Source organism: Erpetoichthys calabaricus, chromosome 12, assembly GCF_900747795.2.
Source record: "Erpetoichthys calabaricus chromosome 12, fErpCal1.3, whole genome shotgun sequence".
In the NCBI taxonomy this organism is placed as follows: Eukaryota; Metazoa; Chordata; class Cladistia; order Polypteriformes; family Polypteridae; genus Erpetoichthys; species Erpetoichthys calabaricus.
In genome coordinates, this window is record NC_041405.2 from 20,238,795 (window position 1) to 20,310,883 (window position 72,089).

General features: G+C 40.1%; 3 protein-coding genes across 6 annotated transcripts in view; 1 reads left to right on the forward strand and 2 right to left on the reverse strand.

Moving 5' to 3' along the window:
* Positions 1 to 4,628: 4,628 nt before the first annotated feature.
* csdc2a (cold shock domain containing C2, RNA binding a) lies at positions 4,629 to 32,633 on the reverse strand. Of its 3 annotated transcripts, none has more exons than XM_028815151.2 (4): positions 32,526 to 32,633; positions 13,896 to 14,120; positions 10,319 to 10,441; positions 4,629 to 6,585 (listed from the first exon to the last, which is right to left on the reverse strand). In XM_028815151.2, the coding sequence occupies exons 2-4, from the start codon at positions 14,066 to 14,068 to the stop codon at positions 6,423 to 6,425; spliced, it is 459 nt and encodes a 152-aa protein (XP_028670984.1). In that variant the 5' UTR covers positions 14,069 to 14,120; positions 32,526 to 32,633; the 3' UTR covers positions 4,629 to 6,422. The 3 variants fall into 3 exon arrangements, with proteins under 3 accessions (XP_028670984.1, XP_028670985.1, XP_028670983.1); XM_028815152.2 differs by lacking the exon at positions 32,526 to 32,633 and adding an exon at positions 28,281 to 28,555 and having other exon boundaries at positions 13,896 to 14,117; XM_028815150.2 differs by lacking the exon at positions 32,526 to 32,633 and adding an exon at positions 28,281 to 28,553.
* Positions 32,634 to 33,745: 1,112 nt separating this feature from the next.
* polr3h (polymerase (RNA) III (DNA directed) polypeptide H) lies at positions 33,746 to 56,811 on the forward strand. 2 transcript variants are annotated; one of them, XM_028815148.2, is made up of 7 exons: positions 33,746 to 33,766; positions 36,495 to 36,652; positions 50,851 to 50,947; positions 51,038 to 51,124; positions 52,767 to 52,830; positions 54,534 to 54,759; positions 56,251 to 56,811. In XM_028815148.2, the coding sequence occupies exons 2-7, from the start codon at positions 36,542 to 36,544 to the stop codon at positions 56,302 to 56,304; spliced, it is 639 nt and encodes a 212-aa protein (XP_028670981.1). In that variant the 5' UTR covers positions 33,746 to 33,766; positions 36,495 to 36,541; the 3' UTR covers positions 56,305 to 56,811. The 2 variants fall into 2 exon arrangements, with proteins under 2 accessions (XP_028670981.1, XP_028670979.1); XM_028815146.2 differs by lacking the exon at positions 33,746 to 33,766 and adding an exon at positions 33,773 to 33,921.
* An 11,195-nt stretch (positions 56,812 to 68,006) lies between these two features.
* The window catches only part of aco2 (aconitase 2, mitochondrial), a 33,014-nt gene continuing 28,931 nt past the window's right edge, over positions 68,007 to 72,089 (reverse strand). The window contains exon 17 of the mRNA XM_028815155.2: positions 68,007 to 68,759. Coding sequence (XP_028670988.1) covers positions 68,622 to 68,759 — 138 coding nt within the window. The 3' untranslated portion in view covers positions 68,007 to 68,621. The remainder of the gene's footprint in view (positions 68,760 to 72,089) is intronic.

Sequence of the window (72,089 nt, forward strand, 5' to 3'; positions counted from 1 at the left end):
TACATTTTGATCACACCTTGTAGAAATGACGCTTTTTATACGTGGTCCCCCATTTCAGAGCACCATAATGTTAGGGACAATTGCCATCACAGGTGTTTGTGATTCCTCAGGTGTGTTTTATTGCTTCATAAGATACCTCAGCTTGCTTTTACCCTTTGGAGTCTATAGTTGCCATTGTTCAACATGAGAACAAGAGCTGTGCCAATGAAAGTCAAAGAGGCTGAAGAACAACGATAAAGCCATTAAAGCTGCGGTCTCCAACACGTCTCTTGCGAGCTACTGGTAGCTTGCAACCCCTTTCCAAGTAGCTCTCCAAAGGGTTAATGAATCCTACATTAATTTGAAAACTTGATTAGTTAAATTAGGGGCGGGCGATTTTTCCAAAAAAATCATATCACAATCTGAATTGCAATCCATCTTTGCAATGTGGCATACACTTAAGAGAATATCTGGACTCAAACTCATCAAGACCTAAGTAACAATTTATTTTAAATATCAAACAAAGCTAAATTCAATTGTTCTCTCATTCGCTAGCTAAGTGGAGTTAAGGAACATGCCCTGAAGCTGGTGAGTGAGTGAGGAAGGCCCCTCTCCTCGGCCCATGCATTGTTTCTTAGATACGCGCAAATACATCTGTACCACAAGCGGACTCTGATTCTTAGCGAAATGAGAGAAGTCGCAAAATCAACTGGAATGTTCAAGCAAATTATAGAAAAAAACCCGATCTAAATCCATGAAGTATTTCTGTTGTGAAAAGCGGACAAACATACAGACAGATGGACATTGGATTTTATATATTTTATATTAGTAAACCTTCAAAATAATGTGCAGTTAAAGTCTCAACAACATTCTCAGCTTTTCTGGAGCTTAGTAGAGCCAGATAACTATAAGAACCTTCACCAAGCAGCTCTAAAAATGTCTACTTTGTTTGGGTCTCCATACCTCTGTGAGTCTGACATGAATGTCATGAAATCAAAGTTCAGAACAAGACTGACAGACGAACATTTAAATGACTCCACAAGAGTGAACATAAGTGGCTTGACTCCACCATACACCTGCCTCTCTTGTTGAGTCATCTCACTAACTAAAAAACACATCACACATGCAACTGGACATGTGAATAAAGTGAAACTGTGACATGTGACAAAATGACAAATGAATAAGTCATATCTGTGGATTTGGAATTGTTTTGTTTTGACAGCATTCAGGTTTTAATTCAATAGTGTGAGATACACTAGAAAATGCATACAGACATACAAAATGCACTTGCAGGTGAACTAAATCTTTTTTGTGATGTTTTAATGCAAAATGTGGACACCAATATTTTGTAAATGTTCAGGCAAAACCATCTTATTCAGTTTGTTTGGGTTGAAATAAGCTACGAGAATAAACATTAGAAAGCATGAGTAGCTCTCGGCTATTTTCATTTTGTAAAAGTAGCTCTCAGGGGAAAAAAGGTTGGAGACCCCTGCATTAGAGAGATCAGTAAAACCTTAGAATGACCAAAATCACTGTCTGGAATATTGTGAAGAAGAAAGAACACACTTGTGAGGCTCAGAAATCACAAAGGGACTGGTAGGCCAAGGAAGACCTCCACTGCTAATGAGAGAAGGATCTTCATTATGAACAAGAAAAAGCCCCAAACGCCTGACAGACAGACCAGAAATAGACATCAAGGCGTCTGTGTGTGTGCGTGTGTGTGTGTGTCAGAGACGACTATCAGCTGAAGACTTCATGAACACAAATACAGAGGAGCACTGCAGACCAATTAGCCACATAAACAGGATGGTCCACATTACAGTTTTGTGGTAAAAGGAATTCAAAGAGCCTGAAAAATTCTGGAATAAGGTTGTGTAGACAGACGAGACAAAGATCAGCCTGATCAGATTGATGGCAAGAGCAGAGTGTGGAGTCGAAAAGTGACTGCCAGAGACCCAAAGCAGACCACCAATGTTAAACAATGTGGTGGGGGTGTGATGGCTTGGGCATGTATGGCTGCCACAGGTCCTGACACACTTCTCTTCATTGATGATGGAACTTCTGACAGCAGTGGCACAATGACTTCTGAAGAGTATAGAAACAACTGATCTGCTCAGGTTCCAGTGAGTGACTCCAAACTCATTGACGGCGCTTCATCCTACAACAAGATAATGATCCAAACACACTGCTAAGGCAACACAGGAGCTTTACTGAGCTAAAAAATGGAAAATTCTTGAATGACCAAGCCAGTCAATTGAGCTGGCCTTCTGTATTCTAAAGAGAAAACTTAAGAGGACAAGTCCCCTGAAACCAGCAGGAGCTGAAGATGACTACATTGTAGGCTTGGAAGAGCATCACCAGAGAAGTTCCTCAGTTCCTGGTGATGTCTGTGAATCGCAGACTTCAAACAGTCATTGCATGCAAGGAATATGAAACAAAGTACTAAATATGACGGCTTTAATAGACCTGCCATTGCTGTGTCCCAAACATTACGGTGCCCTGAAATGGGGGGACCCTGTAGAAAAAGGTGTTGTCATTTATATGTCATGTGACTGAAATGTTGGCAGAATTTCACTTAAGGATATTTGCAATGTGAACTTTAATCACAATGTCCACATTGTTTGATTTGTAATTTTAAACTGTGGAGCAGAGTGGTAAATCAAGGAACAATGCATCTTTGTCCAAAATACATGTAAAGTAAAAAAGTAAACTTTTTTCACGTTGTCATTATGGGGTGTTGTGTGTAGAATTCTGAGGAAAAAAATGAATTTAATCCATTTTGGAATAAGGCAGTAACATAACAAAATGTGGAAAAAGTGATGCGCTGTGAATACTTTCCGTATGCACTGTATGTACTAGCTGTCCCCCGCAGGTGCGCCTGCACAGAAATGAAACAGGACTGTGAGGAGGGCCCTGCCCGACTCCCCACTCCTGACGTCATGGCCTCGGTCTCGGATTGGCACAAATATATCGCTCCTGCAAGCGAACTATGATTCTTAGTGCGATGAGAGAAGTCACCAAATTAACCGGAATGTTCAAGCAAATTACAGAAAAAAATCCGTTAAGTAGTTCCCTCGTGAAAAGTGGACAAGCATACAGACAGACGAATGTTGGATTTTATATATATTATATATATATATATATATATATATATATATATATATATATATATATATATATATATATATATATATATATATATATATATTCCATCCATTATCCAACCTGCTATATCCTAACACAGAGTCACGGGGGTCTGCTGGGCCAATCCCAGCCAACACAGGGCACAAGGCAGGAACAAATCCCGGGCAGGGCGCCAGCCCACCGCAGGGCACACATACACGAAGCACACACTAGGGACAGTTTAGGATCGCCAATGCACCTAACCTGCATGTCTTTGGACTGTGGGAGGAAACCAAAGCACCCGGAGGAAACACATGCAGACACGGGGAGAACATGCAAACTCCACTCAGGGAGGACCCGGGTCTCCTAACTGCGAGGCAGTAGCGCTACCACTGTGGCATCATGCTGCCCGGATAGATATATATTATAATATATAATATATATATATATATATATATATCTCCAACCATCCATCTATTTTCCAACCCCCTGAATCCGAACACAGGGTCACGGGGGTCTGCTGGAGCCAATCCCAGCCAACACAGGGCACAAGGCAGGAACCAATCCCGGGCAGGGTGCCAACCCACCGCAGATATATATATTAGATAGATAGATAGATAGATATTAAAGAGAGAGAGAGAGAGATGTGATATTTGCTATTCTGCCTTCTCATGGACTCACTGACACACTCAGGCCTCCTTTCCCAAACATTCCACCTCCGCCTTCACTTTGATTCTAAAGCCAGCCATGAATGGGGCTTTCAACAGTTTGACTTTGTTGTGAATTTGTGTCTTTTTCAAGCCTGGGTGTGTGTGTGTGTACTTTTCATATTTTTTCAGACTTCTGTTTTTAATTATTAAAAGTTTTTCTATTTTTTTCTCTGAGAGAGAGAGATGGAAAAGTTGATTACTTTTGAAATTGTGGATTTGAAAGCAGTCTTTCTTGACCAACATTTTCTACAATTGGCACTATAAAATAGTGAGAAGTCAAGCAAAATGACACCCATTATTGGCTAACTAAAAAGATTACAATATGAAAGCTTGTCTGAAGAAGGCGCCTGAGTTGCCTCAAAACACTTGCATATTGTAATCTTTTCAGTTAGCCAATAAAAGGTGTCATTTTGCTTGACTTCTCACTACATTCATAATGGCTAACATGGTACAACACCCTAATGCTACACTGTAAAATAAAAATACAGTGCTCAAACTGTTGACATCAGTTTAAAAGCTCAGCTAATTTATGTATTCAGTTCAGATATGAATTCAACAATTCTGCAACTTGTCAAACAAAAGAATTTTCAAATTTACTTGTCCTCATTTATATTACAGGCATGAGTAGTTAAAATGTCTGCGCTTTGATAAACATGTTCAAGCAGACCTTTTTTCCCTTAAATTTTGATTGAGCAAGCTAATCTCTTAATTTTGCATCACGTGAAAAACTCTTATTACTCAACACATTTGTGGTTAAAATTAAAAGTAAGCTGCTCATGTAGAATCTTAGGTGTAATCTGAAATTAAACGGTTCACTTTCCAGGCGAGATACAAGAGTTTATTTGTTTTATTAGTTTTTTTCCCCCCAGTCCATACACCACTTATTTACAATACAAAAACAATGAAAACAAAACAAGGGATCATCAAAACATGCCACGTTTCCCCCCAGTGCCCTCAGTGAGGCATAGTTTGACATTTTCCACACTCACTTGATGCTTTGCAGAGATCCCCACCTGCAAAAAAATGGAAAGTAAAATGCCACCCTGAAGAGAGAAGTGATCTCAGACTGGAGAGCACATCACATAATAAGCACAGTAGACAGACTGCCAGAGGGAGAGTTAAACAAAAAGTCTGTACAAGCACCACAAAGTCCATTGAGAAAGAGTTCACCCTTTGTACACAAAAAAAAAACTTTGACAAACATTACTGACAGCTCATTCTTATGTACTCATAGACTAATAAAAAATGAATCTTTAGTTATGCTCTATGTTACCCACCACAGTTGTTGTATGCAGAAAGAAAAACAAATTAATAACTGTTATAGTCCAGTTACTTTAGACATTTAAAGACATTATTGATGGTTTGATTTGCAGCTTTTGTGCGGAAGAAAATCCCACTTACAAAGACTTGTTATATATGTGTTTAACCTCCCTGCTTGACAACAAAGGAAGACTGTGTTGGCAATTTAGTTTGTTTTTAGTTTTACACCTCAGCATCTACAATATTAAAATGATGCAACTGACAGGCAGCGACTGTGTCCTTTGTGTGCTTTGTCAACAGTAAGTATCCTTTTGTGTTCAGTTACTCTGTACAGCACACTTGTTATAGTGCCTCTATACTGCAGGGTGCTCTATTGACCCAGCTGGGGGTGGGGGCAGGTTTGGAGAAAGGGGACCCCAACACTTGTTTATGTGCTTAAAATATAGGCAGAATGATTTTGGTAATGCTGACATATTCTATGTGCACTATTTAACGATTAGTCCCAAGTGTTGAGTGAAATCTCTGTAGTCCTCATTTTGCTTTTTGTGCCTCATTAAGTTGGTCCACATCTTTAAAACAAGCTTATTGTTACTTGAAAGGTTACACTCCGATAAGCCTTGGAAGAACCCCAACAACCTCCCCGCCCCTACCCTACTGTCACTGTACGTATAGATAATTTGTACAATGAACAGATGAGTCGGCACTTTGGGAAGAGTGTTGCAGATTGTTGCATTTTGCTCTGGGTCTGTTTGTAAGTGCTTAGAACATTCTTGATCACTACCACATAACCGTTACTATAGTTAAACTTTACTTGTACATTTATTTCCCAATGGGGTGGGGTGCCAAAGTTCTTGCTCTTCCCAGCATTGCAGAAATATCTCATAAATAGCTTAGAACTTTCCCCCCACCTTAATGTTCTTACACAGTGCTGAAAATGATTATAGAAAGATAGTCACTCCCTGGTCCTCTAATCTGTAACTCTGAAAACATGGAAGTTTCAGACAATTTTCCATTTCTAGCAAAAAAAGAAAAAAATCATCTCCTCCTTCCCTGATGTTGCCCAGATTGTGTATGCCAATCTCAGGCAATGTTCTTTCATATCAACATGTTCTGAATTGCATTAAAAGTAGTATTTCCCTTTGCTCATTCCCACCCATGCCCATCCTTACAATAGAAATGTTTATCCAACTGACTGAGTGTTGACGAAAATACTATAACCACCCCCTCCCCAGTGCAAAAAAAAAAAAACACTTTACCACAAGTCTCTTGAATAAATGCTTGACCGTCACCTCACTTCCTTAGCACTGGAGTGGGGGAGGGGGTTGAATGGGGTGGGCTTTCAACCCATCCCTATGAGCTGATGATCTGACCCGACCAGGTCTCATGTTTTGTCCCAGGAACCAGGTGTGTGATCACAACCTCCACTGCCTGGATCTTCTGGTTCTTGGGTGGAATGGGACAGACCTTGTAAGACACCTCGTCTCCTTCGATAGGTACGTATTCTCCCTCAATGCTGTGAAAGTGGAAAGATAAACAGACCCACAATCAACTAAACACCACATCAGATGTACAAAAAACATTTTATGTCACGTACAACCAAACCCTTGTATACTTTTATATTTAGCCCAGTATAGCTCATTAATCCCTATTCACCAAAGTTTGGTAAATTAATATCAAGACAAGCTTTAAATTACTTCATTCTACCACACAACTAAGTGACTTATTTTTCTGTGTGAAGGAACATTTAACTTTTGTGTGAAATTTACCCTTAACCAGCTTCCATCTAGATAAATAAAATAATAAGCTAGCTGTTGGTTTGTTCACTAATCACACAAAGACGGCTGAACCAATTTTCACGAAATTTTGAAGGTGTATCGTCGTGGTCCTGCGTAAAATACAGGCTGTATGGCATATCAGGGAAAGGGGTTGTAAGGGGAGGGGGGGCCAAAATCCAATGCTGATGTGGGGACTACATTTCCCATAAGGCAGTAGGTGTGTGCTGGGGCTGATGGGAGGACACCATTATCAGTGCACACAAAACTTTTGTACCTCTAAGAACACAGGTGCCACATTTCCTTCTCAACACATCTGGATAATAATATCACTGCGCTTCAGTAGATTACAGATTTTGCCTAAAAGTATGTAATTGTGTCCCATTGTGGGCTGTTTTCAGCCATGTTGAATTTTCAAAAGACAGTTTTTCCTTATTTAGTTTTAATCTAGACCCTTTCCTGAGAAACATACAAGTCCAAAGGGGCTGTACAGTGTTGTCAAGCCCTTAAGGAGCAATGTTGCTTGCTTCCAACCTCCCCAAAAAACATCTAAGACACCAAAACATCTTTTTTTTAGAAACATAAGAAATTTGACAAACGAGAGAAAACCATTCAGTCCATCAAACCTGGTTGTTTAGTGAATATTTCACCCAGATGCCTCTTAAATGACCTCAAGGCTTCTGCTTCACCTTCATGTCTCGCTATTTTGTTTCGGTGTCCCATAACTCTTGCGTAAAGAAGTGCTTCCTGGCTTCAGTCCTAAATACACTTCCCCTTAATTTGCACTGATATCCTCAAGTACATGATTCACCCTTAAGCTGAAAGTTTTAGTGAATTTCACGGTTATGAAATCACCTGCAAAGCAAAGTTTGGTATCAGTTTCGCAAAACTGTATGTGAAAAGGGAAACGTGGCTTTTTCACTTACTGCTACCTATCAGGTTAAAAAAAGGGTGGATGGATATTAAACATAATAGCGAAATTTGGACTGCCAGACATGGGCTGTTGCGGCCTGCTCCTTGTTGGTCAGATGTAAAGAGAGGAATTTCATTATGCTGTGTACACTTGACAAGAAATCTGAAATGAACTCATGACTATACGTTTTGTAACTAAGAAAACAAATTTTGGAAAAAGTCAGTGCTATTGTACACCTGCATATTGTTGTTAAGTGTAATAGAGATACGCCACAATAAAACAGAATTGCTCTTTTGAATATGGTAAAAGAAGAACAATTGAGGACAACATTAGTATTTTTTTTTTTTTACTGTTTCTTGATGGTAGACATTTAAGTTTATTTTATGACAAGAAGGTTATAATTTTCGGCTTTAATGCCAATACAGTGTCATGGTTTGCAACAATTTTAAATCAATAATGAATGAATCATCTTTATAACTAGGGGGCTTTGCTCCCTGCTTGCTTCGCTCGTCAACCCCCTGCCCTGCGCTACGCACCAGCCACTTCGTGTCTCTGTCGCTTGCGTATGTGGATTTCACTTTCACCAAATAACAAATCTTTTAATTCTCGCGGATATGCCTCTTCATTGGGAAGAAACATTACTTTTCCCTGATGGCAACACGAATTAGACGATCTACAAGTCTCCAACTTAAAGTTTAAATCCGAACAATACATTCGATCTCTTTTTGCTGTTCCGTTATTTCACCAAGTAATAATTTCCATTTGTTTGCGCTAATGCGATCTTTAATATCATTTTTTTGAGACTTTCGAATTTTAGTACTTCCATTATGTCTAACCTGCTCTGCATGTGTATTGCATCAACGTTTTTGAACCTCTTTACGACGTTCTACTTTCTCATCTATTCTTTGTTTTTTTTTTTTTTATTTCCGGCACCTAGCGTGGTTACTCTCTTGGCACAAACTCTCGCCTTGCGGGACGTGAAAGTGTCTCTCTGAGAAAGTCACATTTCATCCCAGGCTAAAAAGTCTCGTTCCAGGATTTTTTCATATAATAGAAAGACATTATCAAATTCTGCCACTGGTGATATCTCCTGTAATAAAGTGGAGACCTGCAGCAATATCTATGAACCCAAATCACCCCCTGGACCTCCTCTACTGCAGATGCTTTCCACAGTCCATGGATTCAACTCTTCAACAAGACATCCAGTTTATTTATGTGAGATTAAACATGTGAAACCACGCTAAACCAGGAAATACAAAGAAGCAGAGTGCATGGTTCCAATCCAACAAGAAATTGCCACAATTATGGAATACAAACATACACAAGAATAACAAATTCTTAACTCTCGAGAGCAGAGCAATTAATAGTAATCAGAGAGGTAGTCTAGGTGACTGATGGGACACTAGTATTTCAGCCAGCAATGACAAAGGGGTCAGCATTATAAAAAACAAAAAATATTTGCTTTTTTACCTTAACCCTTTATACAAATATACCCGGACAATGCTGGGTACTTTGGCCAGTGCTTTTATAAAGCGGCTCTCTATGATCAACAGAATAACAAGGCACTTTACATGGAGCAACTTTAAAATTGCTAGACAGACATTTTCAAACCCACTTAGTCTTGATCAGGGTCACAGGGGGTGGTGGAGCCCATCCCAGCTAGGACAGGGTGTGAGACAGGAACATACGTTGGCTAGGGTACCAGTCCACTGCAGGGCGAACACTCACACACACACACCCCAACCACACACATGGGCCAATTTATGATCGCCCCTAAACCTAACCTGCATGTCTTTGAACAGTGGGAGGAAACCCTGCATTTTTATGACTCTTTAATATTGTTTTTAATCAGTATGCTGCTGTGGGAGTATGTGAATTTCCCCTTGGGATTAATAAAGTATCTCTCTATCAGACACGAGGAGAACATGCAGGGAGCACCTGGGATGTAAACCCTAATCTTCTTACTGCAAGGCAGCAGCACTACCACTGCGCCACCGTGCCGCCCAAGCATTGACAACCAACACAGTGCAATTGTTTACTTTGGTTGTGTCCTGTTAAATGATTTGTTCAAAGCTGAATAGTGAGCCTGTGTTAGGGATTGATCGGCAACTGTGTGGCTTAGGACTTGGAGCACAAACCACAAGACAGTGGTTCATCTAGAATCCTTAATCTTATACAGTTATTTCCTAATAGGTGTTACTATAAAGCAGTTAATGCAATTGAGTTAGCAAAGTAGCCAGCTATGAAACTAATCATTATATATAAACCAGTATTTTGTGATTTTTGTTTTCAGCAGCAGCACTTCCATTGAAAGACTTCTCTATCACGTATACAAAGTAGCCTGCCATACTTCTTCCATATCCACTTATTGCATTTCCTTATTGCAGAACCTTTCCCTGAAGCTTCTGCTTTGTAAAATGTTTTACTTTGCAAGCTTTGAAAAAATTGCCTTCCACTGCCCTTGTCAATACCAAGAAAAAAAAATGTTTTTCAGAACCTTCCATGTGAAGATCAACAAGTAAGCAGCAGGACTTTTGAAAATAAATTCCACAGACACTCACTCTGAAATGTGGACAAAAATGTCATCTCCACCGTCAGCTGGTGTGATGAAGCCATGGCCTTGTGATCTTGAGAAGTTTTTGCACATGCCCTTGTAAACAGGGCCAGCTGAGGCCCTGGCAGTGCTGCAGGAAAACAAACACAGAGCTCTGTATGAGACAAGCAGTCATGGTAAATTCACAGCAAGCAAAACAAATTCAAAATAATAGGAGTGGCCAAGTTTTAAATTATTTTGGAAAGAATTCCAGCCCCCATTAAAATGGATTGAGTATGTCATTTCCCAGGCATAAACAAACATGTTATTAAGCCCTTCTTAGACTTACAAAGGAATTAAAATAAAAAAGTTATCCTGTCAGTTCTGCAACGTCTACTATTTTATCCCCTCTGCCTTGTTATTGTCCCACGTGACTTCTCCAAAGATTGGACCTCACGTTCTTGCCCTGTCTGCCTCAGGCTTGCTTGTTTCAAGACATCTGTAGCTTCAGCTCGCTCAGGCTTATCATCTTCTCCTCAGGCTTAAACCAGTGTTGCATACAGATTACCTGATCCTGCTAGATTTGAAATTCTGAAGGATTACAGTTTGTCTGAAGTAGGTTATAGTGTGACATTTATTTCCTTAATCTAAATACAGGGGTGACATTTGTAGCTTTATCAACCCAGCAACACCAACGCACCCCAAAGTCTTGCCCTGTAATCTTCATAGGTATGTAATATTATATACAAACAGCCTGATCCAAATTGCTAACAGTATTCCTTATGAGACTTACCCACTATTACATTCAAACTAGTTGCAAGAAGTAGGCCATATTAATAAGTAGTAATTTGTCGGCTACCCTCAACTACATAAAGTGTTCAGTTAGGTGATGCCTGTAGCACTAGGCAAGTCTTAATAAGATTATATAATGTTACATACACATAACCTATTCTTGCTAGTTCAGAGCATTTCAGTAGCCTAAACACCGTTTTGGTCTATTCTTAACAGACTCATCTTGTGTTACACACAAGCCTGTAAGTTTAACCTCTCAGTTTTGAAATATTACCCTCCAGATTTATCTGGCATTACACTCAAAAGCCTGTAAGGTTACTTATGTAATGTAATGTTTTTCTTTTGCTTCTTTCTTGTAAAAGTAGATGCCTCTAAAAACATTCCCTCGCCTTTAAAATTTCATTCCCCCCCAAAAACATTTCATCTGATCTTGTGCCTTGTTTAGACTACACCCAAAAATTCTGATCGTGTAAGAACTCAGAAGTCATGATAGTCTGGTCCTAGCTCTCATCAAAACATCATACATTACAATTACCCTGATACTGTCAGACCTGAGAAGTCTAACGCGAAATGATTACATTGTTCTTACAAACAAACACCTTGATCCTGCTTATTGGGAGAATTTAGTTCATTAACTCCTAAGTCTTTATCTTGCCGTGTCCACTTTATTCAATGTTATATAAAATTAACCACTTTCTGTTAGATCTGAAAAGACTCCAGCTTTAAATTCCATTTCTTGCAATATTACTGTCCAGATTAATACACTCACTGGCTACTTTATTAGGTACACCTTACTAGTACCACGGTGGACCCCCTTTTGCCCTCAGAATTGCCATAATTCTTCGTGGCATAGATTCAACCAGGTGCTGGAAACATTCCTCAAGGATTTTGGTCCATATTGACATGATAGCATCACACAGTTGCTGCAAATTTGTCGGATGCACATCCATGATGTGAATCTCCTGTTCCACCGCACCCCAGAGGTGTTCTGTTGGACTGAGATCTGGTGACTGTGGAGGCCTTTTGACTACAATTTGAGATGATTTGAACTTTGTGATTGGTGCGTTATCCTGCTGGAGGGAGCCATCAGAAGATGGGTACACTGCGGTCAGAAAGGGATGGACATGGTCAGCAACAATACTCAGGTAAGGCTGTAGTATTTCAACGATGCTCAATTGGTACTAAGGGGCCCAAAGTGAGCTAAGAAAATATCCCCCAATTCATTACACCACCAACTGTTGATACTGGATCCATGCTTTCATGATCGCTGACACCAAATTCTGACCCTGTCATCCAAATGTCGCAACAGAAATCGAAACTTATCAGACCAGGCAACGTTTTTCAAATCTTCTGTTGTGCAATTTCGGTGAGCATATGTTGGATATGGCCTCAGTTGCCTGTTCTTAGCTGACAGGAGTGGCACCCGGTGTGGTCTCCTGCTGCTGTAGGCCATCTGCTTCCAAGTATGACGTGTTGTGTGTTCAGAGATGCTCTTCTGCATGCCTCAGTTGTAACAAGTGCTTATTTGAGTTGCTGTCGCCTTTCTATCAGCTCAACCAGTCTGGCCATTCTCCTCTGATCTCTGGCATCAACATTTTTGCCCAGAGAACTGCCACTCACTGGATATTTTCCCCTTTTTCTGACCATTCTCTGAATATCCTAGAAATGATTGTGTGTGAAATATCCCAGCAGAAATGCAGTTTCTGAAATTCAGACCAACCTGTTTGGCACCAACAATCGTGCCACATTCAAAGTCACTTAAATCACCTTTCTTACCCATTCTGATGCTCGGTTTGAACTCCAGTAGGTCGTCTCGACAATGTCTACATGCCTAAATGCATTGAGTTGCTGCCCTGTGATTGGCTGATTATATATTTGCATTAACAAGTAGTTGAACAGGTGTACCTAATAAAGTGGCCGGTGAGTGTATGTCAAGCACTACATGCAAGTGGCCCGATTTTCATTCATCTCTGAAGTCTACTATTTTAACCCGTCCATCTGACAGGTTTCTTTCTACAAGGTGCACATTTTCTCTGCACCCTTTGATTTTTTGCTTGTGGCAGTATACTGAAAAGGCCTGATCTATCAGCCTCTCAGAAATCTGCACAAGTATCATCATAGTTTGATTTCTACACTCAGCTGATGCATTTGTAATGCAATTGATCTTGCCTGAAAATAGATTTCAGTAGCCTTACTCTCTTTACTGGCACTGCAGTCAAGATGCATGATCACATTACCTCTCGGACATCTGTGAGCAGAACCCCTTTGACTCATTTTCTCAATAATGTGAATCAAAAGGTTTCAAACTAGGGGGCCCGATCCTGTCAGATTTCACAAGCCTGCAGCTTAGACTGAAAATGTTTTGTTTTTGTTTAAATTTTAACAAAAGATGCAGGACTCACAAAAAAATGACTACTAGGACCAAAATGTGCTTCCTGCCAGGGGAAGTGAAGCTAAGCAGAGCAGCTTAAGAAAAGAGACAAACAGCCATTTGTGTTTCGGTCACCCTGGCCAGACCTTTTGGCAACCACCAGCAGTGTAGAACAAGGCAGAGCTACGCTGGGGACTAGTCAGACCCTTCTGCAGTGTCTACTGTTGGGAAGTGTTGGTGACCCAGCTCAGATGACAAATAAAGGAAAAGCGGATATTAGAAGCAAATTGGCATTGGATAAATTGCAACTACCATTCTGAGCTTCTGAAAACCTAAAGAAAAAAGCCTCAAATAAACCTCCCCAGTGTATGGCAAAGCAATACGAAAAAAGAAAAACCCTTTCTCACCCCACCCCCAAAACCACCATACAGTGAATGCTTACGCAGAGTAAGTCCTGGTGCGCTTTGTGGGTAATGGACTGGGCAGGTCCCCCAAGAGTGGTGGGCCCCTTTCCCACACCCGGCTGCCCTCTCTCAGAAAAGGGAAAGAGAGAGAAAGTGGGGTGCGAGGTGACTGTAAGGGCTGTGTGGGTGATGGCAGACCCGGGTCCGCCATGCTGTTGATCCTTTTGGCAGCTTCAGAGGTCCTGGCCTGATCCGCTGACCTACTGGAGACAGAACAAAAGAAATGAAAAGTGACAAGTGTGTTTAAAAAATTGAGGTGGATTGATAGGAAAGAAAGACGAGCACAACAATATTCTGAAATGCATTTAATCCAATTCAGGGTTATGTGGGGCTGAAGCCTGACTGGCTACATTAGTTGTAAGGCAGGAAGCAACCTTGGACAGGGTGCCAGTCCATCACAGGGTCTGCCAACACTCATGTGGCCAATTTAGAAATACCATATAACATAACACATCTTTAAGGATGTGAAAAGAAAACGAGAATATACAGATAAACTTTTATGTAGCGAGAGGGAGGACATACAAACTCTGGAAAAACTGAGTAGCCAGACAATAGCACTCTAGACACTAAGAGAGCATGCAGACTCCACACAGACACCTGAAGATGGAATTTGAAACCAGACCAAAAAGTGAAACTAAAAAAATCGGGAGTGGTCTGCCCTCGACTTTCTCATATACTCAGATATGGGGATGGATATTTGAAGAGTAAACCGCAAGACAATGATTATATTTTTATATTATATACATTAAAGAACCATCAACAACAAATCAAATTAATAATATATTGAACAATTATTATAAAAATAAAATTGAATAAATCAGACTCTGCAGCTGCATGAATAAAAGGTAAAGTAGCACTTCCGGTTAATGGAAATAGCCCAAAAGTTGATAGAAATCTACATTTTGTACCTAATACTTGTATGCAAAATTTGGTTGACTTAAGTGAAAGCGAACTCAAGTTATTGTGTTTACAAACACACAGACAGACATAATTCCAAAAATGGTATTTTCAGACTCGGGTAAGTTTAAAACGTCGAAATTCATCAAAATCTCGAAATGGAATTTTTGAAGGATTCCAATACTTTCCCTATACTTCGTATATGTGAAAATCAGGGAGGTCCATAACATTGAGATTCATCAAAATCTCGACATCAAATTTTTGGACGATTACAATACTTTCCCAATACTTCATATACGAGAAAGTAAAAAAAAAAAAAAAAAAAAAAAAAAAAAAAAAAAAGAGAGAGAGACCGAGTCAAAAATTGAAAAAGATAGACACAAATTACTTTGAAACATACTTTTGTTATGCAATTGGAACAGTAAAAATGTCATTTTAGCAGTTCTCATATGGATATGCTCATTCCTGGAGAATATTTTTCAAATGGTGTAACGTTTATTAGACACAAAGAATGAGAGCAATCTTGAAACTTTTGAAAGACCTAAGACCAACAATCGATTTGTGAGTTACATGACTGAAATGGGTTGAAACAAATAGAACTCAATAAAAGGGCTGTCTAGATTGTAACCCAGGAGTGGGCAAAGTATAGATGAAGCCTTCGGCATTTGTGTGAGAATGCCCCCATGCTACTTAACAAAATATTTAATATTCTAGCACTCACGTGGTGTTCTTAACATTATGATGCTAGAGTCGGCTGCTGTAAATGTAATAAATTGCCACACGGTGTCAGCCAAAAATATAATTAAATAACTCCAGCTTTTACCATACAAATAAGGAGGGTCTGTAGCACAGTCACATAGATGGCAAGTGTCTATATTTTTAGATGCTTGCGTGCCCTTGTCTTGGGTGGATTTTCAAATAAAACTTGTTAATTTTATCAGTGATTGATTTGGTCGGTTGTGGTTTCTGTGAAAGTGGAACTTAAGGTGTGACTCCAGATGGGTTTACAAACGAGTATAAAATGCACCGTTTACAAATGTGAAATAACTAAGTTAGAAGGAGAAAGGTTTTCTGGTAGTATATCAACCAAAACTGATTATTTCTGCATTTCAACCCATTTGTTTGGAAAGACAAGGAATAAAAAATGTTGGGCCCTTGAGCAAGGCCCTTAACCCGAGAATTAATCCAGGGGTGCTGTACAATGGCTGACCCTGCACTGTGAACTCCAATGGTCATGCAAAAAAGACAATTTCCCCTCAGGGATTAATAAAGTATATTAAAATAAAAAAAAGATGTACATACAGAAAGAAGCTTCCCAACTGTGCGTTCAGGAAATGTGTGTTTCTGAAACGTTTCAATGCCAAGTCCAAAGAAGATGATAGCTAATGCTTTCAGTGGAGCTCATTTCAGTTTTGGCATAGTGCCGTTAATTTATCTGTTTCTACTTCATCAGTGGCAACAGGCAAAACCTGCTAATTTTGTGAATTTTTAGAAATCTCTATGTCATGATTTTAGGTGCTAAGGTGCATCTTGTTTTGCTCTTAATTTGGGTAATATCCCAGAGATCTGGCAGCTGGAAGTACTTGAACCTTAACTTAATAATGAGAGGTAACAGTAACACACACTATCAGTCAAATGTTTTAGAACACCTAAGTTTTTCCTACAAATTTAGTCAGTTGAGATGCAATGAATAAACTAAAATGGTAAAAAGTAAGTGGTAAGCTGCCAGAGGTTTAATTGCAAAGTTCAGGTTAGCAAAAACTGAAAATAAAGGAAATATCAGAAAAATACAAATGGGCCTTCTTCAGGGAACAACTAATAGGTTACAACCTACAGATGTTCTGCAGCAATTAAAGCAAATTAAGCCTTGCAAGTTGAAGCAAACAATTTGCACAGGTGTCCCAACTTCTGTTGATTACTTAAAAACCCTCTGCCTTAAAGCAGAGTTGGAACAGACTGTGTTAGTACACCCTCTGATGTGCTACTTGGACAATATTCCAGTGATAATGGCAAGAAAACAGCAAATAACAAATGAAATGAAACAGAGCATTATTACACTTAGAAGTGTAAGCCATTCATTTAGAGAAATTGCAAAAAAATAAACGAAGACAACAACATTTATTTATATAGCACATTTTCTTACAAATGATGTAGCTCAAAGTGCTTTACATGATGAAGAAAGAAAAAAGACAAAATAAATAAGAAAATGGAATTAGGGAACACTAATAAAAGTAAGGTCTGATGTCCAGGGAGGACAGAAAAAACAAAGAAAAACTCCAGATGGCTGGAGAAAAAAAAAAAAAAAATCTGCAGGGGTTCCAGGCCATGAGACCGCCCAGCCCCCTGTAGGCATTCTACCTAACATAAATGACCTCACAATCACTCCTCATTGTATTCAGGGTTCACATGGAAGAACTTGATGATGACGGTCATATGGACTTTTGGCCTTTAATCCAATCAATGTAGGAACATCATGGTGCTTTGATCAGGTGGTGGTGGTGCACATGTCCTACACAATCCAAAGGCAAATGGAAACTGGAAGAAACTCTTATAGGAAGAGATCTGGCAGAGCCAAAGTCACAACAAGTTTCGGAGGGTCACCAGCTTGCATGATCACAGGCGCCTCACAGCACAAGAGCTTCAAACACAGCTTAACAGTGCAGGTCGAAAAAAGCATTTGTGAGTTTCTATTGTAAAGAGGAGACTTTGTGCTGCAGGTTTGACAGGATGAGTCGCAGTAAGAAAGCCATTCCTCAAAGGACAAAATAGGCCCTGGAAATACAAGCTGTGAACTATAACAGATTGGATAGGCATCTCACAGGACAAGAGCTTCAAGCACAGCTTAACAGCCGTGCAATAGCCAGATCTCCAATTGTTTATTTGTCCTTGTGCATTAATTTCAGAGTACAATGAAATTTTCACTGGTTCCTGGTCCAGGCAAAACTATTTTTATTATTTTTCAATTTTAGGAATGCCTTTCCTAATCATATCCAATTAACTGAAATGACCACAGGTAGACCACAAACAATCTGTAGAAACATCTTGGAATGGGATGTACCTGAGCCAGACTTTAAGAGACATAGCAAAAGGTATATAAATACTTTTGTCAATATGATATTTCATGCTGTAACTGAAGAAATTGGTCTGAATACTTTCCAGATCTACTGTGTATGTATATATATACAGGGTAGGCAAAAGTAGGCTTACAGTAATGAGACCAGTAATTTTAGCACTTATAATGGCAGAGTGCACTTAAGTTCAATCTTGTGACATTCTTTTGAGTTAATAATGTTATTAAAGCTATTGAGTTAATAAAGAGAGAGAGGTTGGAAGCAGGCTCTGATACAGCCAGTTGCTGCACCCACCACATGACAAACCACCTCAGGATCCCAAATTAGGACCCGAGACCAGTTGTGCAATGGGTGACGCCTCAGTACCACACTAATTTGAATGGAATGGAACATTGTGAGGTTTTATTACAGGGTCTGGAGTGCCAGTCTTGCCACAAACCCCCAAGTTTTCCCAGCAGGGGTTGGGAGACCTGCTTGCAGGGCTGGATGCAGGTTAACGTTATACCCTGGATGGAACAATTACAGGTTAAGGGCATTGCTCAAGGGCTCAACGGAGTGGAATTACTTCTGGCATTTACGGCATTTGAACTGGCAAACTTCCAATTGCTAGTGCAGATCCCTAGCCTTTGAGCCATCACTCCGCCCTAGTTAATAAAGCTATTGTAGTAATCATAACCTGCATGTCTTTTTCCACACAAACAACTGTAAACCTACTTTTGCCCACCACTGTATTGTGTATTATATATATGCTTATGCAACAAAAACATTTCTCAGATATAAGACATTCCGTTATGCAAAGGCTAGTTTGATCTACTTAGGTATTCTTTTACAAAACAAGACACAGCTTGAATAATTTGTAAGCATACAGCTGTCAGCCCTCCTTTCATGTTTCTCGTTATATTTCTATATATATCACCATCTCTCTCTCGCCCTCTGTCTATATAAAGCCTATAGTTCCAGTGTAGGAGACATTCACTGGTGTCTGAGGAATTATTCAGTGTTTAGGTAACTAGGCTTATCATAGGAGTCATGTGTTGTGTAGGCCAAAGGGGTTCAGGTTATCAGTTGTAAAGCTCTGTTGGCTAAAATTCCATTCAAGATCTACTTTGTAAGACATATTGTGACCATACTTACTATGAAAGTTGAATATAAAATAAAAATTGACTGAGCACCTTGTTCAAAAAGAATGGGTCTAACACGACCAAGCCTAGTTGTAAATTCTATAACCTTGAGACTGTCTGATCGATATATATATATAGCTTTGAACACACTATACAATATTTAAGATAAAAATGGATTGAACAATTGCTGCATTCAAGAAGAATGAGTTCAGTCCTTCACTATGAGGACCTGTCACCTTAAACTCTTGATATATTGCTTTGTAAGAGTGCTTGTTATAAAACATGTTATATTCTTTAAATGTCCACTTTACTAGGTACATCTGCCTTTACCCTGTACTGTAATGGACTACTTACTCAGAGATATAACCATACTGTATGTGCATATGGAATTATTTAAATTCACTGAACAGATAGCAGATGAATCATGTGTATGTCGGTTTATGCCAAGAGTTGAAAAATGTACAAGACTTAAGAGTTAATTAGATCTGAATACAGTAAGGTAATGAGCACAAGATACAACAGTTCAAGTTCAGGAATAGCCACCCTGGTGTAAGGTTTTCAAACATGATAGCACCACAGGCGTATTGAGAATGGGCTGCGACTCCAAAAGCATTTTGGCTAGTGCGAGTCCCATGGTTGGAAACAGATTGTTGATGAGAGGAGTCGACAGAACCTAATGTGAGTTGTGCAGAGAAAGGGAGTGTGCAGTTAATCAACTATAGCAGTGATGCAGAAAGAGAAATATCAGAACTCATAACTTGTCATGGCTTGACAGTGTTATGTTGATAGCTGCTATAACCCAAATGGGTTCAGCTCTGGTCAGAAAGCAGCAGAAATGGGGGGGGGGGGGGGGGGGGGGAGATGGGGGGTTTTGAGAAACTTGGTAAACAGACTGCTGTCACTGTCCTGCTCCACTGACAGACTTAGAAGATCGTTCCTCCCCCAAACTATGCAACTCTTCAATTCCACCCAGGGGGGTAAACGTTAACATTATTCAAAGTTATTGTCTGTTTTTACCTGCATTTTTATTACTCTTTAATATTGTTTTTTGTGTCAGTATGCTGCTGCTGGAGTATGTGAATTTCCCCTTGGGATTAATAAAGTATCTATCTATCTAAAGTTCCATCTATTCATCCACCTTCAAACAAACTTAATATGACTTACAGTCATGGGGTGTAATTGTTCCAGAAACAAAAATATATCCACCTGAAAGTGATCACCTGCAGAGTTACCAGATCTTAATCTAATCAAGCGTCTTCAGGATGAGGTAGAACACTATTTGGGGAGAAATCCAAATAGACTCATGGAGCGCAATGGATTTACCTACACAAATTGTTCAAAGACTTCTTGAGTCCATGCCCCAACCAAATCAGGCAGATTCAGACTTTATGGCTGCCCCCTAATAAAACTTAAACATAGTGTGACGGATTGAAAACTTCTCCTGTCAGAGAACAGAATACAAGAAGGCAAAGTCCAGAACATGATTTTATGTGGCAGTTTCCTTGGCATACGTATGCTACCTTAAAGTGCCTTATGAAACAAACAGTTGGAACCAGTTATGGAGAAACAGAACTTTAAGTGCCAGTGATACAAAAATGAGAATGTCTCTTTTCAAATGTAATGCTGAAGTGAGTGAATAATACAACAATAATTTTAATAACATCTCTGAATTTTGGGATGAGAGAATTAGCTTGAAGTTAGTTCAGCCAGGAGCTGACAGCACTATCTATGACATGAAGACTCCTGTCAACACTTCAACACGGATCTTAAACACCATCACCTAGGACCTCATGTGATAGCAAAAATAGATTTTTCTTATTATTCACAATAGAAAGAGTAAAAAGAAAACAACCTTTACAATCCAATATGGACTTCCCTGACACAATATTTCTATCAACTGCCTAGATAGATAGACAGACAGACAGATACTTTATTAATCCCAAGGGGAAATTCACATACTCCAGCAGCAGCATACTGATAGAGAAAATATTAAAGACTGATGATAATGCAGGTATAACAGACAATAACTTTGAATAATGTTAACGTTTACCCCAAGGGGTGGAACCGTCTGATAGAACATCTGCAGCATCTTATTGCAGATGTTGAAGGATGCCAGCCTTCTAAGGAAGTATAGTCGGCTCTGTCCTTTCTTACACAGAGCATCAGTATTGGCAGTCCAGTCCAATTTATCATCCAGCTGCACCCTCTGCAAGAAGTCAAGGCTGACTTCTCAGATATTTCGGAGGCCTAAAACTAATCTCAAAATTCCCTTGGTCACCAGAAGCACCATGACCCTGTTTCCTTCTCAATGTCATATAAAAGGACCAATTCCAAGTTGTACACTTTGACTGTCTGCCCCCCATTATACTTCATAATGGTTTTCCATACCTCAAGCCAAGAATGCAACTTTCTCTAACCTGCAGCATATAAGAAAAAGGGACTGCGCAGCTAATGATGCAAGCCCATGTCTCAGTCCAAATATTTTGTCCTTCTCATCTTAATCTTTATTTTTCAGTATCAACACCATCTCACACCTCCAGTGTCCAGGGTTTGGATCCTGCACTTGGCCACTGCCTGTTATGGAGTCTGCATCTTCTCCATACATCAGATTGGGATTTTCTTCTCACATCCCCAGAGATATTCAAACTGGGTTAAGTGAAGATTCCAAATACAGGTAGGCACTGAATGAGAGTGTGAGTATGTGCTTGACAGACTGGCACTTTGTCCAGAGTTAGTTCCCACCTTGATGCCAGTGTATTCCAGGAGAGGCCGGTCCATAATCCTAAATTAGATTAGGTAGTTTGAAAATGCTATAACACTTGCATAATAGTCAAATGCTATTCTGGACACACAAATTCTTAATAATTCTGTGGCTGTTCTTTCTTCTATGAGAAGATCAGAGAAAATACAACTATCCATCCATCCATTAGGAAAACCTAAATCCATAAAGTACCCTCTACATGATCTTGGGTGATTCACCTACCATGCTTATTTACCAAGTTTATTTTTTTATTGTGAAAGTGCTCTCCAAGGATGGTGCTTAATAACAGCTTGCTCACTACTTTTTTACAGTAGTTAAAAAGAAAGCAAACCTGTTCTTCCTTGCAGATGAATATGTAAGTGCCCACAAACACTCATTCAGACAAGTAAGGCCTTCAGGCAGAGTGGCAGCCACATTTGCATTCCCAGCCAGTTGCTAGGTCACATGAGCAAAAATAGAATATGCCCGGTGCTCCACTCACTGAGGAGGAATATAAAGGCCCTCCGCCGCGTGTCCCATCCTGAAAGAACTACAAAACACCCACGCAACGCGTTTATGCCAGAATGCCTTAGGAATGGATTTGCACACCAAGGTGCAGATGCTGATCTGCCCCATTCCACAGTCTGCAGCTCACATCTCCATATGCAAAGCAATTGGTGGGATCTCTCCTCCCTATTGCCCACACACACATACAAATGCACAGGAACTCCCTTCTCAGAAAAGCTTAGGATCTTACATAAAGGTGCTGTGGAGGTCTAAATCTTCAAAAGCCAGTTCCTCTTCTTCCTCATACCTAAAGCATAAGCTAATTAGTAACACTTAGAAGCAGGAGGCCTCTGCACCAGACTGAAGATTTAGACCTTGAAGGCTCTTTCCCTTCCAGTCCTCCCACATGTTTGTGTGCTCTGCTCTCTTCAATGAGACACATTATTTTTATCCACAAGCTTCTTTAATGAGGAGTGTGCCAATATTTTCACCATATGCCGGTTGCCATGGTAACCTTGAAAGGAAGTTGTGAAATGAGTATAGGCTAATGTGTCAACAAACATTGACCTCCCTTAGTAAGATCTGAAAATATTTTCTCACCTTCCTCCGACTTGAGCAACAATTTAGTACCAAAGCAAGAACGGAAAAATGTAATTTTGACCCCAGGCAATGATGGCAGCAGAGACAAATCTTAACTATTGAGGCAAGCTGAGGAGAGCAGTACATCGGGGGCATCATCAGTAAATGAACAAGGATGGCGCATCTTCTTACTGGAGATGAATCTTCTAGTCCTTATTACATATAGTGCCTTTCCAGTGATCGTTATGCCAAATCAACACCAAGCAGTGACAATGTGATCTCTACCTCTAGAATGTGGTCTACTGTCTACCTAATAGACCACCCCATTCACAAGCAGCCCAGATGCTTCACAAAGATATTAAATAGAACATCTTCATTTAAAAAAAAGATTCACATAGGCCAGGGGTGTCCAACTCTGGTCCTGGTGGGCCGCAGTGGCTGCAGGTTTTCATTCTAACCCTTTTCCTAATCAGTACCCAGGTTTCACTGCTAATTAACTCCTTTTCCCTTCATTTTAATAGCCCTGTTTTTAAGGATTCAGTCCTCTGAATTGATTTGTTTCTTCATCAAATGGCAGTCAAACAGAAATGAGATGTGAAACGAGACAACAGATGACCAGCTAAATTGGAACATCAAACTCTGGCCAATGTCACTCCAACCAGTCTCTTAATGAGAAGCCAGTTCTTGCCGTTAATTAAAGCCGTTATTGAATATCATCCGCAGTAATGCGGGCTCTGCATCGGTCTGTCGTGGTGAAAAAGGAGCTGAGCCGCAAGGCGAAGCTCTCAATTTACCAGTCGATCTATGTTCCTACCCTCACCTATGGTCATGAACTATGGGTAGTGACCGAAAGAACGAGATCACGAATACAAGCGGCTGAAATGAGTTTCCTCCGCAGGGTGTCTGGGCTTTCCCTTAAAGATAGGGTGAGAAGCCCAGTCATCCGGGAGGGGCTCAGAGTAGAGCCGCTGCTCCTCCGCATCGAGAGGAGTCAGACGAGGTGGTTCGGGCATCTGATCAGGATGCCTCCTGGACGCCTCCCTGGTGAGGTGTTCCAGGCACGTCTAACCGGGAGGAGGCCCCGGGGAAGACCCAGGACACGTTGGAGGGACTATGTCTCTCGACTGGCCTGGGAACGCCTTGGGATTCTCCCAGAAGAGCTAGAAGTGGCGGCCAGGGAGAGGGAAGTCTGGGCATCTCTGCTCAAGCTGCTGCCCCCGCAACCCGACCTCGGATAAGCGGGAGACAATGGATGGATGGATGGATGGATGAATATCAGGACTTGTTGCTGCTCTCATTCTGTTGATTTTCTGTTTTTTCTAAGACCACCGTCAAGATGTTTTGGTGACCACAGCAGACCAACATGACTGAGACCTTCACCTTTCTTTATTTTCAGGTTTGCTGGTCCTGTGGCAGCTTGTTGTGTGTCACATTATTATTTAGCTGCTCATTAAGGAAAAATGAAACAACTAAAGGGTCTGAGTCAGCCAAACAGGTAAGCAAAACAAGTTAATCAGCAGCAAAAATGGCTCACTAATTTGGAAGATGGGTAGAATGAAAACCTACAGCCACTGCGGCCCACCAGGACCAAAGATGGACACCCCTGACATAGGGCATGGATCATCTAGGAGCACCACTTGAGATGTATCACAATAAAACCAACTTGTCCAGCCCTGCATCTGACTCTCACAGCAGTTGGGGGTACTTAAGTGTCAGCCGTATCTGTTCACTTGTGAGGATGTTTTCATATAAATAATTCTATCCTCACTTCACATTCTCCTCTTATGCACGAAATTTAAAATTTATGCTGCCCACTTCTCTCTCTCTCTCTTGAATTTACTTTATTCTTCTTGCTGTACGTCTTACATCTAAGATAGGTTACATTTCACTGCGATTCTGTAAAAGGAAAATCTCTTTGAAATAATCAAAGGATGGATGGAGACAAGTACTTGTACTTTTCCATTGATTGCAAATGCTTTCCTTCATTTTGTTTATTTTCAGAGCGAAGTTAAATTCCTCTTGTAGCCTAATGCTATTTATGGCCTGAGAAAGCCCTGACAGTGAAAGGGGTTTTACAAACAGAGATTTGTCATTATGAATGGGATGGAGGCGAAGTCTAAAAAGTACAAATTAAAATGGGGCAAATCTGCCTGATACATTTGAAAAGGCTTTTGAAGGTAAAGCACCACTACAAGTCTAAACAGGATTGAGCTGGTTTGAGAATGTCAATGTTATATTACTTGGACATTGATGCGGAGAAAGAGTAAAGCGATAGTGCTTCAGAATAGAGAATATTTAATGAGCAGGTTAACCGCATGCACTCTTAAAAATTAAAGTGCCGAAGTGGCTCTTCAGAGTGATGCCATAAGCAAACCGTTTTTAGTTCCAAAAAGACCATCAACATGAAGGTTCCAGAAAGAACTGTGATTTATTTTAGGTCTGTAATAGGTTTCATAAATAGACATGAATAGCACATTTATGAAATACCAATAGGTTTCTGATTTTAAAAGGACTCTTGCTGCATACAATAACACTGGCTTTCTTGATCTGTTGTATCCTGCTAGGTTGCCTACTAGACATTAAAGATTTCTGTTTTGTCCACAAGTTAGGAACCTTCACAAAGAACCAAGTTCATATATGTTCACAGAAAGAAATGGTTCTTTGCCAGGTAAGGAATCTACGAGAAACCACAGAACCTCATAAAGCACCATTAAGAAACTGCTGCTTTTAAGAGAGTGTAGGAACATATATAGTCATCCATTACCTGAACATACTCTGTCTAGTTTTAGGCACGCAAAAAATAAATTGCAAATTGGGCAGGGAAAAGTAAATTGAATAACAAGGTTTTTTGTTATTGATTATTATATAAACCGTGTTGACATATTAGTAACTTAGATTATTCCATTTCCAATACTGTTTTTTATTTAAATGTAGTTTGTTTTTTTGTATTGCTAAATCTTTCCTATTTGGTTTCTCTTGGTCTGTCCCAGGGTGCATTCATCCTCAAAAAATAATGCCAATATTTTCAGAAATTTGGCATTCAACTGAAATTAAATGTGGGCAGCAGTGTGATGCTGTGGTAGCACTGGTGCCTTGCAACAAGGATTCACGCGTCAGGTGCTCACTGGTTTGCATCTTCTCTTTGTGTCTGCATGGGCATAAACCAATTGCTCTGGATATTCCCAAAGACATGCAGATAAGGTGAGTTGGCATTGCTAACATGGCCCTCTACGGGTGTGTTCACCTCATGATGGACTGGTGTCCTGTGCATGCAGGACCTGCTTTGCCCCCTACACTTGATAATGACAAATCTCCAGCTACTCCAACACCCTGCTTAGGATACGTGGGTTTGAAAATGGATGGATGGAAATGCACGTTTCCAGCAACAGAACCGTGTGGCATCCAGTGCACAGAGGTGGGCACCGGATTGCCCAACCCTAAAGTGGATAAACAAGTTACAAAATTAGATGGAGGAGAATGTTTGATTCATTTCAAAATATGAAATGACCTAGAATTGTTGCAATCTGAAGTAGGCAAGGGTTTTAGGACTCTGTATCCAAGTATACTCATTTTAATTAGTTGCACAGTTTTGTTTGTGTTTTTGCTATATGTGTAATCCTTTTATAGCGCCCTGAACTCTTTAATGGAAGTACGCTTGATTAGATTATTCTGATCTAAAAATGAAAACGTTGCCGTTTACAGCATTCTTTTATATACCATATTACCTTAAAGCGAGATAGCAATCTAAACTGAAAAGCACCTGCTTAAAAAACAGTGACAAGTGGGAAACGTAAACCCGGCGTAATTGATAGAATACACTTGTAAGAATGGCGGATTTTTATTGATCGATAGATAGACAGACCGATCGACCGAACTGTGGGTCATCACCGCCAAACAGAAATAAAAGCGAACGCATATTTGGATATGAAGACACACCCCCTAGAGAAAGAGAGAGAGAGAGAAAAACACTTTATAAAAAAAATGTCCAGGAAGAGATCATTAACGCCACTAATCACATGAAAAGGCCGACAGATCCGTGGCAGCCAGTCCTAAGACTATCAAAACAAAGGCGTTTCGTCACATCGCTTTTTCTAGAAAGAAAGGGAAAAAAACGAACGAATCTGTTGTTGTTTGAGGAAGGAAGGAGGGGTGGTAGGATTCCATTTTCGAATATTTAAACCACACGGAAAATCGATAAAAAATGGAATGAAATATAAAAGCAATCAAAATTAACAGCGTCGTGCCAAGTATTAAAAATGTGACACGCACTCGTTGGAGTCACGATCGTTCTGTGCAGGGAAGCTCTCCGTTTCGTCAGCTGCCCCTCACGATAATTCGCAAGCATGGCCCGGTAACGAACTGGCACTTCCATTATGGCCCATCAAACTTGGACTAGGTGTTAGATTTAGGATTTTAGATTTTATCAGAATAACGGTCTGCAAAGGCGAGGAGTGCGTGAACATTCCCATCATCTGCACCGCACAGGCACGCACCATCATTCCGCAGCCACAACACGCATTTGAAGGTGACCGCGGCTCGTCTGCGGATCGGAGGTCATTGCCATTGACTATAGTGATTTACCGTTAGACACGTTAGTGGCGTCAGGGAGACTGGGACCCATGCCCACAACATGTCCTTGTAGACCACATTAGCATGTCGGAAAAAAATAGCAACTGAAGATAGGTGGGCGGACAGATTGACAGGTAGACTGTTAATTAAGGATAGAGATGGCAGCGCGGATATGTGGGAAGACAACAGCACGGTAAATCCGTTAAACAGTCTGTCTTCGGCGTCATTAATCAAGTAACAATAACGTGTGATACTGAAGTATAACAAAGCAAGCGACCCCGTCTGTTTAAATAAACAGCTGTAAGGCACACAACACAGTGTGTTAACAGAAAGGGATATGCGAGAGTTGTATTTATAGTGATTAAGTCCCATTTGATAGCGACAGCTAGATGTGGTAGTTTTGTTTTTTTATTTTTGGGGCAGGTAAAAGCAGAAGTAAAACGATGTTTAGGTGTGGTTTTACATCGGTGTTGTATTTGTGGCGAGGTGGATGTCACGAGTCTGAAAATCTAAAAACAGATGGTTGCACTCTTTATTGTATCATGAAGCCTCCAATGCCCCTGACCTCACATTCTCGCCGTTTATTCGGGTGTTGCTATCTTTTTTTTAGAATGAAGTACTATTAAACACTCAGAACAGTATTATTATCATTTGTTTTCGGTCAGGATTTAGAAAGAATTGCCCCCCCCCCCCCCCCCCGTCGAATAAGTATTACTTACTGAGCCTGTTGTTTGCATCTGGAAGGGTGTGGAATTTTCGCAAAACAAAATAAAAACTGATTTAGAAATAAGCATGCATTCTTCTCTAACTAAATACCCTGTAAGATGTTTGCGACGCTACATTCCACGTCTGTCTGCGTGTGGATGTGCGCTATGGTACCTTGCAGTCCTCGCCTGTCGCCGCTGTTGTCCTTCGTGTCGTGTAAAGCTTGACAGCTCCCGGAGCAGCTATAATACTTCGGCGGGCTCAGCGAGTTGTAGCGACGACTCGTATGTTTCACTCCAGTCTGGCTCTAGCAGGAGCTTCCCCCAGTGACTGTCACTGGGCACCTTTCCTCAAACTGGCCGGCAACTGCTTTTTCCAGCTTAGTCCCCCTCGGTTGCGTCCGACACCATTATCTCCGTCTGCAGACAGCGGAACGCGAGAACGTGAACCTTTTCTCTTTGTGAGACACGCCCCTTTTCGGTGAGGTCACTGCTCTGATCAAAGACACTAAGCAGCGGCGACGGGATAACAGGAAGAAAAACTCTAATACTGAAATATTAATACAAGTATCAAAACAAAGGAAAATAAAAAAAAATCGGCTCTTCCTTTTACATGCAGGTAGGTCGACCCCTCCCTTCTTTAGATGTGACCAGAATTGATTGGACTCCAGCAATGCTGGAGTTTATGGTAGGTCGGAGTCCGGGTGATAGCTCATCAAATAAAAGTGAAACTTGCCGCTCCATAAAGCTATTAATACGTGCTGCAAACTTTATGGTTACAGGTTTAGGTGGACGTACTGACCCCATGGTTGGCACGTCTGTCTCATAGTTTGAAAGACCCAGTTCAGTAAACAGCTGTTGTATGAGATTGGCACATTTTCCCAGTCACCTCCTATACGACAATACGATTCATGGTAGGTTAAGTTGATCATTCTAAGGTGGACTCGTGTGAGTTAGCGCTGGTTTTGGGAGTTGGTCAGGGATGGTTCTTTTTCAGTGCACCCACACTCTTTTAAGTATAAAGATACCAGAGTGATTCTTGAAATTGATGCCATAGGGGAACCATTTTTGGTTCCCAAAAGACCCATCCACATGAAAGTTCCAGAAAGAACCTTTATTTATTTAGATATGTATCAGGGTCCATACAGTGAATAACTACAAGTACATGGGAGAACAGATTTGTGAACTTGCTGCATACAACAACACTGGCTATAATACAATACAGTTTATTTTTTGTAAAGCCCAAAATCACACAAGAAGTGCTGCAATGGGCTTTAACAGGCCCTGGCTCTTGACAGCTCCCCAGCCTTGACTCTCCAAGAAGACAAGGAAAAACTCTCCCCCCCCAAAAAAAAACCTTAGTAGGGAAATAAATGGAAGAACCTTAGGAAAGGCAATTCAAGAGAGACCCCGTTCCAGGTAGGGTGGGCGTGCAGTGGGTGTCAAAGAGAAGGGTGTCAATACAATACACGGAACAAAACACAAGTAATCAATACAGTATAACAGTAAAATAAAGGCTACTTTTGGGTTTTCTTAATCTGTTAGCATCATACAAAGTAGCATACATTCAAGATTTAGTTTTTTTCTATATATTAGAATTTTTTTGAAAGCACAAAGAAGCAGCTTCATAAGCAAATAACTCTTCCCAGAATTAAATGGTTTCTTGTCAAGCAACAGTTCATCAAGGAACCACACAACCCAGTAAAGAACCATAAAATGCCATTAAAGAACTAGTATTTGTAAGAGTGCAGGTAGTTTTCAGTGTCTAAGAGAGTGAAATAGATTAAATGGATTAAACTTATTAATAGAGATTGGAAACTGTCCATCTGTCAAACAGAATGTTTCATCCTTTTTCAACTTTAGACCCATTCATGCTGCCTGGTAAAGATATATAGAGCAGTGAAGAAATGGCATAATTGAATGTGGTACATAATATGCACTCACTGCACAAATTATTAGGGATACCTGTACACCTACTTATCCATCCAATTGTCTAATCAGCCAATCACGTGGCTGCAGCACAATGCATAAAATCCTACAAATACAGGTCAGGAGCTTCAGTTAATGTTCAGATTAGCCATCCGAACTAGAACAAAATGCGATGTCAATGATTTTTGGTTTGGGCATTTCTGTAACTGCTGGGATTTTCACCCACAACAGCTTCTAGAGTTTATTCAGTAAGGTCCAAAAAGCAAAAACATTCAGTGAGCAGCGGTCCTGTGGAGAGAAATGCCTTGTTGTTGAGGGAGGTCAGAGAAGAATAGCCAGACCGGTTTGAGCTGGCTGAAAAGCTACCATCACGGAGATAATCACTCTGTACAACCGTGATGAGCAGAAAAGCATCTCAGAAAGCACAACACGGCAGACCTTGAGGACGACGGGCTACAAAAGGAGAAGACCACGCTGGGTTCCATTCCTTTCAGCCAAAAGCAGAAAGCCGAGGCTGCAGTGGGCGCAGGCTCAACAAAACTGGACAGTTAAAGACTGGTAAAAATAAAAAATGCAGCCTGATCTGACGAATCTCGATTTCTGCTGAAATATACAGACAGTAGGGTCAGAATTTGGCACCAGCTGTATGAATTTGTGCATCCAACCTGCCTTGTTGTCAACTGTCCAGGCTGGTGGTGGTGGTGCAATTGTGTGGGAAATGTTTTCGTGGCACTCTTTGGGTTCATTAATACCAATCAGTCATTGTTTGAATGCCACAGCCTTGAGTATTGTTGACAATGTACATTCCTTCATGTCCACAATTTATCCATTTTATAATTGCTTACTCCAGAATGATAATGCACCATGTCAAAACACAAAGGTGTCAAACTGGATTCATGAATTCATGACAAAGAGTTCGGTGTCCTTCAGTACTTGGATCAAATAGAACGCCTTTGGGTTGTGGTAGAACGGGAGATGCAGAGCATGAATATGTAGCTGATAAATCTGCACGTTACTGTCAGGTCAACATGGTCCAGAACCTCCCAAGGAATATTTCCAGTATCCAAGCCATGAAGAAATTTTGCTGTTTTGAGAGCAAACTGAGTCCCTATACTCAATATATTTATAAGAATTTGATCAGCGAGTATAGATCACAAGTACTGAAAGGTATAACGTTAGGGTCCCTGACTGTTACATCCATCAGTTGTGGGAGGCTGGAGCCTTTTTCAGCAGCATCGGGTATAAAGAAATCTTGGACAAGGCACACTCGTGTGCACAAGTCAGTTCTTACCCGATAAAGATTACAGAAAGAAAGGTATGGCATATGTAGATAAGAGGAGGAGAATCTACAGAATCCATGGATGGGCTAGAATTTGCACCCGTTTTCAGTCTGTTGGCAGCGTGAAACTTCACATCTAAGGCACAATTTAAGTGTCCTTGTCAAATAAATGGATGCAGCTGTCCAGTACAGTACACAGAAATGGACATTTCGTTGAATTTCGTAACCCAGCAGTGTTAAACTCCGATCCCGAGGGACGCAGTGGTTGCGGGTTTTTGTTCCCGACGCTTTCTCCATTAGTTACGGCTGCTACTTGAACAGACTTCTCTTGGTTTGCCTTAATTGACGCGCTTATCAAAACGCAGACTTCTTGATAAAAAAAAAAAAGTGTTTCTTTTTTAGTTGGCTACTAAACAAAACTGAGTTGCAAAAAATCAAGCTAACATAGACCAGCTAAGACGGTGATCTCAAAATCCAACCAATTTCTTAATTAGAAGCCAATTCTCCTTGTTGGTGGAACCAATCAGTTACTTCACTGGGGTGTTGGTGCGCGTATTCCGACCACCAGACATTTTCAGAACCGTTTTATTTTTTTCTAAAAGGTACCCAATATTTTGTGGACTAAAGACAAGTCTCAAGACTTTCACCCGATGGCCACACAGCTGCAAATTGGATCAGTTTAGCTCGTCTTCTCAGCATATCGTTATTGTTTGATTACTGATGAAGGGGGGAAAAAAAGAAGAGCCCTGAATCTTAAAATGCTAGTCAAATTAGCGTAAAAAGTGTGATTCATTATCAGAAGTTGGCTAGAAATTAATAAAAAGGGAAAATCTGCAGCCACTGTGACCTTTGTTGGACACCCCTGCTTATATCGGTAATGAAGGCAGGGTCCATAATTACCGCTAGCCGCTTCATCACCCTGCCGGTCAGAGTTGGCAAAAATTCTAAATAAAAGGCTTTCACTTCTGTTTATACAACTACACCAATTTAGATATCCTCAAATAAACAGCTCGTGCAAATATTACCGAATAGTCTGTAGAAGAAAATTGCTATTCCCGAAACAAATATTTGCCACTCTTCAAACAAACAAAGTCGATTTAGTGCTACTGTCATGGAATATGTGTTCTTGTTTCTAAGTTTAGAATCCAAACAGGCAGAAGATTAAAAGAGTAACAACAAAAACCAACAGGTACGAGAATAGAACCCCCTTACCTTGGTGTCAAGTTTAAATACAGCCACGCAGAAATTTACGCCAAAGAACTCTGAGTGAAATCTGCAATCAGACCACACCGGATACGAGAGCATCTGACGTTTATCCAGATTCTTGTTGTCTGACATGGACAAATAATGAAATAAAAAAGGCACAAGTCGGTATACTCTATATATACTCTCAAACCCTGGGGAGGCTAGCGTGTCCTTGATTTTGCTTTCATACGTTTGATAGTCGCTCGTGCCAAATGTCACCAGCCTGTAACCTAATGGGTCAGAGTGCCTGAACGTATCCGGTTCAGTTAGTTTATACGCTTGATTTCTTAAGGGAGCATGTCACATACATTATAATAGATTGGGAAGTACAGAGGTATAAAGCGTCGTGAATACAAAGTGATGAGGGAAACGCACATTTTGAATGTAAAAAATGTAACCCAAGTGATCTTCCCCAAACAGCCTTTGTGGTCAGTGTTTTATTTCCAGACCGTGACAGAGTATGATTGCAGGGAAACTCTGGCCGCAAATGAAGACCAAACTCTAACGTTTAAATAGCACATCTAACAGATGATCCACGTGATGAATCTAATAACGCTTGGTAAACTTTAATCCTTGCCCTCACCGTCTTGTTAACTTTAGCTATGTCTTACCTTATTATAAAAGTCTGCCCTTCGTGGATTAACGACCAGGTCTGAGGAAAATCTTAAAATGTTTGAACATTGTAATCACTATGAGTTATTAGCCTAGACGAAATGTCATTCTCTGCGGTGGGTTGGCACCCTGCCCAGGATTGTTTCCTGCCTTGTGCCCTGTGTTGGCTGGGATTGGCTCCAGCAGACCCCCGTGACCCTGTGTTCGGATTCAGCGGGTTGGTAAATGGATGGATGGAAATGTCATTCTGTTGACCTACTAACAGATGCACCTCACACACTGCCGTATAAATCTGTTTCTCTTAATCTTTTGCACTGCCTTATAATGGTTTTCCTTAACGGGCCGAAGTTTTAAAACTAGCCACGTATTGAGAGCCGTCTTTGTTCTCGAATTAAACATTGATGGGTGATGTTAATATTATAATTTTACGACGGCGCACCCGCTTTACCTCATCCAGGATAGGAATGAGTGGCTGTCCTCACGTCGTAAATCGGTTTAACTGTACGACCTTCTGCCGTTAAACCGCGCGTATTGTCGCAAAGCAGATGTCAGCGTTTAACCACGTTACAACTGGAAGCGCGGAGCAGTACTTAGCTGTGTGTTCTTGTAATTTATACGTTAACCTTATAATACTTATAATATTGTAAATGTAGCCATCCAGGTCTTTTCTTGTTTTCTGTCGTAGTGCACTGTTTGCATGGAGGCAGTGTTATTCCGTGTCTTGCTCCATTTGTGACAGTTGATTAAAAAGGTATTGTGCAATATTTTTCTTCGGGCTTGGACGTTCCTGTTGTTCAGCATTCTCCGCATGGTTTTGTAATTTTATTTTTGTTGCTGGGAGAATATATTGTTTTACTTGTCAGACGCCTGTAACCAAAGTGACTCGGAAGTTAAGGGTGCATTGCAGTCGTTTCCATTCTTATAATTTGCTTGTAAAGTTCTGATGTGCAGTAAACGTTTATACGAGCCTAATTTTATACCACACATTTTTCCTATCCGTAATTGAATATTTTATTTATTAGAAGTCTATTTTTTTAGTGATTGGATAGAGAGGATCTTTTTGGTTACTTTCTGATCTGTTAGACAAGTGTGGTGATAATCTCTTACCCTTTGAGTTTTGTATAAAACTAAATTTCTCCTCCAAAATGATAAGCTTACTCGGAGGATTCCAGCCTTCCTCATTCTGATGTTTAACACCTTACTTGATTCACCCTCCTCTTCTTCCACCACCTTTACTGATTAGTAATCAGGGTTTTTTAAAAGCCAGATTTTGCTAAATAAAGTATTTTGAAATATTTGCCCAAAGCAGTAATAACTTTTGCAGTTTTGTAGAAAACCTCTTTCTTTCATCTTAATGTGAGCCCAGTTTAAAGAAACTACATGTTAGCTTTTTGGAATTAGCTTTGCCTCCAAAAGCTATAGGGCTGGCTATGAAATATTTAATCTTCTTCTTTAAGCTGCTGTCGTTAGTGGTTGCCACAGCGGGTCATCTTCTTCCATCTCTTCCTGTCCTCGTCATCTTGCTCTGTTATACCCATCATCTGCATGTCCTCTCTCACCACATCCATAAACCTTCACTTAGGCCTTCCTCTTTTCTAGTTGCCTGGCAGCTCTATCTTTAGCAACCTTTTCCCAATATACTCGGCATCTCTCCTCTGCACATGTCCAAACCAATGCAATCTCGCCTCTCTGATTTTGTCTCCAAACCGTCCAACTTGAGTTGACCCTCTAATGTCCTAATGTCTAATCCTGTCCATCCTCATCACACCCAATGCAAATCTTTGCATCTTTAACTCTGCCACCTCCATCTCTGTCTCCTGTTTTTTCGTCTGTGTCACAGTCACCAACCCTTATAACATAGCTGGTCTCACTACCGTCCTGTAGGCCTTCCCTTTCACTCTTACTGATATCCGTCTGTCACAAATTACTCCTGACACTCTTCTTTACCCATTCCACCCTGCCTGCACTATCTTTGAAAATCAGAGATCAATTTCTTAGGCTTGGATTTAATATTGATCACAGTAATTGTACATTTTGTGTAGTAAGTATTGAGACTACAAACCATCTGGTTTCCCATTGTCTTTATTGTAATACTTTTTAGAATGATTTAATTGATTACATCCAAACCCACCACCACCACCACCACCTTCATATTTTACTAGGAATTATATAATCTTTGCGATTCTAATAGAGGATAAAGAAAATTCAGTGTTTGTCGAGTGCCTTGCTGTTTTAGGCAAAATTATTAGTCTTAAATGTAATTGCCTTCATTAGTGCTTTTTATTTAGGAATTTGCATCACACTGTACATGTAAATCATTAAAGTACATGACAAGAAATTGAGGTAAACATGCTGAACATTGTTGTTGAATGTAAATTCTATGAGCAGACTGCTTGGCACACCCCTGCCCCCCTTTCTTTTCTTTTTTCTGATGTTTGCTCTATTTACGATTTTTTTTTTAAATATAAATATTCATCTCTTGTGTTGCTGTATATTTTTTTTGATGTGCAATTGTAGTTTTGCTCATTTATTAAGAGGGACGTTCAAAAAGTTTCCGCACTTTTATATTTTCGTTGGAAATGGTGAAGGCAAAAACATTTTTTGTTGATGCCATTAAAAAGTTGGTACAACGCTGGGAAAATTGCATCGTAAAGAAAGGTGACTGTGTAGAAAAGTGATGTTATTTGTTTTTGAAATTCTTAATAGAGTTAAAAAAAAGTGCAGAAACTTTTTGAACGTCCCTCATATAATTTAACTTTTCATAACTAAAAAGAATCATTTATAAAAGTTTGCTATCAGACGAGTTAGGAGGCTTGTTGTTGGTCACAGGGGAAGTCGCATGTAGGAACTGAACAGGCAGCCTGGAGAATGAGAATCCAGTGCACAAGCCACTATACCAGGTGAATGTGTGCAGGAATCGTACTGAAATTCTTGCCAAATTAGTGACACCCACATGTCTTACACATGTGCACCACAGTATTTCATGTTTTATTTAAAGGAGTTGGTTCCATACAGTTTTATTGTCGCATACATAACAAAATTACCCTTTAAATACTGGCTCCTTTCTGTGTCAGGTATTAACCAGTAAGACATTGACTGTACAAATGAACGTATAGGATGGACAAACCTGAATAGACTGAAGGTAGTGGATCTCATCACATTTTGTGCAGACTATCCGTTTACTTTGTTCTTTTATACAGCAAGGTAGACTTTAATTTAATGTGTAGGACAAGAGTCTTCAGACAGACAGAGTTGGTCATAGTTTGCCAAGTAACCTTTTAACCTGCGTTGTTTTTTCTTCTTCTTCATTTCCGTCATCTGTAGGAGTTTTTGGGTGTACCTTCTGCCTGTCTGAACCAGTGTCCTGCACCATGTTCACACTGGTGGAAATGGTTGACACTGTCCGCATCCCACCCTGGCAATTCCAGAGCAGACTGAATGATGCTATTGTGGAGGAATTAAACAAGAAGTTGGCAAATAAGGTATGTAGTAATAGGGCGGTGTGCCTGTGTGTTTTTTTTTGTTTGTTTATTAGATCCATGTTGCAACTTTCTTTGAACACTAAAGAATTGAAATGTTTAGTATATGGTAAATACATTGCAACAATAAACACCAGAATTTTGTTTTTTGTGATTTCATTTTCTGGATCTGTTAAAGTCCTCTTTGGTAATTTAAATATTAGGCATTCAGTTTATAAATGTTAATTTCCATAACTCCGAAAATTTGTGGAAATGAATGTTTTCATAGGGCGCTTCCCGGGTTCTCCCTGTGTCTGCGTGGGTTTCCTCTGGGTTCATCCGGTTTCCTCCCACAGTTCCCAAAAACATGCAGGTTACATGCATTGGCAATTCTAAATTGTCCCTAGTGTGTGGGTGGGTGTGTGTGTGTGTGTGTGTGTGCTCGCACCCTGCGGTGGGCTGGCACCCTGCCCGGGGTTTGTTCCTGCCTTGTGCCCTGTTTTGGCTGGGATTGGCTCCAGCAGACCCCTGTGACCCTGTAGTTAGGCTATAGCAGGTTGGATAATGGATGGATGGATGGAATATTTCCATGTCCTGTTTCACTTTATTTCTTATGTCCCTCTTATTAGTTCAGTAAAATATCACAAATTGTAAACACTAAGATTGCAAATAAAGAAAAATTACGGTGTTTACTATTCGCAAGACTTTCACTTTGGCCTTGTTCTTCATTTATGTCTGTCCATCTCTGTCACAGAGAACTGTAGTAGCGCCCAGAGTAACCCACAATGGCAGCAAAACATTCATTTATAGAGTTCTGTTGCTGAAATTTCAACTTGTTTCTTATTGCATTGAAGTGCTACCCTACTGTATGTGGTGTAGGCTCATGATGTGATAACTATAGCGTGACGTTGTTTTGGAGTAGTGTCTGTGCTGCACTCTTCTTAAAATAATTTTTGCTCCTCATAATTCTAAAGGAAATTTAAAAAAATGTATGTTGGATGTTGGCAGCAGGATTGTGCAGTTAGTAGTGCTTACAGATTCAATGTCCCGGCTTCAAATCCAACAACGTATGGGGAGTGTGCATGTTCTCCTCATTTCTGTGTGGCCTTTTGTTTAGGTCAGTGGTCTCAAACTCCAGTTTAAAAGTTTAATCTACAAAAGTATGAAGAAAGTGAAGGGTCTGAATCCACTGTATTGGCTTAATTTCAAGAAACTGTGGTTGGAAAGTGCAAAACCTTCACATTTTAGCCTATATGGATTTTGTAATAGTACATTTTTTTTCAATTTCTAGAAAATAATTTAAATGGAGGAATTTGGCTAATTTAATGAAAATATAGTTTTTTTAACTTGTAATTGCTGTGGCTTAAGAGGTCTTGTTGAGTAAAACTGTGAGAGGTGTAATCCTCTGAAATATGTGTTGCACAGTGAGAGGTGCATTCCATTTGTGGTTATGGTGCACATGTTTGAAGTAGTAAATTCTGTGCAGCAGTACCATCATGGACTACCGTAGTCTAGAGGAAACTGATAATAACGTGAAACCACCTTAAAGATACAGTTGAGCTTACCTGCATGTCTTTGACGTTGTGGTGGGTGAAACAGAGTAAGTAGTCTTTGGAAAATCCAGACAGATATTTGGAGAAGAGGCAAACTGTACATGCGCAGTGACCAGCTATAGGATCCATGAAGAAGCAACACTAGCTAATGCACAACTGTGTCAGCCCTTGGATTTTTGTTTTAAATGAAAGTATATGCAATAAATAAAACACAATATTGATCAACATCACAAACAACTCTTGAATAATTGTATTGTGTGTGTGTGGAGAATCACAGGAATCATCAGGTAGAGGGGTTCTTTCATTGGATTGGCTGGCCCAGCACTGACTCAGCTATGGAATGGCCAATAGGGGGAGGCAGCTTGATGGCTGAGGTCTCCAGGACTCTTAACAAATTCAAATCCTATTATGTGATATCATCTACTGTTGAATTCTGCTCTGTACTTGTAATATTTCTTTTGCACTACTATATTGTATTGATGATTACTTGTGTTCTGTTCTGTGTATTGTATTGTATTTACCCACCTTTTTTTGCACCCACTGCACACCCAACGTACCTGGGAAGGAGTCTCTCTTTGAACTGCCTTTCCCAAGGTTTCTTGTTTTTTTTTTGGGAGTTTTTCCTTATCTTCTTAGAGAGTCAAGGCTGGGGGACTGTCAAAAGCCAGGATCTGTTAAAGCCCATTGTGGCCCTTCTTGTGTGATTTTGGGCTATACAAAAATAGATTGTATTGTGTGTGTGTGAGAGAGAGAAATTTTTATTTCTACACATTGTGATGCCCGGGGCGCATACAGCAGCTATAACCCCAACACATACAGGCAGGACACAAATTGCCACACAGCACAAGGTTTATTTACAAAAGACAGTCTAGCACAAATCTGTAACACAGTCCCTTCTCTTAGCCAGTCCTTCAGCCTCCACAGGAGCTTCGTACACTTTCTCCTGACTCAGGCTCTTAGAACAGCGGCTGCTGGCTCCTTTTGTAAGGCACCCGGAAGTGCTCCAGGTGCTCGTTGACCTATTTCCGGCAGCACTTCCAGGTGTGGCAGCAGTGCTACATCAAAGGGCTCAACGGTTCTCTAGGAGCCCCCTGGCAGTGGTCATGGGCCCCAACAAGGTTGAGCCTCCATGCTTCAAACCCGTGGTACCACCGCACTCCAGGGGGGCTGCCCTCTAGCGCTTCGGGGGAGGCAATGTTCCGGAAACGCTCCTTCCCCCCCATCCATCTGACGTAGAGGTGTTCCGGACGGGCTATATATATATATATATATATATATATATATATATATATATATATATATATTATAGATACAGTGCATCCGGAAAGTATTCACAGCGCATCACTTTTTCCACATTTTGTTATGTTACAGCCTTATTCCAAAATGGATTAAATTCATTTTTTTTCTCAGAAAAAAATGCCGCTGAAAAACATCCCCACAGCATGATGCTGCCACCATCATGCTTCACTGTAGGGATGGTATTGGCCTGGTGATGAGCGGTGCCTGGTTTCCTCCAAACGTGATGCCCTGCATTCACACCAAAGAGTTCAATCTTTGTCTCATCAGACCAGAGAATTTTCTTTCTCATGGTCTGAGAGTCCTTCAGGTGCCTTTTGGCAAACTCCAGGCGGGCTGCCATGTGCCTTTTACCAAGGAGTGGCCTCCTTTCTGGCCACTCTACCATACAGGCCTGATTGGTGGATTGCTGCAGAGATGGTTGTCCTTCTGGAAGGTTCTCCTCACTCCACAGAGGACCTCTGGAGCTCTGACAGAGTGACCATCAGGTTCTTGGTCACCTCCCTGACTAAGGCCCTTCTCCCCCGATCGCTCAGTTTAGATGGCCGGCCAGCTCTAGGAAGAGTCCTGGTGGTTTCGAACTTCTTCCACTTACGGGTGATGGAGGCCACTTTGCTCATTGGGACCTTCAAAGCAGCAGACATTTTTCTGTAACCTTCCCCAGATTTGTGCCTTGAGACAATCCTGTCTTGGAGGTCTACAGACAATTCCTTTGACTTCATGCTTGGTTTGTGCTCTGACATGAACTGTCCACTGTGGGACCTTATATAGACAGGTGTGTGCCTTTCCAAATCATGTCCAGTCAACTGAATTTACCACAGGTGGACTCCAATGAAGCTGCAGAAACATCTCAGTGATGATCAGGGGAAACAGGATGCACCTGAGCTCAATTTTGAGCTTCATGGCAAAGGCTGTGAATACTTATGTACATGTGCTTTCTCAATTTTTTTATTTTTAATAAATTTGCAAAAACCTCAAGTAAACTTTTTTCACGTTGTCATTATGGGGTGTTGTGTGTAGAATTCGGAGGAAATAAATGAATTTAATCCATTTTGGAATAAGGCTGTAACATAACAAAATGTGGAAAAAGTGATGCGCTGTGAATACTTTCCGGATGCACTCTATATATAGATATAAAATAGAGAGAGAGAACTGTGTTACCTGACTTTGTCTGGGAAATTTCTTAAGACAGTGGGCCTTGGTTATAGTGCCGAGGGTTAATCTGATGTTTCAGAAGCACTAACTTTTCTGTATACTGCGCCATGGTGGCTGGTTCGTGAAGCAGCCGGAAGTGTGCTGACTGTCCGACCAACGACACGCGTTACCTGATAGATTGTGATGAGACCTTTGGAGATATATCAATTATGTTTTTCCCTAAGGGCTAATGTTGTTAGTTCACTGGAGCTCCTTACACTTGAACATGCTACATACAATTTCACATGAGTAAAACATTCCTGCAGTGGATCAAATCTTGGTTTTTGTAGTGACTTGACTTTTGTTGGTGGTCTTTGCAAAATATACTTTTTGAGGAAACTGTTTTCTTTTCAATTCAAACAAGTAATTAGTAGGAATAATGAGAATTTTGGGTATAAATATAATTTCACCGGGCACACATCCTGGTTGATTTAGTCAGATTGGTATGTAATGCTTTGATCTTTAATCTTATACTGAATGTTTCAGGGATTTAGATCAAAAGCAATATACAATGAATTGTGGTTTACTTTAACTTATTGCAAATAGCGTAGACATTTACAGGCTGCACATTCACGTGTCCCTCATAATGAACTGAATGTTTCAAGCACTGTACAGATAAGAATCTGTGTACAATGTCTACCTTCTTCTGTGTTCTGTCCATGGGGAACCCCTTTACTGAGCTGTGCTAATATTGAAACTGATCAAGATATTCTGTCACTTCTTGCCTGTATTGTACCCAGGGCTTGAAGTGGGTTACGGTTCTGATTCTCCAAAGAGTGACCTTAGTTTTCACCAATATTACATATGATTTACTACCAACTCACCCCTCTAACTCTCCCTGTTCTTTGAAGTTTACGTATTTACGAGCACTCGACAATCTAGTCTGGCTTGAATTTGTATGTAATTAATATTGCATCTTGAGGAGTAAGAAGAAGCATATAGAACAGGGAATACTGCATGTAACTAATGAGGCCACTTGCTAACCATATCTTGTTTGAATTTCGCCTAAATTGTTTCTGTCCACTTCAAATCTCATTTTCCATACAGCTTGCTTCTTCGTCTGTTTTTTTTTTCCTGTGTACAGCACTTGCCTTCTCCACTCATTGCCAGCCCATTTCTCTGCGCAGTTACAGACTTCACTAGCAGAGTGACACTGGTGCTTTGCATGACCTACACAACACGTATTATTATCAACAAGTATTGCAACAGAAAAAAAACAGGTTGGCTAATTTTCTTTTTTTTTTCTATAAGGTCATCAAATTTCAGTCAAATCAATCAGTGTTTTTGAGATTGTGGGGTGTTTCGTTTTTCTATTGTCGGAAAGGATATATTGAAAAGTAATTTCTTAGCAGATACCTGCTGGCTTAGGTGTACCATCCTGACAAATTTCAGCTTTATAACTAAGTGGGAAATAGTGTTTGTATTGACGAGTGAGATATATAGATATTCAAGCAAGCTTAGCTTAACCACAAACCAGAAAGCAAGCATGGATGTCTATCCTGTGGCCATTCATGCATTCACTCACGGTGAGTGCTTGTAGAGTCACTTGTGAATGTAATATTCTTAGGATGTAGAAGAAAAACCAGATTACCTGGAAATAAACCCATGCAGTTGGTGGGGAAAACATGCAGAATTCACTCAGGAAGTGTCCAGACTGGAAAATGTGTAATTCAGGGTCAGTGAGGCAGCAGTGCTAAGCATTGCAGCATCATGCACCCTGTATATAAAACTTTTTTTTTTAACATACTTAATAACTGTAGTTTGTACTTTCACTTTTTTTGTGTTATAACAGTGTCATCCCAGCATCCAAATAGCCATATGGCTGCAACTGTCGTTTCCGTTTGTTTCCCCGAGTGTAAACACAGCGACACATTCAATTCCAGCAATTTCTTTCATTTCCTTGTGAAAGAGTTTCAGCTAATGGTAACCATTTTATGTTTGTTGCACATATAGTAAAAATTAAGCTCACTTGTCTTTTTTGCCCATTACTTTTTTTTTCATCTTTTAGTCTTCATTTGAAGACATAAAGCACAAGTTTTGGATTTCATTCTTTATTCAAATGTCCCCAGAAGCAATGCTGTCACAGGCAAATTTATTTGCACCATAATCTGACAGATTTCTGTTAATCTCCTTGGTTGATATGGGAACTTGTAACAGGTTCATGCGACTTCAAGCTGTGAAGCAGCAGGTCAAAAATGAATTACTGTTTATACCCATAGCTTAATCTCAACTTTGGCTGGTCTTTAAACATTTTTACTTACTGGTGGAATGCTTGTAGTTCAGCCCCAGCATGGTAAAGAATATTGTAAATAAAGTATAATTAAAATTTAACTGTAAATGTGCATACATTGAAACACATTTTTAAACACAAAACCTAATCCAGTATACTAATTATGTCTTAGTATATAGTTTTTCATGCTAATTAAATTTTTAAGGCATCCAGACAGCAGAGAAAGGAAAATGTTGTGCTCCATTTACGTCTGTAAGAGGACAAGCAACCAAACAGTTCCACTGTTCGGGCAGACATTGAAGACATGTCAGAATAAGAGATGGCTCAGACCATGGGCTAAGCCTGTGCAGTAACACGACAACTCCCATTACAAGATCACACAAAATGATTTGACGGAACTAGCAGTGGAACAATGTGCTACAGAGTACATTATAAAGAGAAGGAGAATGAGAGAGACTTTGGTCTCATCCACACTATTAACATTTTTATTTATAAAACACTGACATTAGTCCCATTTTTGACTTTCATCCAGACTACCCTGGTGTTTTCAACTGCTGAAAGTGAAGACTTCTGATAATGTTCTCCAGAGCCATATGCTTCTGAAAATGCAGTTTCAGAAATATGGTGTGAACAGACATAAAATTATACAAAAATCGTGCTCTGATTTGCTTGTGTTTATTACATGGCCTTTCCCCAGCTGGGTTTGCTTATTAAGGCACCTTATTACCTGGCTGATCAATCTTCACAGAAGAAAACCTATTCTAACATAGAAGAGATGCTTTCCAGGATGAATCCTTATAAATCCTTATATTATTTCGCTTGTTTCTGTCTGTGCTCGATATAAACAATGGTTGCCACAACTACTATATCCTTCCACAGCAATAGCAAGAAATCTGTGCTCCTGGCGGAGTTTTGGTCTTAGGCTTATCTTCAAGTCATTAATTCTTCAATGTGACCGATTATCAACTGTGATATTTGACTGTTTATTCAGTGCATATTCTATTACTGACCGAAACTGCATTATGACACTACCATTTTACACCTCCTCTTTCCTTCACTTCAACATAAGCCTCCTGATAAAACGAAAAGCCACATACAGCCTAGCTGCGACCAACAGAAACAGTCTCACCGGCCTACTTACTCAGACCAACGTACAGAAGCAGAAACATTTACATCATGCCAGATCAACCAGCACAGGCAAGATACCTTAGAACAACAAAGACAACGTATGACAAACCACAGAGTGACATTATCTGAAGATCAGCAGCAGCAAGTCTTGCACCTGGACAGTGAACAAAAAATAAATTACACACAGAACCATTCTGAAGAGCAGCGGCAAACTGGCAGACAACAAAATACATTACGAAGGAAAAACTACACTGATTCTATAACGCTGACAACTCAAAACAAGATATTCCCTTTATATTACGGAGTAGGCAAATCCCCATTCGTTTAGCAAATTGTATGACTATCCCCAAGTCACAACAACAAACGTTTAATAATGTGGGAGTTTATTTGCCAGGCCCTGTTTTTACCCATGGTCAGTTGTTGTTGTGGGGTACAAAATCTGTACATTTTGGTTTATATTTCCATTATATTTTGTTCAAGACAGGACAACAGATGAACTACATTCGAGACAAATCAAAGCATGTCTTCTTCCCAGTTATACCTCACTTTTAAAACAGCTGTTCCAACATAGAAAGGAAGACATGCTGGTGGCTCAGGCTATCAATTACTTTATAACCTGAGAAAGGATGGACATCTAATTATTTTACAGCCTGGGAAAGGAAGACATAGCAACACCTCAGAGAACATCAAAAAAAGTTTTATTGTTTGGGAAAACAGACATTGAATTCAATCATCATATTGACAGCCAGCCAATCAGAATATCTAACAATCACATCTTGCAAAACCCCCCTGGTAGAATTTTAGAATAAATATGCCTCGTCTGAGGAGCGATAGAGGAAGGAGGGAGGAAGAAGAAGGGAAGAAGACATCAGAGGAGGACAGAGACGTCAACATGAAGCCGTTTACATCTGGTTGTCAGAAAACCATCATGAGCAACTACGAGTGCTAGATCACAAGCTGCCTGCGACATTAATCCTTGTCATCTTTACGTTTTTGTATGCTTTTTCTAAAGACTATATATGTTCAGACTATTCTATCAGTCCTATGTTCTGTTATTTTTTGTTCCACTGGTGGTATTATTATTCCTGTAATAAATACCATGCTGCTTTTAACTTTCTATGCTCTGTCTTAATGTCTAGAGTGATTGGAGTAATAAGGTAGATTTCTTTGAGAATCTGGTGCAGCCGGAGGTTTGCCATTACCTCTGTACTGCAAGATTTATTAAGGCTGAGGGTGAGAGCTTCACCCAATAGTAGGGAACAATATGTAAAGTAAGGCATTCTTGGCTGATAAATGGCTTATAGTCAAGAGTGCTGAGCCTTTGTGTGTTTACATGTATTCTTGCAGACCAAAACTAATATTTATGTCTGAGGTATCATTAAAACATTGTATGTTGTTTGTGCCGATAATAAGTAAGTCTCTTGACTGAGAGAGTGACAGGCTGTGTTATTCCTAAGGCACTTGTGTGGTTTAAAATACCAGAAGTTAACCAGCTGTGTGTTTGTCATTCATGGGGCACTGTTGTGGTTAGGGTCTGTGTGTATGCGTATAGCTGTGTATGTGTGTGTTAATCTTAAAGTGCAACAGTAGACCAACCCTGTAACGAACTTGACGAGTACACTTACCCTTGAAGAAAACAGGTAAAGGGTAAGTAGTGGGAGATACTACGATAATACAGTTGTACACTACATTTTCCAGAGTTACATCAAAACCCGGGTTACACACAGGGGAATATTATCACTGACAATAACGTTTATGCAACAGATTGCGTTTTCTGACAGTTATTGTAGACGTCGGTATACTACATTACCTGACGGCCACACTTCACACATACTGACTTACATGTGCCCTGCATTTCCATTCTTATCCAATACATTCTGTTAACCTGTACATGTTACACTTTTTATTGTAAATATTCATGCTGTTCTGACTATAACAAAATCCCGTAGTAATCATGTGACTATTGTAATATTGAGTCCTTTCACAAGTCATTACTTAGTAAAATAATCTGCTTTCTTACTATAATGTGTGATGTTCTTCTCTCCCTCATCACCATTTCATTAACGCTTTTATTCTTGCGAAATCTTTGTAAGCATAATTTGATACTTTTGTTTTATATAGTTTGAATACTGCACACATGTACAAAAACCTCATAAATTTTGCGATAAATCCCCTGCCCAGTGGCATTATCATCCTTTTAAGGGTTGCTGGTTTCCCAGTGTAGGCGGACAACTACGTCATGTATTATTGGCCAGTTTAGTGTGGGCGGGGATCTTTTCTAAATGATGTGAAAATGCTGTTGTGAACAGAGATCAGTTTCATTTAAGAATGTCATTTTTAAATAAAAACAGTACTGAGCACATAGCTGTAGTATAAGATAATTGTGATGATGGCTACAATCATTATGAACCAATAGCAAATACTTCTGAGGAGTGTCAAGTAGGCCCTGTCAGAGTTCTGGAGTTATACCTAAAGTGTTTTAACTCCCAGTATATTTTACTTAGGTTTTATTTTTTTTAAACAGACCTACATTTTGTGATAATTGGAAATTCTGGTGTATGGGTGATAATTTTGTAGCACAAGGAGCAAGCTAAGCCATTTCCTGCTCCCTATGTCAATAAGATCTTTTAACATTGTCTCTACATTTAACTGGAAGCCAATGAAATTATTCAAGAAATGGAGGTGTTTGATCCTCCTTTTTGATACTAGTTGTAATCGTTACTCTGATGTTTTGAATTTAAATACTAGTGGACTGACTTGATCAGCCTGAAAGTTCTTCATTATGATAGTCTGTTGTGCTTGAGACAAATACACAAGCAAGCATATTGTGCATTTTAAGAAGCTCCCTGCTTTTCAGAACATTTCTGAAGTTGATGAAAGGTGAGGGGAAAGTTGAAAACAATGCTAGAGATAACATGTATATTTCAATTTGAATCGGCCAAATAAAAAAAATTCTAGCATGTTGAGTTACAAATGACTGTTTTTATATCTGTAGAATTAGTACTCACTAACTGAACTTTGTTTTTTTTCCCTGAATTTAAGAATGCTATCCATTTCACCTAATAAAATAGTTTAGTTTTACTCTTAGGTGTATGCAGATGTCGTCCAACTATGAATATTAACTTTCGAACTTCCATCTCTTAAAGGCAATACAGAAAAATGGCTCTAGCATTGAGCTGGGATGAACACTGTGATTGCAAATGGGAATAAAGCAATAGTGTTATCGGACATCTATGCATACTGAAAATGATTTCAAATGTACATTAACAAGCTAAGAGCAGTTTCGGATGGTCCAGCTAAGCTCTCAGGCCTGTGCAGTAGAAAATGGTTGTGATTCGTGTCAAAACATACTGTAGTTAAATCTGGACACATAATGGACATGTAACATATCCTACCCCGGGGAATATATGAAGATGATTTGCAACATCAGTTACACTGTGGTTGTTTCTGTGCTGGGACTTGCGTAAGCAACAGTTAGATTTTTTATTAATTAAAATTTTTGGTTTCCAAGAAGAATAAAATTGCTTAAATGCATTTCTTCTATAAAATGAAATGAGAATTTTTAAAATGGAAACAAAGTTTTTAAGAACAGATTTTTGTCTGTTTTCTTTAAGACACCTAATAATTTCTACTTTTTTGGATTTGGAAATGCCAATGAGATAGATGAATCATCAAAACTATCATTGGGTTTGCACATACTGCAAGATATTTGTTTAATTAGTCATAAAGATTTGTGATAAACTTTATTTTAGAAATCCATTGTAAATTCTGTTTACTCATTCTTTAAATTTACTGACGTCATTGACAAGGGATTGACGTGTTGTGAACCAACGGTTCTTAAACTGAAAACTGACTTAGTCAATTTGCTTTTCAGCTGTTTTCTTTTATGCTGTCTAATTAAAGAGTTTTATAAACTCATTGTTACTATTAGTTGGAAAATGACAAGACCAATGCAATTTTTTAATTTTCAGATTAGCTGTTTATTCCTAAACAAAACATTTTTTAATCCATCCACCCATTCTCACTTGGTTCAGCCTGCCATTATCGTAACCAGGATGGTTGCTGATAGTTTAGTCTGTTCATTTGGTGTAGTAATCTGATTATAAAGAGTGTTCTTATTCAGTTATATATCTTCACAGACTGGTAAATTTTCAGTGCTCTAATGCAAGAGCACATACAGACAGCATCTTTAAACAGTAGAAACCGCAGTTTTACTTTACTTTACTGGTTTGAGAGGAGCTGTATTTATCTAAAGCCCACTTCGCGTACAGCTTGAAACTCTAATAAAGTGATCTACATTGCCATTAGTCTCATGCCTTGGATTTAAGATCCATCCATCCATCCATCCAACCCGCTGAATCCGAACACAGGGTCACGGGGGTCTGCTGGAGCCAATCCCAGCCAACACAGGGCACAAGGCAGGAACCAATCCCGGGCAGGGTGCCAACCCACCGCAGGATGGATTTAAGATTCTCCATATATTATTGTTCTGGCATTTATTGGTAAAAGAAAGAGCAGATCAAAAGTAATCAAATAATGATATACAAAGTGGCTTCATGAACAGAGAAGGACGGAATAAACGCTGTTTGAATTTGTCACCATGAATGATGACTGGATTTAATATGTGATTATTAAAGTGTGTATTACCTTTCACAATGTGGAAAAACCCTACAATCTCAGCCAATAGTAGAAATGTTTTTTCTGGGTGTATCTTTCTCTGTGTGTGTTAGCCTCTCACAATATAAAGTACAAGATCAATAGCAGGAGGTCAACAGTCAACTTATTTCCATTTTTAATGTCACCTAAAAATGTTCAGACTTTCATCTAGTCATCCTCCCGTATTACAGGCGCATATGTTGGTCCAGACTATTAATTTGTCAGGTCAGGCTCAATTCCTTTGACCCAATCAATTTGTAGCTTTTTTGAAAGCAAAAGGCTTTCAGTAGTGTAGGGGTAGATGTACAGCGTAGAGGTAAATCTGCTAGACTTGTTTACAGTGGCATATACATTTATTTTATTCTTGCTAAGTGCATTTTGACTTCTAGGTTTTGCACTGTATGTTCAGCTCCTTAACATAATTTTAGCTATTTTTTGAAATATTGAGACGGTTACTTCAGCCAGGAGAAGGAATAATGCGATCGCATGACCATTTGCCTTTGGAAATGTATTTTGTGTGCGCATGCAGAAATTGTGGGCAAAGTAAATACATGTGCACGTTGGCAGAGTGCAGCGGACCTGCACAGACTACAAAATCCTTAACATTAACCCGGTTAAGGGTTTATGTGGCCACATAATCGGATAATTTGTGGAGACATCCAACTCACTTAATTGGGTTTCTCAGAGGCCAGTAACCTGAATTCTCTAATCAGAAGGAGTGTTAAAATGGCATTTTAGAAACTGGGTTTCTGTGAGTAATTGGGTGGTTATTATTATTATTATTATTATTGTAAATGCACTAATTGCATGGGCTTCTCATGTCTAACACAAAAGCCCACACCCTCACCCTGAAGCTGAGTTAGGATCATTTGTTGCCTTTTTTAAATTAAATGAGCTCCTTAAAGTGTTTTTTGTAGTATTTGGCCTTTTCTGTTTCAGGAAGATATATAAATACATTGTATTGATGAATCAATCAGATTACACACATGCAGTTTTAGATAGATAGATAGATAGATACTTTATTAATCCCAGGGGGAAATTCACATACTCCAGCAGCAAAAAATATTAAAGAGTAATAAAAAATGCAGGTAAAAAACAGACAATAACTTGAATAATGTTCAACGTTTACCAACTCTGGTGGAATTGAAGAGTCGCATAGTTTGGGGGAGGAATGATCTTCTCAGTCTGTCAGTGGAGCAGGACAGTGACAGCAGTCTGTCGCTGAAACTGCTCCTCTGTCTGGAGATGACACTGTTTAATGGATGTAGTGGATTCTCCATAATTGATAGGAGCCTGCTGAGTGCCCGTTGCTCTGCTACGGATGTCAAACCGTCCAGCTCCATGCCAACAACAGAGCCTGCCTTCCTCACCAGTTTGTCCAGGCATGAGGCATCCTTCTTCTTAATGCTGCCTCCCCAGCATACCACTGCGTAGAAGAGGGCACTCGCCACAACCATCTGATAGAACATCTGCAGCATCTTACTGCAGATGTTGAAGGATGCCAGTCTTCTAAGGAAGTACAGGCGGCTCTGTTCTTTCTTGCACAGAGAATCAGTATTGGCAGTCCAGTCCAATTTATCGTCCAGCTGCACTCCCAGGTATTTATAGGTCTGCACCCTCTGCACACAGTCACCTCTGATGATCACGGGGTCCATGAAGGGCCTGGGTCTCCTAAAATCCACCACCAGTTCCTTGGTTTTGCTGGTGTTCAGTTGTAGGTGGTTTAAGTCGCACCATTTAACAAAGTCCTTGATGAGGTTCCTATACTCCTCCTCCTGCCCACTCCTGATGCAGCCCACGATAGCAGTGTCGTCAGCAAACTTTTGCACGTGGCAGGACTCCGAGTTATATTGGAAGTCCGATGTATATAGACTGAACAGGACCGGAGAAAGTACAGTCCCCTGCGGCGCTCCTGTGTTGCTGACCACAATGTCAGATCTGCAATTCCCGAGACGCACATACTGAGGTCTGTTTGTAAGATAGTCCACAATCCATGCCACCAGGTATGAATCTACTCCCATCTCTGTCAGCTTGTCCCTAAGGAGCAGAGGTTGGATGGTGTTGAAGTTTTGCCCTGACAATCACAGTAGCATCAAAAGTGTACTGTATAGGGTAGGGAGACATTTCAGGAATTCTTATGTAATTCTTTTTTTTTTTTTTTTTAGGTTGTATTTAATGTTGGTCTATGCGTCTGTTTATATGATATCACCAAACTGGAGGATTCGTTTATCTTTCCTGGTGATGGTGCTTCACATACCAAAGGTAAGGAAGCTGCAAGAAATTTTTTTTTGTCTGCGATGGGAAGATCAATCAGGATTTATAGTCACCCTGTTTATTATCTGTTTATTCCAGTTCACTTCAGATATGTCGTGTTTCGACCCTTTCTGGATGAGATCATTGTGGGGAAGATCAAATGCTGCAGTCAAGAAGGAGTACACGGTGAGGGCAGGTGATTAGCCATGTGTTAAAATATTAGCAGGGTAGACCTGGGGTCAGATTTATAAAACTTGTGTGTGCACAAACACAGGGTTGAAATATGCATATGCATGTTTCCAGTCAAACATCGGGACTTATAAAAGAAAACTTGACAGAAAAGCTTGCATTTATTTACGGCAACTGTGACCCATGCATATGCAACATTTTGGAGAAACTGGGAAATGATGACATACTTAATCATGTAGGGAAATTCAGCAAAATGACGCCTCACGCTCATAATGGTTTATATCACTGAGCAGTTATCATAATGTGTGTTGGCATGACAAACATACCAAAGCTCAAAAGTTACGAATATGATATACAGACTCTGTTTTAGTTCCCATTTAGGAGGGAAATGCCGCATATTTTCACTGAGGAACTTTTTTCTTTGTCAGTTTATTTCGGCTAATTGTTGTCACTTCTCAGGGAACTGGACAACAGTTCAGGAATATCTCAGCCAAGCTTTAACTCCATCACACCTGCTGTGGCAAACATTAAGAGGTATTTGGCAGCAGTGTCTGTTTTTTCTAATGTAATCTGAGCACTTTACTGCTCGCGTATTGCAATAAGGGCACCTAGCGAGAATGAAGCTGCTTTTATTACCCATAAGCAGTTCCATTCCATTAACACACAAGTCATCTGTGATGCCAAGATGAGATTGCATGTGATTAATTTATTTTGAGGCAAAGTAGCACTTTGAGACAATGTACCATTGGTAAGGGAACTTGCTGAACCTCCTGTGTTTCATTTGGCGTATTATATTCATGATGTAATTAAATCTGCCAGGTTATAGTGCCTACCTGCTCAAATGCTGGCAGTTTATGCCTTCACCAGCCTTGCCTTCAGAACCCTCCCCAGTGCTCTGAACTGAAGTGAGTTTAACAATGTAGAGTGTGTGTGTTTTAAATTAGCATAACATGGTGGTACAGCAGTTATCTCTGTTGCATTCCAGCTCCAGACACTGTATATGAATCTCACATTAGTCAACATAGAGTTTGTAGTTTCTCTCCATGTCTTCTTTTCAATTGGCAACTCTTGATGAAATTTTAGGTAGTGTGATGGCATTACTGAGTTTACCAATCAATGGATTGGTGTCCCGTCCAGTGCTGGTTCTTGACTCCTTTCAGATGTTGCTGGCATAGACTATGGCTCCCTGTTAAACTGAAATGGAAGAAGTGGCCACATACAGTATATGGTTGAATAATTTTAATGATTAGAGCGCTGATGTGTTTGTAGGTTTTCTGGGCTGTAGAAATGTGTTTCTCACACCTGCAATGAGGTCCAGCTGTCATAACAGAACATTCTGAAACTGCCTTAGTCCATTTCAGGGTTGCAGGGAGCCCGAGTTTGTCACAGGGCATGAAATAGGATTGGAAAAGGTGCTAGTCGATCATAGGGCCTAGTCACACACAGACACACACACACACACACACACACACACACACACAGGGGCCAATTGAGAATCATCAATGAATCTAACCTGTGCATGGAATATGCAAACCCTACGTGGATGCCAGCTGGGTGCAGGGATTTAACCACCGTGTGAACCACAGCTGTGCTACAGCTTTTGTTTTTTTTTTTTAATGGTTTTTGTTCTTCATGACAGTGAGCCTTGGCTTCTTTGATGACATTGTGATCCCACCTGAGTCGTTGCAGCAGCCAGCAAAGTTGTATCCTTCAAGTTTTGTTTGGAATAGCATTTTCAAATGAATGTATTATTTTAATATAGTTAATATACCAATATGACTCAAATGCATTGAGATGCAGTACATACTCTGTAGTGTATTTAGTTATTATTAAAAAAAATCGGGAGTGGTCTCCCCTCGACTTTCTCGTATACTCTGATATGGGGATGGATATTTGAGGAGTAAACCACAAGACAATAATTATATTTTTCTATTATGTACATTAAAGAGCCATCAACAACAAATCAAGTCAATAATATATTGAACAATTATTATAAAAGTAAAGTTGAATAAATCAGATTCTTCAGCTGCATGAATAAAAGGTAAAGTACCACTTCTGGTTAACAGAAATAGCCCAAAAATTGACAGAAATGTACGTTTTGTACGTAATACTTGTATGCAAAATTTGGTTGACCTAAGTGAAAGCGTTCACAGGTTATCGTGTTTATACACACACACACACACACACACACACACACACGCAGACAGACATAATTCCAAAAATAGTATTTTCGGACTCAGAGGTCTAAAACGTCAAGATTTATCAAAATCTCGAAATGAAGGTTTTGGAGGATTCCAATACTTTCCCTATACTTTGTGTATGAGAAGGTCAAGGAGGTCTAAAACATCGAGATTCATCAAAATCTCGACATTGAATCTTTGGACGATTACAATACTCTTCCTTCCTATACTTTGTATGTACGAGAAAGTAAAAAACGTGTGCTACATATTAAATAAAAAGCTAAATGAGAATATTAATGCTGACACTCTGGTTGACCTCCTATAATGGTAAGAGCAAAATATTCTTAATTACATGTTCAGGGCAAACTTGGTGGTGGGACAGGTTTGGGTTTGGGGGTGACAATGGTGCTAATTCTGACAGCTGGCTCATGTGGTCCAAGTGCATTATTGATTTTATTTTTTTTTATTATCTTTTTTTTTTTTTCCAACCCACATATAAAGATGCGAGTTTGTGTTGCCTGACTTTACTTTGAAACAATCTATTAGTCTTTATAAATTAGTTTGATAATTGATAAAGACAGAACAATGACAATTGGCAAGATTAAAAAATGTCAAAATGAAGTATTCTTTAGTAGGTGAGGTAATATTTTAAAATGAAAGGCACAAAGACAGCAGTCTTGATTTGAATGTTTAAATTGAAGAATCTTCACTGAGATGTTAACAGAGAGTGTTTTAGGTACAACAGAGCCGAATGCACTTTCTCCATATATCCAGCGTCCTTGGGTATTCTGTAGGGGAAGTGGCATAAAGTGATGTTCGGTGTCATTTGAAGTTTTTTTTTGAAGATCGTTTTCAAATGGGTAGGATGCTTGTATAGTCAAGTCATCTAAACTCCAAAGACTGAATGAAATGTGAGGCTATGGGTTCCTCTCTACAAAGATGTGTTCTAGGACGGAGTGGTGGCTCTGAGGCTAGAGATCTGCACTGGCAATCGGAAGGTTGCCGGTTTGAATCCCGTCAATGCCATTAGGGACTCTGCTCTGTTGGGCCCTTAAGCAAGGCCCTTAACCTGCAATTGCTGAGCGCTTTGAGTAGTGAGAAAAGCGCTATATAAATGCAAAAAATTATTAAAAATTATTATTATTAGTGTCCATGAGTTTATAACAGACCACCTGAGACTATGTCGGTATCCCCCAGTTGTCCTTGACTCATGATACTTCCACCAGTGATGAAGCAGAACAGGTGTGGCTGTGGGAGTATGAAACTGATGAGGGGGCTCATGACCTTTACATGGACCATGGTGAGGAGATCCGTTTCCGCATTGTGGATGAGGTTTTCATTGATACTTCTCCTACGGGCCCAAGCACTGCAGCTAATTCAACGACTGCAAAAAGTACTGGGACTGACACAAAAGAAGAGCAACCACAGAAGGAAGCCCCATACACTCTTATAGTAAGATACTGCTTAATGTTTTCATAATTCTGTGTTCTGTGGATAACCATATCACTTCTGTTAGTTTGCAAAAGGTTGCTTGAGGATATATAAGCAAAGAAAGAAACCAACAATGGTATCGGTATTTAGAAAGTGACTCTAGTGGGCTGTATTTTATGTTAAACATCAAGCTGTTTTCCATAACCGTTAATTGTACGGTGGTGGCACCATGATGCATTTTTTCTCTTAGTGTAATGTAGTTTTCCTCTGAAATCCCATAAACATAGGTGTTAATTGATAATTCTGAATTGTTTGTTCTTGAGTGGACCCCCATCCAAACAATATTATCAGATAACTTGAGGCCCCCATGACCCTTTTTTGGGTTAAGCAGGTTTGAGAATATAATGAGATTTGATTTACATTGTCTGCGGTGGGTTGACATCCTGCCTGGGGATTTGTTCCTGCCTTGCACCCTGTGTTGGCTGGGATTGGCTCCAGCAGATCCCCATGACCCTGTGTTAGGATGTAGTGGGTTGGAAAATGACTGATTTACATTGTAACAGAACAACCTCTAGATGAAAAACACGCAAGAAGAAAGGCTAAATTGACCCGATACAAGTTGGTTTTCCCTTTTATTGAAGTAGCATCACTTCCAAGATTCTTTCCTTCATCTGTTCCTATTGGGATGTGCTCCTGCTCCCTGCAAGCTCTGTCATAGAAGAAGCAGGTTCACAACATCCATCCATCCATTTTTCAACCCGCTGAATCCGAACACACGGGGGCCAATCCCAGCCAACACAGGGCACAAGGCAGGAACCAATCCCAGGCAGGGTGCCAACCCACCGCAGGACACACACAAACACAACCACACACCAAGCATACACTAGGGCCAATTTAGAATCGCCAGTCCACCTAACCTGCATGTCTTTGGACTGTGGGAGGAAACCGGAGCGCCTGGAGGAAACCCACGCAGACATGGGGAGAACATGCAAACTCCACGCAGGGAGGACCCGGGAAGCGAACCCGGGTCTCCTAACTGCGAGGCAGCAGCGCTACCACTGCGCCACCGTGCCACCCAGGTTCAGAACATTGAAGATATTTTATCTTCACATACAGCAATGGAATGAGAGATATTAAAGCTAGTGAATTTATCAGACACTTCTGCCATTCAGTTCTTGATAGGACTTTTTGAGTTGGCATCCAGCATTACCAGTAGCACAAATACTGGCTGATAAGAGGTGAGACCCTTCAGTTCAGCCACTTTAACAAAAGCACAGAGGGAAAAATTGGAAAATTGCTAACTTGTATAATACTGAATACAAAATACCAAAATATGCTGGATAAAACTAAAGCGGTTAATTTTCTGCTTATGTAAATATTGTTAATTTTTAAAATATGTAAAGATTAAGAAAGGGTTTGATAATCTTGTTAGTATAATATGAGGATGTATTTTGTGTGGGGGCAAAAAAGAAAAACGTTCTTAATGCAATATTCTTTTTTTCCCATTGTTAGGGCTCCATCAGTGAACCAGGCTTGGGTCTCCTGTCATGGTGGACAAGCAACTAACTTGAAAGATCTGTGTGTTTCATATGATGATCTGAACAGTTGAGGGCCAACGGAGACCATGTAGCTCTGTGGTTTTGTTAAGCAGCTCTCGTGTGTGGGGGGAAAAAAAAGGCAACTATATTTTTTCCACTTCGAATAATTGTAAAATGTTTCCTACCCTTGAAGGTGAGTCGACTGCTTAGCCTTGTGCATTTAGAGCAAGAAACCAAGAAAATTTGCCCTTCTAACCAGAAGTGTCACATAATAAGACATTTTTGATACATGGGATAGGGATTTTTGTTTTGAGAAACTGCTAGAATTATGATGCTTGGTTATCTTGAAACAAGATCCTCAAACAAGCTTTACCTCAAATGCTTGTGGTCAAGTATTCAAAATGGCATTGGCCAAAAAAGGTTCTCTGTCCACTTTTCAAAAGTTGGGGATATTATTAACTTGTGTTAAAATTTAACTTGTAAAAAATCATAACTTGCCTGTGTTTTGAAGAATAAAGACTGCTGGTTTTCTGTGTTTCTTTTCATAATACAGTAATCCCTCGCTATATCGCGCTTCGCCTTTCGCGGCTTCACTCCATCGCGGATTTTATATGTAAGCATATTTAAATATATATCGCGGATTTTTTTGCTGCTTCGCGGGTTTCTGCGGACAATGGGTCTTTTAATTTCTGGTACATGCTTCCTCAGTTGGTTTGCCCAGTTGATTTCATACAAGGGACGCTATTGGCAGATGGCTGAGAAGCTACCCAGCTTACTTTCTCTCTCTTGCGCTGACGTAAGGGGGTGTGAGCAGGGGGGCTGTTCGCACACCTAGACGATACGGACGCTCGTCTAAAAATGCTGAAAGATTATCTTCACGTTGCTATCTTTTGTGCAGCTGCTTCCTGAAATGACATGCTGCACGGTGCTTCGCATACTTAAAAGCATGAAGGGCACGTATTGATTTTTTTATCTGTCTCTCTCTGTCTCTGTCTCTCTCTCTGCTCCTGACGGAGGGGGTGTGAGCTGCCGCCTTTAACAGCTTTGTGCCGCGGTGCTTCGCATACTTAAAAGCCAAACAGCACCATTGATTTGTTTGCTCCTTTGAAGAGGAAGATATGTTTGCATTCTTTTAACTGTGAGACTGAACTGTCATCTCTGTGTTGTGATGGAGCACAGTTTAAAGTTTTGAAAAAGAGACAAATGTTTGTTTGCAATGTTTGAATAACGTTCCTGTCTCTCTACAACCTCCTGTGTTTCTGCGCAAATCTGTGACCCAAGCATGACAATATAAAAATAACCATATAAACATATGGTTTCTACTTCGCGGATTTTCTTATTTCGCGGGTGGCTCTGGAACGCAACCCCCGCGATGGAGGAGGGATTACTGTAATAATAATTCATAACACATTGTCTTTTATCTTCAGGGAATGTGGAAATCTTAAAAGATCTTTGCAGGATTAAACTGGCATGTGAGAATAAGAAACCTGTACAATTTGAACTGGTTTGACTATTGGCAGCTCAAAATACAAATGTAAGCCCCTTTGTACTTACTTATATTAGTTTTATTTGATAAGGGCATGTAACTGTTTCAGTTTCTGTCCTAAATTTTTGGCTCCCTATTATATCTTTAATAATTAAGTTTGATCAGAGTAACAGTAGGTTTGGAAGTCTGTTAGTGAATATGTTCATAAATATGCCACAATCTAGTCCTGAAGCCGTATGGAAATCCCAGTTTTGCTACTTGTTGTACCCCGAAGCTGCTGAACTGCTCTTGATTCTTGTAATGCAAAACTATTTGCAAGAATTTTTGTCTTTCGACCTGGTATCCAGTCAGATTCATTTAGGGGACAGGAGGACATTCCTCCATGTCTACAAATGATTTCCATTTGTAGCATGTCCGGGGCAGGAGTGTATCCAGTTTAGTGAGTATTTTATTGACCCCTAAAGCAAAATTCCTTGTCCCAACAGTAACATGAAAAACAGTGCAAAATAGTTAAAAAATGTAAATTATTACTTGTGCAAAGAATAAGAATTATACACAATATTTCTCTATTGTTAAAAAAAAAAAAATCTTGGAAGGAGGCGAGACGTGATTTTCTCGGAGACACTTTAACATCCCGCGAGACAAGGCAATGAGACAAAAGGACATCTGCTGCACAGGCTTTTAAATGATCGACATGCAGCTCGGCAGCAGCAAGACAGCAGCTGATGCGACCGCATCTCCTTAGTGTGTGTTCAGCCCCCCCCCCCTTCACAATGTGAGAGGCAGAGACACGAAGTGGCTGGCATGCAGCGTGCTCCGTGGGTGGACGAGCAAAGCGAGCAGGGGGCACAGCCTCCTACTAATAAAGACAAAATAACATAAATAAATACTGCCCCTATAATTGAGTTTGTTCTCTCTTCACCTCAGCCAGTTATAACAATCTATAGGCAGAAGAGTCCCAGTAGCTCCCATTAGCACACTGTGCCGGTTTCTGAATGTACTGTAGGGCAACACGTCATAGAGAGGATTGGCAACATTGGTCATGATGGCCTCTAATTTTCCTGTGTAAGTGTAACCATACCCTGGCCACAAGGGCGTGGTAGGACATTCTCCACTGCTTGCCAAACACATTAAAGGAGCTGAGCCTCCTTATAAAGAAGAGCCTGCCCTGGTAGTTTTTGCATAGCAGGACTGTACTGTTCACCACATCCAGTAATATGTATTTATAAATCGCCTTCTCCCCCATTATAGTGACTGATAAGAAGGGTTCCTTGGCATTCTAGGACTCCAACACCAACTCATTTTTTTTGTCTTTAACTCCATGTGCTTTCTTCTCTCCAGAACATGATAAAGTACTGTTGTTTTGATTAAAGGATACTTTTCCTGTTCACTTGTCTGCTTCCAGTGGCTATCGTGTGTGGATTTTTGACATTTAATCTCCTGATTTCCATAGCTTCAGGCTGCATATTATCCTACTTTAGTCTCTGCAGTTTTGTTTCTTCAATTGTTATATTTTGCCATGGCTTGTTACAAATGATGCTGTGCAAGAGACTCTGCAGCATGTCTGATATAGCAGCAGATCGGTTAGTGTGCCCTGATACCCGCTGGTTTGAGTATGTGCCTGTTGTGATTCACAATGTCATCAAGCGCCAGTGGCATGTGATCTCAAATCAGAGCCTTTTTTTACTTATTTATTTATTTAATAGGCAATGCAGCAATACATGCTGAATAACATACAGGCACAGTGGTTTAACGACAGGTGCACACTTAATTCATATGATGATTTTTTTCTAAATGTTGTCAATTTTTTAACTATTACAGTCTGTGTTGTTATTTTCCATAGCCTACAGAGTGAGATTCATGTTGAGTGGCTGCTTGGTGTGGGATGATGAAGTGCACACGTTTCAATGTACTTGCACACATAACAATAAATCTGAACTGAGCTGATTACAGTGCATGGCGTTTTTTTTTAAAGGCCTTATTATTGGTGTGCAGGTGGCTTTATATCTTTCAAAAAATCTAAGTTCATAGTACCAATTAGCATATTCTGTGACATTTCAGGTACAAACACGATAAGAAAAAATTACTGAAAAAATGAAAAAGGAGACTGTGATAGAACCAAACCACGATGAAACCAATTGAAGTGCCACAAACAAGTTATCAGATTTTGTAATGCATGCTGAGTGATCACAAGTGTAACATTTATTTTTTCAGTTGTTATTGCCTAGTTGTCTACAGAACAGAGACAGCAGTTCACATCTGGGAATCAACATTCAATAATGTCGATTGTAATAGCACTTGGAAATGACTTTTCAAAGTTAAACCGTGAAACGTTGCTGCAGAACACGATCAATAAAGTGAAGCACACACGTAGTCTCCTTTTAAAATGGTAGAATCTCACAAAATGATTTGCTTTTTTTGACTTTCTGAAACAACATGGATAGTCAAGTGGCTTTATTCCTTATTAGTAAAAAGGCAATTCTGGTATGCTGTTTTGCAATCTGTGTGTAATCTAAAGATGCTGATCAATAGTCAATAACACTCTTGGTTTAAATAAAGGATTTATTTAGTATGTTTGTTTTCACACTAGACCCCTGCCCCATCACCTCTGTTTTAAAACACAAGAACAGGCTGGATATTTTTAAAAATGTATACAAGAATTCTTCACTTAAGAACACAGTTTTTATGTGGCAAATTAATGTACACCCATACCACTGACTGTGAAGAGATAACTTTGAACTGAAAAGTACCAAATGTATCATTTAATACAACCAGCAAACTTCTTGCAAACAAAAGGTGACCACTCACCTGATTAAAGGACAGTCAAAAAGTCAGATATTTCTTCACAAATATGATATATAGGCATTTACCACACAAAAATGTGTTTCAAAGTCCAGTGTTTTCTATAGATTATTTAAAAAAATATCTTGCCCACACTGGTGCTTTACAGTGGAGGCAATGGGGAATGCAGGCACTACCGTAAAATAAAAGCCTAAAATTTACTGAATACGTCGCTCGTTGGGTTTCAATAAAAGAAAACATGACTACAGAGTATCCCGAATATGTTTGTGATAACAACAAATGGACGTTGAAATAATCATTTTATCAAATTTGCTGGTACCCTCTGGTCACAACCATAATTCGTTCCAAAACTCTGGTCGCGACCCGAACGTAATTTTCCCCACAAGATTGTATGTAAATGCAATTAATCCGTTCAAGACCGTACGAACTATGTAAATATATATATATTTTTTTAAGCACAAAAATAGTTAATCATACCATAGAATGCACAGCGTAATAGTAAACTAAATGTAAAAACAGTGAATAACACTGAGAAAACTAACATTGTAAGAGTTTGCGCTAGACCCTTACGAACCGCTTGCTGTAAACACTTTGAGTTTTAAGCACAGGGAAAAAAATTAAATGCCACTTCTCTTGTGAAACGTTTCACACCATCCTCAACTGGCTTTAAATTCCTCACCTTTGCCACTCGAAGAAGGATTTTTGTTTCAACAAATCGCCATGAATCTTCCTGACGTTCTCGCATATGATCGCCTCACTTATGCTATCCCCTGCAAGGTGCTTCTCGTTCAACCACAGTAGCAACAGTTTTTCCACCTCTTCCAGCACTTGATGCCTCTGCCCGGTTAACATTATAACTCCATTTGCAACATCAGCTGCTTTGTTAGGCCCTGTATACGCAAACAAAAGAAAATTGGAAACGGAGAATGGGAAATCATTGGCGCATACGAATGCGTAGGGAAACTGGCCGCCAGTGTTTTTGTTTGCCACCAGAGTGTGTGGTTGTGAACAGATGCAAAATTTTGGCAAACGTTTTGATTGTGACCCGATTTGTACGTGTTTAGAAACATTCGTGACCAGAGGTTCTACTGTACTATTTTTCCTGAGGTAAGGATATGTTTTCTAGTCACTTGTGTGAGTTCTCATATAAATATGAAAGTAAAAGAAAATCATCCACATGGCACAGAAAGTTTACTGTAATTTTGTCTTTTGAGAGGAAGTCGTGTTCTGGGGGGTGAAAGATTATTGCATAAGACACAAGTGCTGAGGTAGAGCTCATGGTTTTCTTTTAAAACGGCCAAATCTCTTAACATTGTCTTTTAACAAAAATTATATGTATAAGCTATTTTACAAAGTGTGTGTAATTGCAAGATGCGGATTAATACTCAACAACTGTCTTGACTTGAAAAATTGGACACATTGGGTAAGTTTTAAGGCTTTTGTTTTCTGGCTGTTAATTCTAACGTGAAATGCCGATGCAAAAAGATATATTCCTTTTTAAATGTAAGGAAAGTAAATGAGTTTAGATTATAGTTTCCCATGTCAAATGCACATATACAGTACCATGTATATAAAGAAGTAACTTCGACTTGATAAATACCAAACTTGTCCATCCCATTTTTGAGGAAAGCTAAAACTCAGAAAGTTTGCAAATATAGCGAATGATTATTTAGGAAAACGTGAACATCATGTCAAGTCTAAAAAGCATTTAACCTTTGAGATAAATGAGTAGTCTGCTAATTAATGGTGGAATTACCTGTACTCCTTGGATTTGTCCACAAAGTTGTATAAAGACTGTTGAACCCCAGGCTACAGTACAGTTTTATTATGAACTCGGTTTTATGTCCTTTAAATAAAATGTTAGATTATCATTAGAAAAATTTAGATGTGAACAGGCGATTCAGCCCAACAAAGCTCATGTGATAAAAGGCCTGTGGTGTGGTGCAGGTTTTTAGATAAATAATCATATCCTAAGAGTGTGCAGGATCGGGACAGGTGCGGGTGTGAGCATGATGGCGCCACTTCAGGGTTGATTGCAGTGCTTGGCTGATCAGTCAGGTGTCATCTCATTCACACCTCACAGTGGGTGGATTGTCACATCTGCACCCGATCAGGCCGTTTAAAGGAGCCTGCACTGCACAGGGAAAGGGAAGAAAGATGAAAAGGAAGGAATGGAGTGAAAGAAAGAAAGAGGCAGGATTGGAAGAACTCCTGCTACAGAGGAATGGAGGCAGGTGGTCAGGACTGAGCCTCAGGGAGAGGAGCCTGGTGCTGAAGAAAGCGCTACTGTGGAGTTACAGTGGCCTGTCATGTGGTGTCTCCCACAGTTGTCAAAGGACTGGTGATAAAAGACGTGTTGTGTGGCTCAGCATGGCACCCTAGGGATCCTGAAGGACCGGTAATGGGGACCCGAGTCAGGTATTTAGGGTTGACCGCACCTGTCGGAAGGATGTCTCCTCTGGCTGCAGGATCCTGTGTGGGGTAAGCAGAGGAGACGTCGTGTTGAAGAAGGAAGCATTGGGGTTGGTGCTATTAAAGAAGAGTCTCCTTGCCTGTGATTTTTAACCTCAGTTTTATGGCTTGCTTATTGGACTCTTTAACGTCTACTTCAGCACTTGTTTTTTTTATGGATTATTTTTTTTATTTATTGGTTTGAATCACTGCTTGTTTTCACTTTGTTCTGGATTAATGTGAATAAAAGCACTGAGACTTTTTGCACCAAGCCCTTGCTTTATGTATAGTATGTGTCTTCATTTGCCCGGCTCATCTCGGTCTCCAGGAAGAGAAAAGGGAGTGTGCAGCCAACCCTGGACCATCACAGCTCGCCAGTCCAATCCACTGAATTCCTCCATTAGAACATAAGAAAAACAGAGACAAGAAGAAATCCTCTTTACGGTAAGTATTCAGGAAACATTAAAATAAATACAAAGATGTTCAAACTGTTATTTTAGCACATGAGTCACATGTTGAAGTTGAGGCGGAAAAACCAATCTTAATTGTGCAAATAAAATTAGTTTTATTCTTAAACATATCTAACAGTTCATTAAAAAGCGTGACTTGTGGTCAGTTTACTGTCAATGTGTAAAATATGCAAAAACGGTACTGAGCTGAAAATCATTTCCTCACAAGGCTGTGATGTTCAAAGAATCTAAAAACAAGTGCGGCTCTTACATTTCTTTGAGATGTGGCACGTCTCGCCCAGGGAGGTCAGGGCACTGTGTTAAGGATTAGGTCATTTCTATGTTATGAACACCATGGTTAACGCTGCCTTGCAGCCTCCAAGTCACCATCTGTGGGGTTGATTGCATCTGTGTGGGTTTTCTGCCACATCCCAAAGATGTGCCTCTTGGATTAGTTAGCAACTACAAACTGACTTGATGCGAGTACACCAGTATATGGATTGGCACACCATTTAGGTTTGCATCCCATCTTGTGGCCTGTGCTTCTGGGGTAATCTTTAGTCCACTTGACAGAAGTGCGTTCAGAAAGTGGGTGGGTTTCTTCCAAGTAGATTTCAGTGACAGCACAGTATCACCACTCAGTCAGCAGGACCAACCAAATTCTGGAGAACCCCAAAGTAAAGCATTGCATACATTTATTTCCTCTAAAAACTGAGACAGAATTGATCATGTAGTGAATGCAAAGTTCAGAGAGCTCTCTTGGTTCTTTTCCCATTAATGATACTCGTGGTTAGTAAATATTTCTTTCTGAAATTCACTTCTAGTCAGGTTTGTCCAGGGTTTGCAAAATTCTGCACCTTCAGCTTCATAGTAAGGTCACGCAGTGAGTGGGATGGGTATACAAAAAATTCAGACGTGAATATCAGTTGGCTTTGAACCCAAAGGAACAAGTTATCCGAACTATTCTCTTAACTTTCAGTAATTAACGCTCTGATGCTGGTCTTTCGGATTATAAAATAGGTCATTATGATAGCAATTGACGAGAAAAACTCCTAATTGAATTACGGGATTTGAGGTTTCCTCTAGAGTGCCTCTTTCTCTTGCACGATTTGGCTCAAAAACCATTCAGTACATTGTCATCTCATAACAGGCTTAAGTTTCGAGTTTGGTATTTTTCCGTCCTGCCGTTTTAGCTCTAGCCCGTCCTCAAGAAACTCACACACACACACATCGTTGAGATATCAATATTTTTGGTGTCAGGGGACCCTAAAATGTTGAGAACCGTTGAAAATTGGAGATCAAAAATTTTTAATGAATCTAAAGCTTTCACTCCTCCCCTGTAGACGATAGGTTATGGTGGGGGAAAGCACAAAGCAAAAAGTTAGCTTGTTTTAACATTTTACTGAATCGCAAAGCAAGAATAATTAAACAAAAATGAAGAGGAAATTGTAACACATATTAAAAAAGGCTTACATATCTGGGTCAACTGTATAGCTTTCCACTGACACGTATACACGACTTACAGTCAGAAACCTGTGTGACATTTTATACTTCTCTGTTTGCAAGCAAACCATGTAAGCTGTCTACAGTCCATTTTTCTAGCTAGCTGACAAGCATTGTTATCACATTTACATAAATAAAACCGTAAGTCATTTCTGTTTGGATGTTGTTGTTTTTTTTTTTAGCTAATCAGAAAAAAATCACAAAATTTTGCATGTACTTTGCCATAGGTCCAGCTTTAAAAAAAAAAAAAAAAAGGCTGTATGTAAGGAAGAGGAGTGATAACAACAAAAAACAGCATTGACATGGGGACTACAATTCCCATCAGGCAGCACATGTGCACCGAGATGAGCATATCGTCATCAGCAAGGATAAAGTTTTGTAGAGGCCACTGCGGAAGGTATGTTCTTCTCAATTAATTTGTCATTCTCTCACAGGATTATATATTTTGTGTAAGACTGTGTCTATTTCTCTTATTGTGGGTTTGTTTAGCCATATTGAGTTTCCAAAAAAAAAAAAAGTTTTTTCCTTTTTATTTATACCCAGGCAATGTTAGGTACCTATCGCTAGTTCCAGATATTAACTGAGCAGTAAGGATGTTCAAGTTCATGTTGGCTTTAGGGCATAAAATGATTTTCTATTAACTATATAACACTGATGTTTTATTCTGTGTGGCAAATACATATGCAAGCTTACTTTTAGATGGGTAACGTAATGTTTACGGATTACTTATTTTCACACCTTCCTTTTGGGGAGGTTGTTATTGCAGCAACATTTCATATAACACAGGAATCGACTCTAAACCGGGCACCAGTTCATCTAATCGGCACACTCATGCATTACACCCCCCAGTCACCCATGTAGTGCCAACTTAAGAGCTGCCAGTTAACCTCACACATATACATTACTACACATCTTAGGAACGTGTGAGGAGAAGCCCACACAACGCCAGACAGTGGCCAGGCTGGCATTCGAGTGCAGATCTCTAAAATCACACCACCCTTTTAAATATAAAATTTTTGTACAGAGATAATGGAAAGAAGTTTTGGGAACCCCCCCACCCCAAGCCGTGTTGCTTATGTGTTGTAGAGCTCTTTCAAATAGTCTTCCTGTTTTTGATATCCTACAGCGTCACATGCTTAGCTAATTATGTGAGATATCAAGTGATCAAAAAAAAAATATAAATACACACCGAAACAAGAAGTTCTGCAGCACATCGTATAAGCAGGGGCATTCCCAGTCCTCCTCCTACATCAACCTCTTCATGAGAAATGGAAGTACCAGCAAGCTCAAGTACTAAGTGGCAGGATTAGTTTGAAGCACTGTGAAGTTGAGCAAGCCATTCAAGAAGATCTTTGGAGGGAAGACCAGCTCCCCACAGGATTATTCATTTAGGTATGGCAGTAGTTTAGTATTCTAAACAACATTACATAAGGTCAAGAAAAAGAATGTGACCTCTGGAAATGACCACATTTAGGTATAGATGTGTCATGAAGTATAGTCTGATTTTCATCTAAGCTACACTAATGAACAAACAAGTTATTGTGTTGTTCCTGTAGATACTGAAAAGATCATCCAAACATTCACAGCGTAGGCTGCCAAAGTCTGTGAACCTCGAGGCTGATGACTTCCACAAAAGCTTACTGGAGTCCAACCAATGACACAAGATCGGAGGTGTGGTTTACCACTAACCTGACCAATTACAAAAAAGGCACACAACACTTTGGATTTGCTATTCATAAGAAGCATTTGCTGCCATGAAGATCGCAGAAGATCTACAATCAAGAACTGATGATTTACATATAGCTGGAAAAGTTACACATTTCAAAGTGTTTAGATATTTGTCAGTCCACACTTAGACAAATTGTTATTTAATGGAGGTTTAGTACTGGGTATCCAGTCAAGATGATTCAAAAGATAACACAGAATGCGCAAGGAGGTCAAACAAGGACCCCAGAGGCATCATTGGTGAACATCTCACTTGAGGAGTCGACCATGCAGAAAATATTGAACAGTGTGATGTCCATGGTAGAACGCTACGCAAGAAACCACTGCTCTTCAAAAAAAATACTGCAGTCCATGGTCCAAGTTTACCAAAGACCACCTTCACAAACCCAACCTTAAACTGGGGAAACATGTTGTGGACGAAATCCCCCCAGTACACATGGCAAAAAAGAGGGCACCACGTAACATGAAGACCTCAATCCCTAGGTGAAGTGAGGTGGAGAGAACATCAAGATGTGGGGCTGCGTTGCTGTCTCTGAGCCTGGACATCGTGCCATCATCAAACAGAAAAATGAATTCCCAACTTTATCAGGGTATCAAGACAGCCAGCTGAAGCTCAGTAAAAGTTGGACCTGCTGCATTACCTATGATCCTAAATGTCAAAAGTAAATCTGCAACAGACTGGCTTCACAAATTGAAAATCAACCTTTTGGTGTGGCTCGGTCCTCAACCCAGTAGAGATGCTATGGCATGGTCTGCAGTGAGCTCTTCACATCACACATCCTAAGAATATGGCGGAGCTGAAGCAGGTGAGGTCCAAAATTCCTCCTGAACATCAGAAGCATTTCTCAGGAGGTGCCATAGGAGGCTCGACCAGCTATTAGATCTCACGGTTACTGTGAATATCTGATTATAAATTGTGTGTGTGTGTTATTAGTGTCAGGACATTATGTTTGTATGTACTTGTGGACTTCGATAAAGATCAGGTCCCATTTTATGACCAATTAACGCAGAAAAGAATTTCCATACTTTTTCTTGCCCCTATGGCTACAGGCTGACCTACAGAGTCTTCTGCTCCAAGTACCACCGTATGCAAACTTATGGGGACATTTCACTGGATCTCTTACGGAAAGTAGCACAACTTCACATATTAAGTCACAATTATCTGTTATTTAATTTGACAAAAATGTAAATGTCTCACTTGGAGAAAGGCTCAGACCCCCTTCTCAGCAGAACTTGTTAACATTTCCTTTGGCAAAATCAGTTTCCAGTTGTCCCCAAGACACAAGCACAGCTAAGCACGAGTCGGACATGAGCTCCCACAAAAAAGTACTTTTATTCACACTTTCATTTCATGTAACAAGAGCAACTTCATTTTACAGCAGCAGGGGTGTTTGAGAAAAGACAGAACCGTATGGCCACATAGACACCCAGATTAAAATAACCAGTGGATGGAAAGCGACTGATCATTATGCGTTAGTAGATTAAATACAATTTACAGTAATACACAGCCGTAAAATGAATTGCACAACACAAGCGACAAGCCAATTACTTTCATATTTTTATAAATCGATCTTGACGCTGGTGCAGTTTGGTGCGGATAAGCTTACAAATCAAAACAAACTGGCAATTTTCATTGTTTTAATGATAAGGTTTAGATGTTCTAACAAGACAAACTCCAGAGCCCAAGCACTTTTGACAGTTGAGGTTTACACATTCAAAACTCCATGACGCACGCAGATGGGTGCTGCTTTTGGGGAGACAGCAAGAGAGCGACACGACGACAGTAAGGACTTGATGTACTTTGCCAATTTATCTGTCCCATTTATCCTCAAGGAAGGGTATATTGTACCACCACCCACACATCCCCCTCATAAGGTGCAGGTTTGTTCCCCCAACCCCCCCCCCCCCCCCGTGCTCGTCTTCTCATTCTCAATGTTTCTGCAGCTCTTTCATCCTGTTGAGGGCACTGCCAGCCTGGAACCATTCAATCTGGGTCTCATTGAAGGTGTGGTTCAGCTGGATTGTGTCTTGGCTGCCATCTTTGTGCTTGATGACCGCCTTCAGTGGCTGTGGAGAGGGAGAAGGAAGATGTTGAAGTCAGATCACACAACTTGTGGTCAGAGGGGATGTCTGACTCGACAACTACCTGATCTCATGGTGGATTACAAGAGTAGAAATCGCTAGACGTGGCCAATTAGATGACTCCGTGATGACTTTACAGCACAGTTTCACATTTCCAAAGCATCAAAATGAATACTCCACCCAGAAATTATATATTCTGACACGTTATTTACCTCAGATGTAGGTTGTAGTGGAGGCCATGAAAACTTACTAATCTCATATTGTTGTGGAGAAACTGCATACTGAAGGTTCAAACTCCACAAAGTTGTGGTGAGCAGATCTGGACAATGGCAAACAATGTGAAAAAAAATGTCCATGGGGGGAAAAAAGACATTGTGCCGTAACTCGTGCTGCATAAACCACGTGTCTATTATCCATCCGTGTAGTCAAAACGTGTGCATTTGTTTGGTAAAATATTATTAACAGTTACTTCCTGAAAACACTGCAGTGAAGGCCAACAATAAAGACGCCATTCCCACAATCCTTTCAATCTCAATTAAAGATCCGTCTCTTTTCCCTCATTCACTAGTCAAGAATGTGGTCTTCAATTCAAATGTACAGCATTGTGGGAATAAGGTCTTTCCTGTTTGACCTTCAATGCAGAGTTTTCAGGAAGTAACTTAATATTTTACCAAAAACACACATTTTGATTACACAAATGGGTAACGGAGATGTGGTTTATGTAGTTGAAGTTAAGGGTCAATTTTTTTTTTTGTCCCCCATGGACATTTTTTCACATCGTTTGCCGTAGTCCAGAACTGTCACCACCTGGTTCCGTGGAGTTTGAATCTTTAGGTTTGTAATATCACCATGAAAACAGGACATTAAAAGTTTTTTTGGTCACCACTCCAAACTACATGATTTTAAAAAGAAAAAAATTTTTGGATGGAGTATTCCTTTACATTCCATGTCAGAAATCACAACTTTTCGTGTGTTTTACGGTCAAAGACTTAATTTCCCTAATCTTTGGGGGTATTCATAATGCGCTTCAGTAACTGCTCGTCACATGGTCAGACCTAACCACAAACTCAGTCCAACCAGTCTGCAACTAACTCCAACAAAATTAAACCGGTTTGATTTGGTTTAATTCATAGGGTTGGCTCTGTGTGCACAAGAGCCGACAACCACACAACGCCCACCAGTGAAGTACACTGCACCTAAATGCAGCAACGACAAATAAGGAAAACAGGCAAACACAAGAGAGGCTCGCCAGTCTGATAATTTGTGTTTTATGCATCATGACAGAACGGGGGTAAGGGTGGGTTTTGGGGGGGAAGAAGCAAAATCAAGGACTGGGTCTGCAGCTTGTCGTACCTGTAAACCTTTCATAAAGACCCAGAAAAAATGGGTAAGCTTGCAGTCCTCACTGTGCTGGAAAGTCATTATGCAGCTGGGTACTACCTTGACGTACCAGGCGATTTCTAGTCATATAAACTGGCACACTCGGGCGCAGAGATCAGCAACTGAAGTCACCAAGCTTGACATGCCCTCAGACAAGAAGTTGTATAAATGAGATAAACAATACACGTAAGGTCAGACTTTTCCAACTTTAATTGCCTAGCCCAGGGGTGGACAATGTCAGTCCTGGAGAGGCTGCAGGTTTTTGTTCCAGCCCAGTTTCTTAATGAGAAGTCAATTACTGCTGAAGAAACACTTATTGCTTAAGTGACATTTTGATGCTTCATTTTAGTGGTCTCACTTGCTAAGGCTCCCCACCCTTAATTGCTTATTTCAATCTTAAACAGCTGCATTCATTGTTTTAATGGCTCCTTATTAGCAATAAGATGTAAAAATGACAAAACAGTCAGCAATTCCCCACTGAACTTGTTTCCATTTACAGCTCTGTGTGTTCATCATGCACTGTTAGATTTAATAAAACAATAAAAAAGGTGACAGACTGAAAATGATCAGTTTTAGGCTTCAAATCAGTAATACTATCCTTGAAAAGGAGAAAAATCTACAATGTAAGAACCTTACATTGCAGACTAACAAGCCATAAAATTAAATAAGGTGCGAGACTGGCAAAGATTGGTTTCTAATTAAGCAATTGGGTTGGAATGAAAACCTGTAGCCACTGCGGCTCTCCAGGACCAACATTGCCCAGCTCTGGCCTAGCCCATTAACAGTTGACTTGTTACTTACCTAGTAGCAGTAGTCCAACCCCAACAGCAGCACAAAACCCAGACTGAAGTTTCATGTTACACAACATTTTGTGAAAGCAGGTTAACTCAATTTATAAAAGAGTGGGGCAGACCATTACAGATGAAAGCGCCTGCATATTGTACACAGAAGACCTCTACACAAGTAAACAGTATTGGGAGTTCTTAACAAAAGGTCCTCACTTCATGCATTTCAGTAATTGCCATTTAGCAGCCTAGAAATGAAAGTACATCATAAATCTTAACATTTCCTTTTGTATAAAGAAGTTAAAATGTGTGTGCTGGGCCGCCCACTGTAGACAACGATCTCATCCTCATAATTTCACTAAGCTTTACACGGTCACCTACCTCTGAGGTGTTGACTCAACCCAGGGGGTTAATTTTCACACAGTAACAACCTGGCTTGGGATGCTAGAGGGAATTCCTACCGTTTTATGTTGTCAGTGGAAAGAATTTTCATGCATTTCCAAATGACTCTGGTTGGCAGAGCACTAAACTAGGCGAACAGTCACAAGACTGACACCGACAGCCTCCTCGTGCCTTTCTCCCAAACAGACATGTTGCAGATTCCCACTCAAGCAGTCACAAATAGAAATAAGCCAACTTATTCTGAGCAGAAAACTTGCCACGATTGGCCTTCTTGATGAAATCTTATTGATTTATAAACAGAGCGAGTTTGTCCATCATGCTTGACATAAAATGTTTCAGCACCATGCTTGATTAAATTACTTAAGACTCCCTGTAGTTCCCCAAATGGCTCCACACAGATCTTCCCGATGCTTAGTCGAGTCAGTCTAGGCAAAGCCGTTATATGCATTTATTTAACTTTTACTACCCCTTTGAGAGAGAAGCTTATGGTGGGAGGCATGTAGTGCAGTGGTGGCACTACTATCTCACAACAGGGAGGCTGAAGTTCACATCCCAGGTGCTCTTCATACGTTCTTGTGTCTGCACATGGGTATCCTCCAGTTAACCTCCCACAGTCCAAAGACATGTAGGTTAAGTGGACTGCCAATGTTAAATTGGCCCTAGTGAGTGTCTTCACCCTGTTCCTAACCTGCACCAAATGTTTGATGGGATAGGCTCCAGCTTCCCCACTACCCTGCTCAGGATAAAA

Coding starts and splice junctions, on each gene's coding strand:
- polr3h (XM_028815148.2), top strand. CDS start 36,542: ATGTTCACACTGGTGGAAATGGTTGACACTGTCCGCATCCCACCCTGG. Junction 36,653..50,850: donor ACAAGAAGTTGGCAAATAAG/GTATGTAGTAAT, acceptor TTTTTTTTTTAG/GTTGTATTTAATGTTGGTCT. Junction 52,831..54,533: donor TTGCAGCAGCCAGCAAAGTT/GTATCCTTCAAG, acceptor TACTTCCACCAG/TGATGAAGCAGAACAGGTGT.
- csdc2a (XM_028815151.2), bottom strand. CDS start 14,068: ATGGCGGACCCGGGTCTGCCATCACCCACACAGCCCTTACAGTCACCT. Junction 10,442..13,895: donor CGCACCAGGACTTACTCTGC/GTAAGCATTCAC, acceptor GTTTTCCTGCAG/CACTGCCAGGGCCTCAGCTG. Junction 6,586..10,318: donor ATTTTTGTCCACATTTCAGA/GTGAGTGTCTGT, acceptor CCACTTTCACAG/CATTGAGGGAGAATACGTAC.